Source organism: Ptychodera flava, chromosome 17, assembly GCF_041260155.1.
Source record: "Ptychodera flava strain L36383 chromosome 17, AS_Pfla_20210202, whole genome shotgun sequence".
Lineage (NCBI taxonomy): Eukaryota > Metazoa > Hemichordata > Enteropneusta > Ptychoderidae > Ptychodera > Ptychodera flava.
Window position 1 is genome coordinate 20,081,791 of NC_091944.1, and position 72,089 is coordinate 20,153,879.

Genomic DNA, 72,089 nt, shown 5'->3' on the forward strand with positions numbered 1-72,089 from the left:
TCCTACCTGAGAAGCTCAAGATCAGGTAAGCGAGACCTGTGGATTACCAGTTAGCTTTGCACCGACTTTACCATTTACCAAACACGTAATGTGTACCAGTCCATCATATCATCAGCGTAAAGTTCGGTAAAATACATATTTCGATACTGATTACATGAGCAAAAGGCTTACTATTGAGTTGTTCGTAATTTCTGTCCATGAATTGTCAACAAAATACACTTACCACAACACTATATTTCATGAAAAGTTGCAAAGCTAAAATAAAAAGACTTTACAGCTGTTTACAGCGCTATACTCATGACGATATCATCCTTAGCAATGAACAGAATAAAGATTTTATGCAGTTCTTTCCAAAGGAAAAGCTACTTTCATCTTTTATTTCATTGAAGACATCATCACAGTCAGTTTGTCAGGTGATACTGATCTGAAAACCATTCATAGCAAGGTGGATTTTTAAGTGTATCTTTTTTCCAAAAGAGATACTTTAACTACTTAACATGTGATGCTTTATACACGTCTGAACAAGATGACCAGATATTTTGAGATAAGTGGACGTTGTATCAACGAAGTTCACTTTCAAAAAAAAAGTTTCATTACATGTCATCCACAAAGTTGTCAAAATGTGAGACATCTACTTGTGTCGCAGGTCAAAGGTCAAATGAGGCTAGTTTGTGAATCTGAATGTTACATGCAAGATTGAAAACAATATCAGTTACAGCATGTGGGTGATGAAATAGGAGCAAAATACCAATAGGGTCAAAGGCGAAAGTTCAAAGGTGAAGTAACTCTGAAGGAATGACTCTGGGTCAGGGGTAAAAGATAAAATTACTTTTATTTCAAATTATCGGGTGAAAGGTCAAAAAGATGAACAGGTGGTAAGAGTAGGGTTGTGAGAGATAGGTACAATAAAGTTCTGACAACCAAAAGTAATAAAAAAAGTTGCAGAAGAATCGAAAATCTCAAAAACATACAAGGTGAATGATAAAACAATATTTTGAATACAGTGATGTGAAACGTTTGGTACGTTCTCTGATGCTAAACATGTACAAACTCTACGCGCCTTTCACTGGTTACTGATACAACAAATTAAGGTAGAACGTGACTATTTTCAACAAACAAAATCAATGTTTTGAAAATTTATTTTCTTTGCTAAAAGTGCATTTCTCATGGCGTAAAAATAACAACTCTGCCGTCCACTTCCTTATTCTTCTTCAGCATATGTAGTAAATTTGACCTTTCACTCAAAGGTCACCTAAAGAATGGCAGCCATTTTGAATATTGAATATAATCGAACTGTTGGTAACTTGGTTCTCTCATTAAACACTTTGCATGGCAACACATCTTAGTCTGTGTCTAGGCAATTTTAGAGGAAAGTCGAAGTCGTAGACTTATTTTCAAGGCATGTTTCAAGCTGAATAATACAATGGAACATTTACACGATATGTAAATTGATCAGATCAGCCTATCATCCAACTTTCTGCAATATGGGTCAAACCATAGACAGTAGAGGGGGGACCCTCTGCTGTCTATGGTCAAACCAGGGCATTTGAAAATGACAGGACTATCCCAAATCCAAGTTGGAAATAAAGATTATCATTTTTTTCTAGGACTAATCTGTTGAATTCCCAATCTGCAGCTTTTCACACTTCCATGCATCTGGTTTTTCTTTTGCTTTTTGTCAAAATAATTTTGGCACCATTGGATTCAATACACTTTTGTAGCAAGCTAGTGAGAGTGATCTAGTAAAGAGACTTGCTCTAGGTCCTTAGGAATATTTAAGCGTTTTGTATGACACAGATAATAATTGTAATTTTTGATGAGATCTGCATTATTTTCATTAGGAATCTGGCATATTTTCTTTTTTTTACTTCTTCATCAAATATGTTGAAATGCACAGTCTCAGACCTGCAAACACAACACATTGTGAATAACATGCGATGTTGTTGTTCACAAATGAATTTCTGCCTGGGCAAAAATCTTTGTGAACAATATTAGACATCATTCACTGGTAGGTTGCACTGACAGGTTGATCGCTGAGCATTTCAAAATGGTTTGAGGGAGTAGAACGTGAAACAGAATGAAAAATCCTGGAAAACACTTCGACAGTTACAACCGATGGAGCGTTAAGATAACAATCAAATATTCTTGTTGTGATACATATAAACCTGTTATTATAACAAGTTTAAAGGGAGGGGGTCTTCCTGTCTACCACTGTATGCATGGGACCCATACAACAGGTCTGTTGCTATGCAGAACACATCCCTTGTGCATATCCAAAGTTTTAAAGCCGTGGCCGTACTGAAACTGGTGACCGCTGCCAAAGCAGCTTCATATAAGTGAAGGGGATGCAACCAAAGTTTATTCGGCAAAGTTTCGCAGTGATTGAAAAGTTTCCAAACTAGTGAACCATGAACACGCATCAAATGCTGAATTAAGTTCACATTAGCTTCACATTCATCATCGCCACTTTCTGGAAAGAGGAAATGTCTATCGAGAGGAAAGTAGTGCAGCTAAAGACGGGATGACCTCCTCCCCTTTAAGCCATCTCACAGGGAGTACTGATGAGAAAACATCATCTATATAGGATAAAGGATGAGAAGTACAAATTGTTTTCTATGACATGATACTGCTCCGATTATAAGTATTTTCTAAAATGCTGTATATATTGGAGGTATCAGGTTTCATTGTGACTTTACAAAGGAACATCAAAATCCAAGCATTCAGCATGCCAATGAACTTGAGCTGTCCCTCATTTTCAAAAAATCAAATGAAGTCATTTTAGTTTGGACTACTGGATCTTGAAATATCAGGAACTCATAACCGATAGTAACATGTAAGAACTGTACCCTCTAGTAACTTCCATCTTTATTAAGGGACTGGTCAGTTTCTTCGGCCTGGGGGGGGCCGGTGGATTCATGGGGGGGTCACCCTGTTTTTGACTTTGGTGATAGGGGGGGTCACCATGTTTTTGAAATGCCCAATAGGGGGGGTCAGTGTGTTTTTGAATTTCGACACAGGCTCATCATTGCCTAAAATGCATCGTGTCAGCCACAATTTCATCCAGTTGCATTTTTCGGCGCGCCCTTCGGGCGCGTAACTTTAATAATCAGACATATTTTTCAGCACGCCCAACTTTAACATATCAGGCATACATATATCAGAGATATATGTATGTTCAATATTTTTCAGCGTGCTCTTCAAGCGCATTACTTTAATATATCAGACATTTTTCAGCACACCCTTCCTGTGCATTACTTTAATATACAAGACATATATATCAGAGATATCAGGATGTTTCATATTTTTCTCCGCGCCCTTCGGGCGCCATACTTTAATAAATCAGAGATATATGCCAGAGATATCTTGATGTTTGCTCTGTGAAAGTGTACTATTATGAGATCTGCATTTCATATGAAAAGCATGACAAATTCGTGATACTTTTCTGTTCTCTCTATGAGAATTCAGTATGAGAAAGCAACATGCACAAATATCAATGTTACAAGAAAAGGTCATCTCAGACTCTGCACACATCAGATTTGGCTAAAATGCCTCTCTATTGTTCCTCAGGAGATTTAATTGGATGGCTGGCAAGTCTTAACACCCATCAAAGTTTTTGATTTACTGCTTTTTCCTGTTTGATATTAATGATTGACATCCATTTCTGTACAACAGTTCAGGACATCTGGTTAAGCATAGAAAGTGTGAAATACATTCACAGCTCATTCAAAATGTACTGTATTCAAACTTTAAGATTGACACTTTGAAATTCCTATCTTACAACTGACATGCCAACAATTTCATTAAAACACAGAATGACTTAAAATATAAATGTATGTAAAATATAACATATATATTTACATATATATATAATATATATATATATATATATATAATATATATATATATATATATATATATATATATATATATATATATTACAGTATTATATTATTACATATTACAGTTGTCGCGTGCCAGGGGGGGGGGTCACCCTGTTTTCAAAATTTGGAATAGGGGGGGTCACCCTGTTTTCAAAATTGGGAATAGGGGGGGTCAGCCACTTTTTGACGTCGGCAAAAAATAATCCACCGGCCCCCCCCAGGCCGAAGAAACTGACCAGTCCCTAAAAAAGGTATATACTTTCAAAATTTTCTGAAGCATCCATTGGTAGTGCAATTCAAAAATATTCACAGCATAAAATGATGCTCGCTTTTTTCCACTCTAGAAAACTGGAGAAAAACATCGCCCTGAAGAACTTGCTCGTTGAAGCTCCAGCTAGTGGGATGAGATGAGATTTAGAGTGCCCTCTAGCAGCAACAACTGGGATTTCTTTTGTTTAATCTCAAAACGCATGGGAGCATTTCGGTACAACTCTGAAAGAATTTAAGTGCAGCTGCTCTAGTGTGAATATCTGCTGAGTAAAAACATCCTAACATCCGAAAGCATGCGAAAAAATTATATCACAATTTAAATCATGGGAAAAAATAGGGTCTTTAAGGCACAATTATTGCTTTAAATCGAGGGATATGAATTTGATATATGATACTTTGCATTGAAGTTCAATCATCTACTACGTTTTTTAAATACTTTTGAAAACCATATCAAATATTCACATTTATTCCATACAAGTATCCACAATGGCACCTTTTTTCAGTAAAAAGGGAAAAATACCACTAATGTTAGTCATGCAACTTTTCAACAAATTTCATTGTTCCTGTTAGTGACTCTTGACCCCTACCTTTGACCTCTGACACTGGATCAGCTGATTTTGACTTGCATGAGAATTATGCCTGTATTATAGTGTTTGTTGAATCTTGGCCCTCTCCTTCATTGAAAACAACTTGACTGCCTTTTTTCACATTGAACAAGATCTTCCTGTGGCAAGTATCTGTTGTACCACTATAATACATTTTGATTTTCTAAACTGACTGATAAACAACTGTAATTATTTAAAAGGCAAAGACGCTTTTTCACACAGACAGAAAATCTCTGGTCTCTTTCTCAATTTGATCTCTTTTTCTTGGATTGACTTTATATGCCCCAATGTTCAGTCAAGTTATTCAATTTCACAGCCACACAAACTCCTTTCAAAGGACCAGTGGCAGGCACGATAAAGAAATTACAACGACCGAGAAAAGGCTAGTCATTTTTCCTTTTAGGTTGACCAGGAAACATGCTCATATCTTCTGTATATCATGTATGCAAAGAGTATTTTACGCACTTATCAGAAATTATACATGCCAATATCAAAATCTGCTGTTGTCTCTGGGTCAAAGGAAGCAAAATACGTTTGTTACCAATCTACACTTCTTGATTTTTGTTACAAGAACCTCACATATTCCTTTATTTCCACCTTACTAGCAATTTACGTATCCTTGTAACAAAGGTTATTATGTGAGAAGTTAATGATGACCTTTCCTGAAAAGTGTCAAGCTCTCTTAAAATGAACAAATTCTCTTCAAAAATCTGCGGTTTAATTTCATCAAATATTTCATTTCTTTGTTTTAAAGGTTTCTTTTCTTCATAAAAAGCTGGAAAAATAGTGAATAAAATACTCCGCTCCTGTAAATTACAAAACCGTCCCTTCCGAGTCATTTCTGAGATCAGCTACAGCCGATTGGCTGTTATCAATCATGTGACTTTCGCTCGAGGAGCCAATCTCGATCCAAGCTCGACACCTGACGTGAATCACCCAATCACGCCTCACTCAGTGTGAAGATGCACGAATCACAGGTCATCGTCGCCAATATCTTCAAAGACGTCGTTTTCCACAACTGCTGACGGAGTCTTCGAACGGACTGGTTTGAAACTGACAGACTGAAATTTATCCTGAAAAGCAAAGTAATTTATTTTGGAAAGTGGGTATATGAGAATCTAAAAAAGAGACACGGGAAAACATGTTTTGATATTAGTTGGCATGCTTGGTCAATAGAACGCAGGCATCACAAGCTGGATTGTTAGGATGCAGTTAGAAGCGATAAGTTGTTACATGCATTGATCACTCGAAAAACAGGCACAGTTAGAGATCTTTCCGTGATGTGCAATTTTCATCGGATGAATTAAATGATGAAATGTGAAATACAGTGAAACACAGTACACCACAAAACTTCACAATACAAGGATGATTAAAAAAATTTATCAACACTTTTTAATTACGCAAAAAGTGACACTGAAACTGCTCTCAGGGTCTTAAATTAACTTGGAAAAAAATGTTCTATATTAGGAATGTATTTGAAGGGTTGAAAGAGTGATAATGAAATTCTAAACATTGGATATTTACAGAATGGATATGCACTTGGTTGTGTGAGGATGTCTGATGGCCTGATGTTCCGAATGGCTTCACAGACTGAAGTTTGTCCTGGAGAGGTGGGAGGAAAAAAGCCACATGAAGTTCTGAACATCAATTACAGTTTGGGGGGAAGAGGAGGGGCAAGGGAGAGGGGGAGGGGTTGATACAATGTTGTCATCATGGTCACAAGTGGAAGTCATACCGTAACTCTTCTCTTCAACATTTTTAACATTGAACTTCAGCTATTTGTACTGCTCAAATTTACAACAGGTTCATATTGATGAATACACTCAACTTAATAAAATATACTTGTAACATTTTTGCTTGGTTTTCCATTGAACAACAACAAGAGAGCATGACCAAAAAGTTGTATCATTGGGAGTTGTCCAATCGAGGGACTTATCCCCTTCAACGTTTTACAGGCAGGGGATGGCATGCCAAATTGGGGGAATTCAAAGTTGTACACTGGATAAATGGTCATGATTTTGGGAGAGGCACAAGCAACGTCATTTACAAACAGACAAAAATTGATAGAGAACACATCGAAAGTTACAGCTTAAGGACCTTTGATATAGAATGCTCCTTTGACATGTTGGGACATAGAGACAAGATAAAGTGAACAAGTTAGGATCTGGACTCTATTGTCGTGAAGGTAATAGTCACATGACAATGACAGTTAACATGATAGATCAATTAGTCACATGACATTAGACAACCAATGGTTGTAAGAGGTGACAGACATACATAATTAATGGAGTCACATGACATTAAGAACCAATAGCAACAATTCTTTAAGGTTTTATTCATAGCTTCTTGTTAAATTTTTTTGTGAATAAATTGTGCAGAGTTCGAGACAGCACATTCATTGCAGATATCATTAGTGAGGAAAGGGTACTAAAATTAAAATTATCATGAAAAAAGTTACGGGAAAAATTGGAACAAAGTTCAAGTTCAAGCCTTATATCCCTAGTTATAAGGTGTATAGATCTGCCTTAGTAAAGCAAAGAACAACGATCCATTACGATTTCTGACAATGCATTAGAACTAAGCTTAATCTGAGTTACAGGACAAAATTATGATCTACGACAAAATATAAAGTCTTTGAAAAACTAAGTAACCATTTCAACATTACTTGCAAAGAGCCTTTCAGAGGGCCAATAGAGTATAATATATCTCTCGCTTTCAATAAAATCAGAAAAAAATTATGATCCAGGTAAATTTATTTTCTTGGGCAATTATCAACTTCTCTGATTTACATGTTTTCATATTTTTCAGGCTTGAAATTTCCGATGCCGTGATAAAACATTAACATGAGATTTTCACTTACTGATATCTTCTTCACAGATTCCTTGGCTTTCTGTGCAGCGCTAGCACTCTCATCTGACGGTGACTACATCAAGACAAACAAACAAACAAAAACATGAAAATGAGACAATAAAAGGGAGAAGTTCCAGACACAAAGGTAAAGACAAAAATGTTAAAAAATAACAGGATTTTTTCCTTTTACTCAAAACAGGTATTGTAAAAAATGCATAATAATATGATTTCAAGATTTCTGAGAAACCTACACTGGTCAACATTTTTTTTGGGCTAATGAAGACTGAAAATCCGCATGTATTGTAAAACCCTTTGAATAAGCTGCATCATTATATTTTAGAGTTTTCAGATTTTCATTGCTAAGCCATCCTAACCATATTAAAAATGCTGAAAAGTTTAAATTAGCAGAATCTGAATTAGCCAATTAGCAAATTTAGTCTAAATTTGCTAAAATAAAGGATGCTGGCTAAAAAGACATATTTTACAATACATTATACTTGAGAAAGTCCCAGAAAAAAATGAAACAATTAATATATCTGTGTACAAACCTCTGGAGTTGAAATTGAGTTATTTGATGGTGATTTGACATGTCCATCTCGCCGCTTGAAATCTCGTCTCGTTGTGCGAATCCTGTCTTGTGGCTGTAAATGCAATCAAAAGATAAATAAGTACATAAATAAATAAGTACAAACCAGTTAACTTGCTCATTCATGAATTAAAGAGTTTAAAGAAGAAGGGTGTTTTTGTTAGGAATTTCAAATGAAATTAGTACACCATGTGTGATCAACAGCTACATAGTGCATCATGGTTGGAAAAATCTGCCATTTTGAGAAAAATTCAAACACCAGTCTTCCAGAAAAGTTTATTTGATTAAAGTGTGCAATAAAAATGTATGTTTGACAATTAAGGTTGTACTAGCTCAGAAACAGAAATTTGTAAACTTTTACTCAAACTTTCCCCAAGTTTTGGATCAGAGAATCAAATTACTCCAAATTTACCGATAATTTAAATTCAACAAAGCCACTAGTAAAAGGGAAACTTCAATTTTGGATTTTCACAAAAACTGAGAAAACTTAATTTACTTCACAGATGTTAAAATGAATCCACACAAGCAGAAGACCAAATTGTAAAACTTTTACATGTTCAAAATAATGTCCCCAAGATGCATTCTTTCTAAATAGACACAACTCAAATAATTATCCACACACCTGTCTCTGCTGTTTTTTCACATCATTTCATCTTTAAAACCTAACTTCCCCATATAAAAGTATACTATTGGTAAAACCAAATCAAGGATACATGTACGTGATCAAATGATTTCAGGAAAATCGAAAAAGAAAATTTGGTTACAAATAACATGACTTGGTATCGCTGTTGTTGAGTCAATGATGGAAGACTAAATAGCGCCCTCACCCTTTTCATTCTGCCTCCCTGTTTCTTCATGATGAGTTCATCAACCATTCCTTGAAGACAGATGCTGATCAAGATTGCTTGGTCACTCTGGATGGCAATCCATTGCAGTTTGTCCTTGGCTACCAGATATTCAAAGGAAAGTTCAAGTTCGGTGGTCCTGTCGCCCGATCCGCCCTCTCCATTCTCCTCATTGATCTGATTAAGATTGTTTTAAAAAATCCGAAGACAAAAACTTATTAAATTTTATTCTGAGATTTTGACAGCTTCAATTTTGACAATTTCAATGTGAACTAATTCTGATCAATTGATATTGCCACGTTGGTCAAAACTCTTTGGCATTTCAGAGTTCATAGTACACAGATTTCTTTACTGAAATTATAGACAGTGGTCTGCCTTTCTATTGTCCACGCTGAAATACAAGAGTTTTAATTGTAACCAGCAAAAATATCACAGTATGTGATGCACGCTGCTTTTCTCTCATTGCATTCATCGTTGGAATACAGGAACAGTTATTTATAAGTGATGGATGTCTTTCATTGAATTACAACTCAGTACATTCATTACATAAAATATCAACTTTAACATTCACTATCAAACTTTGCACGCTGTTATTCTACAAGGACCCAAATACCGCTAAAAGTAAACTGACCTTGTTTTGTTTACATTATGCAAGCTGCCCTAAAAACATACTAGGCAGTGACTGTATAAAATATGTCTATACTGACTTCAATGTGAAGTGAGGAAGATGATCTGGTCATATTGGGGTCTTTGATGACCTAAATAATATGTGAAGTGGCTTCATCTGGTCATACATAAGTATCCAATGACTAAATTCTGGATGAAAAGATGCTTTGGTTATATGTAGGTTTACGACCACTTTAATGCAGTATGAAGGAGGTTGACTTGGTCACGTGTAGAAGATTAAAATCACTCTTCAAAATAACAAACACCAAAACCAACTTACATTACTTCTGACAAAACAAGAGCTGTCTTATTTAAGAACAACTCCAAGACTATATTTTCACATCATATAAACTGAGAAATATCTAGTTATATTTATTATTTATTATTTTTTGTCTAGTTATATGAGGTAATCTAACCTTGTTTCTATTTGAAACTTTTATTGCTAAAAAATGTTATATAAACCTTTATTTACAAGCAAGCAATAAAAGATTATTATCATTGGTATATAATGGCCTAAATATGATATTAAGCATATTGACCAGATCAAATATAGATCTATGATGACTTCAACACTGGGTCACACATAGGTATATAATGACCTCAACATGTCAAGTATATTGGCCAGGTCAACTATAGATCTACAATGAATTCAACACTAGGTCACATACAGGTATACAGTGACTTCAATAAGATATCAAGCAGATTGACCAGGTCAAATATAGATCCATAATGACTTCAACACTAGGTCACATATAGGTATATAATGAGTTCAATATGATATCAAGCAGATTGACCAGGTCAAATATAGATCTTCAATGACTTCAACAATGGGTCACATATAGGTATACAATTATTTCAATATGAAATCAAGCAGATTGAACAGGTCAAATATACATCCATAATGACTTCAATACTACTTACAGAGGTTGTTATTCTCCAGCATCTCATCCTTGTCACTTTAAAGTTTCCTTCTTTGAGTTGGCCATCGTCTCCACGTACTCTGAAGTTTAGCTCCCTGTTGCCAGCACCAACGATGACTTTGGTATTTTTGACAGGGTAGTCTGTGGCACATGGTTTAAACTGGATGAAGCCGTAATACTTGAGGGTCCTTGATAACCGTAAATACTGGAGAATATGGAATGAAAATTCAGAGATGACTAACTTCTACGTTTCAAAGTTCCCACCTTATTTCCTAACTTGAAGGTCTGGCCATTCACTGTAAATCAACAGAATTGTAACCAAACACTGGGGATAGCATCGTGGACACTAGCTTCCGTATCTCTATGTACTGAAGTAATCTCTAAGGTATATTGTTTAACCCCAGCTGCAGTAATATATGCTTTGCTATCCCAGCAATACCTTGCCTTGTTGCAAATCTACGGTGTGAAATCAGAAGCAGACATGGAAAAGACTATGATCTGCGATACAGATTTATTGTGGCAACATCACTTCAAAGGCTAAGGTCTGGAGACCTTTTTTCCAATCACTAGTACCAGTCTTGACCTGATGCACTTTACACGGACTGTACAACTGGCACAGGAAAGGTCAGTGACATGGCAATGGGACTGAAAGACATGCTGATGGTGCTATCCCTGATTCCTGAGTGATGTATAGCGCCACCATGAGTCGATTAAAATTGTCTGCTCTTGCCACACTGATAAGTTCCTGGATGACATCAAAAATGATGAAATACAATGTCTTACAGCTAATGTGCAGAGTCTCGGGACCTTTAGCGAATTGAAGTGCATTGCATACCAGATGTCAGTTTGCCAATGTGTGACACATAAAGCTACATGTATTTCTTCTATTGTTAATGTTTTTTAAAGGCGTCACTCAAATATTTAGGGCTTGTTTAAAACAAACAAGATTCAATGATCATATTATTCTGATGCTTACATCTTTCTTGGAGCCTTTGCTTTGCAGTGCTTCAAGTCTCTCTAACTGCTCTTTGGTTGCTAGGGTCCAGCCGCGTTCTATGTCACTGACCGCCTGAAATTGATAAAACAAAGTTGTTCATCATTTTAGAAAACTGACTGCGCTGTTATACTTGTGTCAATATGAATGAAGTGCAGACAGAGATACACAGGAATCGGTATACATTGTGTATTAGAAAACAAATAAGAACGGCACAGACTCTGTCACAGCCAAGTCACAGGTCAAAGGTCATCTCTATGATTATTCCATACAGTAGTATGTTTATTGACCTCCTGTTTCATACTGTGTATTATCACATTTTTGGATGTTTCCCTTGTCCAGTCAAATCGCTACGGTTCAAACTCGAACCAATAACACATTGTTTACTTCACTTACCTGGACATAAAGTAAATTCATCGCAACTCTGTCGTCTAAAAGGTCATCGTCAAAGGATGGATCCCAAAAACTAACAAAGGGATAAAATTTAATTTATTACAACACTCCTGAAAATATTACCATATGGTATTCTCTTGGACGATACGACTATTTACTAATCTGAAGTGGAAAGCTTGATTTGAATGAGAAATCTTGGCTTTTAAGATGACACAGTCCCCGCTCGCACCATTAGTTGTGATGCACATGCACACTACAATACAATGACGGTGTGCCAAGTTGAATGAAATCTGTTCAGGGATAGTTGAGTTATGGTTCAAACACATAGAAAAATACCGCAATTATACGGTGTCGCTCAAATTTGATCAGAATTGGTATATACCAGTATGGGTTACCAATGATCAACAATAAATGTTGTTTCTATCTGTTCAGTGGAGGAAAATTCTACGTTGATGTTATGGCAATGATTTCTGCACAGTACAACAAGAAAAACAACAAGAAATATTTAAACAGAAAAACAAGAATGACAAAAGTAATTAAGGTCTAACTTTAGGTACTGGAGGTCAACTTTAGCAACATGCATAGCAGAAACAAGCCCCTCTTAGTTTAGTATAAACGGTCTTCCCCATCTACTGTCTATTGTTGCAGCTGGTCTGTTAATATGTAACAGTTCATGAACAATGACAGGAAATGAGTCAAGATCAGTGGAGTTTGCCTGTTTCTCACTGGCATGCCTCTGCACATTTGCAGGATTTCACTTTTCTTACCTCATTTGCACATTTTTGACACTGATGTGTTCATTTGAACAAATTCACATCTCAACCCCTGCATCTACCTGTACACCAAATACTGAGATGGTAGCTTTGGCGGTATGGGAGCCTTTGTGTGTGACGGACATACATCTGCACATACCCACAAATATACAGACATACAGACATGCAAATCAGATGCAAATGAACTGATTCAGCTTATACGATAACCTCACATTGGTACACCAAATGTGAGCTAAAAATCACAATAAAATGGCCACCAGGTGGCCATATTGGATCGTATCGTGAAACAAACTGACGTGCACATATATGCCATAGTACTTTATCTTTGTACCAACCTTGAACAAAATCGGTTCAGGGATAATTGAGTTATGGCTCAAAAACATGAAAAAATTCACAACAAAATGGCCGCCAGACGGCCATATTGGATCGTATCGTGCATACCGGTATGTATGCCACAGTACTTTATCCTTGCACACAGTTTGAAAAAATCGGCTCAGGGATAACAGAGAAACACCTGCTGACGGACAGACGGCCGGACGGATGGGACCCAATCTATAAGTCCCCGCCGGACTGCGTCCGCGGGGACTAAAAATTATTTTAGCATACTGGATCAAATTAAGTCACATGACCAAGATGGCTGCTTCAAATTAGCCAAGTTTGCATGTATGGTATATTTTCTAAAGAATGGACAAACATTTGTCGAAAAATGCGGGCTGCAAGGCCGACTGAATCAAATAAACAAATAGCTCAACATGATTTACTCAAAAACAGCCAAAATATTTTCACACTCTATTGCTGATTTTGCATCATTATCATATGGAATTATGTTTTATAAAATTCCAGCTGTGAAATCGGTTTGAAACGATTTGTTTTTTCACAAGACGTACCTTTTTCGTAGAACTATTTTATGCTTGCTCCCTGCTGTTTTCAACGATATGTAAGGTGATTCAAAATCTTGCATTTTACGGACAACTGGCGGAGTGAAAAAAAAGCAGAATATTACGAAAACTGAAGTAAAGGTCAAAGGTCAGCTATAATCAGTATTGCAAGAAACACTCAATAGAACAGCCATTGTACAACAAGCATGATGTACATATCAGATTTTTTTGGGAGGGGGCAATTTTGAAAATATTTATGTCGAATTCTTTTCAAAACTGGCAAAAAAGTTTGTCGTATTTACTTTCTAGCTTTTTGCCACAATGCAACAGGGTTAATTATTTTATACAATGAGAGGAGTTCTCAAGACCATTTAAATATCGTCATGAATGGGAGTTCTTGTTGTACATTTACATTTAAAGTAAACTATTTGAATTTTAATGTCGCAATTTATCTACATCTTCTTCAATTTACCATATGAGAATTTTAATATGCCTGTTTATTTTCAAATGAAACTGAGCATTTTTGTGTCACGGTGACAACAATGAAAATAGACAGGCTGGACTCTGTTGAGATCACTACCGGTATAATTAAATGAAAAAAGAATACAAAGTCATGAGTCCAGGTTCGTAGGCTAAATGCGCTAAAAAGCCTGTGAGTTTGAACAACACTTCAGCAAATTTTCAAAGGTACATGTACGGTCTTTGAGGTCTAACCTTCCGTCTTTCAGGAGAACACACTCGACATGCTTCCAATGTCAAAAAATTTGTGAAAACAAATGATGTTTTACAATGGTATGTTAAGTGATCTTCATCAATCACTAGTAACCAATCTATTTTCTCCGGGAATTTCAAGGAGTCAATTTAATTTTCTCCAAGACATTCCCTGAATACTCCAATATTCAAGGACTCTGAAGAAATGTATACACCGAGCCTCTTTTCATACACAATGATGAAAATATTGTTGAAGGCCTCCCAGCCAGAGGGTTTACTTACTTGAAAAGGTGCCGTCTGGATCTTTTTTGATCAGAAATAAGGCAAAGTAGTAGACATAGTCATCGGCAAGATCAATATTGGATGCAACAGCCTGTAGACGGAATAGATAAATTTTAGAAATACCGAACTTGATAACGAGATCTTGGCTGGAGTAGACATTATCATGGTAAAAGAGAAAATGTTGAACTTTTGCTAAAATGCCTCAGGAAACTTATACCATTCTATTTCATACTCACGAATGGCTGCTACACCCCAAGAGTTAACATTATTGGGAAAAATTAATTTCTTCGATTTTCACAATAACAGTTCAGTAAAACTTAATCCGCAGCCTTAACATGAGTCTACACAAATAAGCAGACGATACAAATATTGTGAAATGTTGAGTGTCCAGAAAAACTGTCCTTGAGGGACGTTGTACCTTAATGTGTAGTTATGCGTTATTTTAAACACTTTACTGGCCTTCTGGGTAAGTTTAGTCTAGAAAGAAAGTGGTTAACTGATATATTAAAGTAAAAAAGCCACTTTGTTGAAAATTGCAAAGCTACCGGTACATTTTAAAGATTTAGTCTCTGGTAAGGAACTTGTATGATCCACAAATCAAAACATCATAATACCATTGTCCGATTTTCAGACAAACGTTCAACAGGAATTTGTTTCTATGAATGCTGCACTGTTGTAATGAGTTTGGAAAATGCCATGACAACATTTCGACATCTACACAAATGAGCAAAATGATTTTGAAAGATGATGGTCATAATGTTAGCAACAGTCTTACTGTGAAATTGCAGTAGTTGGAATTAGATTTGGAATAAAGAATTCAGAAACAGTAACGTGCTGAAAAATTTTCCATGTACAGTACTCAGAGTCAAACAAAGGGAAGTAAACATTTCCAATTTTGTTTTCCAATTTTGCTAGGCAAGCTGTGATAAGGTTTCATGTGCCAGTACTTACTTCAAGGACATCATCCGTTTGATCCGTTGACATAATTTGCACCGTGATCTTGTGACCATTTAAAAGATAGACGTCAAGTTCAACATCTTCTGCTTCTTGCTTCTGTGTCTCTTGTTGGGCGCTGAGAAAGAACCCGTTGAAAAGGGGACCACTAGCTATCGTGGCGCTCTTGACTTACTGAAATGCGAGATACAAAATTGGTAAATTATCGATCAGATTCAAACTCACAATATACAGCATCCAGTCACCTAGCGAAGAAATCCCAGTCAAAAACCGCTCCGCTAAATCCCCACCCTTAAAAATAGTGGTTCAATAATCAAGCAAAGATGTATAATTATTTTCTGACCGCAACCCCTTGACAGGACAAATTTTAAAGGGAAACTAGAAGTTGCATGTATGTTGTTGTTTACACAAAGTAAAATTAGAGAAACAAAAAGACACTTGTCAGAGGTCGTTGCAATACTGGTTGCTCTGAAGAAGTCCAATAGATCTTGATGACATACGTAATATTTCTCAAAGATACCTTGACCACTGTGTTATATTTTTGAAAGGGTGAAAGGACAATATGACTCTCTCACTCGCTCTCCATAGCATATCCTGTTGTACATCCAATAAACACATCAAGGGATTGGGTCATCAGTTGATAATGTACAAGATGCAAGTCTTGCACTGTCATTAGTTTACTGTGGTGTCGACAAAGACAAATTTTCATTTCATCAATTTGATATTGGGAGATATATCCAAGATAAGTGTTTAGATACAGTAGAAACAGAATATCATGATACTGTCACACTGACTGTGAATACAAATTCAATGGCCTGTGGGTAAAAACATTGTTTGTAAACAGTAAAATTAGGGCACACACACACAAACACATGACCTACACTGTTTATCTGGTGACCTACGCCCTTTGACCTGTAAATGTTCTGGCTTTAAATTACACAAAATACCACTCACTTATTTGTATGAACTTTTCAAGCTTTTCCCGTCTCTCTTCAACTTGTACCGGCGTTAGGGACAGGATCTTTTTTGGAGGAAAGTTTGCCGTGACGGCGTTGCCGTATTCTTTCTTGAGTTTTTCGTAAAAATCATACAGCTGACTGTAGCGTACGGCACAGTGAAAGACTCCATTCACGTGAATGTTGTATGCCTATAATAGAAAAAAAAATGTATACTATAAGTGTGAGTGATTGTCATGAAAATGAAAAATAGGAAACCACCATTTGCTGAAAGTCAAACACAACTATGGTATAGAAATACAAAATTGCTATGGAGAAAGATAAACTAGAGACAAATTGTTGTAAATGTATTAACTAATTACTGATAATTGAATACTGTACTGTACCAGTAACACCCTTTATGATAAGCACTGCAACCTTTCACTACAGTTACCACTATAATATGAGTCCTACATTCCAAGAAAATTTGTCTGAATTTCCTCTCTCGTTTGAGGAAATGAGACGTATACGAATTCACATGTGAAAAAACATATAATTATATATGCAAATAGTGATGTTGAAATTCACGATATATAATATGATAACAATATCAAAAGTTGTTCTCTTGTCACTATGTCTTTGTACATGTTATAAGACACTGCAATTACCATGCATTTTACACTTTGTATCTACAAGAGAGCTGTCAGGTGTCAAATTCAGAATCAGATATCTTTCACTTTCAATTCTCATTCCGTGGCACAAAATACGCATAGCGTATAATGATATCCTAGTTTCGTAACCTTTTACGCATACCCCAAAATCTATCAGTTATAAAGGTTGATGTATTTCCCAGTGTTTGTGCTGTGTCTGTAAAATAAAGTTTCTTGTTGAAATGCCCGCCGTTAACAGGGGTTTCATTAAGAGCCGGCAGCCGTCGAAATGACCGGTTACTCTCACGATTTCGCCGGCTACTTTTTCGGAAATTTGAACTCTTTCATAGCTAAAATATTTTGTACCTTCTGAAATGATACGGACAAGTTTCACAGGCTGTGTAATCAAACTTTTATAATGGCTTTTATGTGAAACAAAATTTAGAAGACGAGCGACTACTACGATCGCCTTGTACTACGATGCAGCACGGTCTTGCGTATACTGCCTCAATAAAAATCGGAATTGCAACGGACGATTCTATTGGCTACCTGAATTGCTGATTCCTATGTGGTGACCTTTACATACGCCAATGAAAACGGGCATACTACACCTGTCGGCCGTTTTTAGCTCAACTCAAAATGGTCGATGAACAAATGAAGACGGAAGCGATCGCAAGGTCAGGCTTCACAACGATCCTCGGTTTGAAGGACCAAGAAACAAGAGAAGGATAATTACGTGGATTTAAACTGTTTTCGAAGGCAATGACCTGATTTTTTTCTCACGAAAAAAACTTCCCGATTACAGTTCGAATTTTAGTAAGCCGACGTGCGTTGCACTGCGGTAGGCTTAGATGTGAAGGTATATAACCAGCTGGACGTATGATATGTACTGCTTTTCGGTCTATCGATGCCAATAAGAATGTCGCCCAGATTGGTTACAATACGATCAGACCTCTAAATTCACTTCAAAAACGATCGTCTGGTTAAATCCATATATGAGCTTCTGAACGTACAAATTTTCACATCTTATATCAAGATTCTTACTTTGCATACCCATATAGTCAACTAACCTTGAGGGTCTTTGATTCTATTTGCGAAATATGGTAATGATTGTCCGTTTTTATCATTATTGTTACATAAATTATCCTGTTTACCTCCCCAGTGGTATAAAAAATTTTCATCTGCAGATTTCCATACCAAACATCAAGGTTAATTTAAGCATAACATTATACATTAATGAAAAGTTTCTCATTTACTGTGCTTAAAATATGAGTTTTTCATCCAGGATGGCATCAACAAGGGGGATTTTCCCCTTTACCAGAAAATTTCGAGGGGCATTTCACCAGTTCATGTGTTCTACGTTACCTCTATGGCGTGACTGGCACCATTTCATTGGGGGAGTGGTCCCCCTTGACAAATAAATTGGGGGTGCCAACATTTCAACAGAGGGGAATCCCCTATCCCCCTGTCTAGATGTAACACTGTATAATATCATCTACATATCAAATTTATATCATTAATAATTATGAATTATTATAGTTTACCTGCTAAAAGCATAGAGGCTCTAAAACGTCAGTTTTCTTTGTTCAAAATATCGTCAACATTACCACATTTTATCATTTAATTATGGATTACCATATTTAGGCCTAATCTCCCAGGTAAAATGGCTTTTATGATATGAACACAAATTGCCCTGGAACACTGCTGATAATTCGCCTGAAAAAACTAGAAATTCAAGTGACTGTGAGCTGTAAAAAGTAAATTTTAGCTCATTTTTCAGGGTTTCCGGCCCTCGGCTGGGAGGGGGAACACCCCTCCCGGATCTTCCCCCGACCCGACCGCTTTGTGGTCTTGCCGCTGCAAGCCGCCTACTTTCCATCATGGCCCCCTACTTCAAAACTTAATGAAACCCCTGCGTTAAATTTGTTGACACAGCCTGTATGTGAGTAAATGCCTAATGTTATTGTTGATATCTGAATTTTACTCCAAACTAGAATTCATTCATTCATCACCAATAACACTGCATATTGGACACAGTGCATGGTGTTTATGAGGCAAATTCTTAGTATTTCATCATACTTTATTGAAATTGAAAGAAAATGATATTTTCTAGAAGAAAAATCGTGGGATTATTATCAAAACTTGAAGCTATCATTCCTGCAAAATATTTATCATTTGTGGTACCATGATTTAAAAATACATTTCCTCAAGTTTTTCAATTTCCTGAATTACTGTGGTTGAAAGCTTCAACCACGATTCTGCACAGTGTACATGTAATTTCAACAGACAATTTTGGGGGTCAGACTTTATCAGTGATGCCAAGTATTCCTGCGTTCCGACACGTTTAGGTAACGAAATCAAACGAATCATTTTCTGACGCAGCATTATATAGTAAATATTCATAACTCAAAAATGTAATATTTCCATATGGTATGTCTCAATGCCGATGACAAAATAAATTGTGACAGAAATGCTTCTCAGCATCACAAATTTACACAACAAACAGAGGGCACAAAAAAAAAAATATGTACATGAAAATTGTTATGAAGGAACGGATATATATTTGACAAAATTTATTTTCATAAAAATCTTATCTTTGTTGCATACACGGGCAGAGTGAAATTTCAATAAAAATATTCCTGCATAGAATCCAAACACATAATGCACGCCATATTCTAAAAAAATCCATTTACTCAATTCTATGATTCATATTAACACAACACGCTGGTTGCAATTCACAATTGATTTTCTATCTGCCAAGGGCACCCAGTCTGTCTGTGGAATATGATACGCGTGCAAGCATTGAGATCTGATTTCGGATGCACAGTGCGACGTTTCAAGTCTCTTTCATCTCTGTTTTCCACAAGGGAGAGACCATACACACTTCCTGCCCCAGGAAATCTTTTCAAAATCCTGCGATAAATATTCTCGCGACTATCTCGTGTTCATGACGTGCTGCAATAAATAACTCGGGGGAGACAGGAAATATGATTTTAAAAATACTCCTTTTTCTGTTTTTGACAAAAGACACATGGCTCATTCCTTGTCCAAATAATGGCCTCTCAGGGAATATATGACACATTGTAAAATTGTTGAGTATTTATGGTTTAGAGTAGCCTGCCTAATAAAAGCTCCCCATAACTTTCGATGTATTTTCCATTCATATTTTGATATTCTTTGTGATACACAGTTACTATATCTACTCTAAAATTCAAAATGTGCCATGTCCAATTGTCAACACAGTCATGTGTTTATTATCCGATATAATTGTCAATGACTAAATGTCAGTCTGGGCTAGAATTCATTTGCAATTATTCATTCATAATATAGCGCATTGTACATGATGTTCAATGCTGGAAAGATTATCATATCATACCAGTATATTGATCGACCAAATTACTGCATTGCAGAAATCTGATTGGTCGAGACATGAAAATAACTGTGCTATATTCACAATATAGCACAGTCGGCACAGCCGGGAGCTCTCAACTCAGGAAAAATTCTCTTCTTACGTTTCAAGTGAGAATTTCAATTTAATATTATGATATCATAGCACTAAACCATCTCGGTATTAAACAGGTAATCCACTCGATTTTGACCAGTTCACTCCATACATGCACTCACTACCGTTTCGCACATATGTCATAAACTGGTCAAAATTTCATGGTATGGCATACCGTCGCTTGGTGTGGTTTATTGCTGAAATATTTTGTTCATGTATTTTGACATACACATACACATAGGGAGGATATTTAAGAAGTACATTTGTTTTCCTGAATATAAATGATTAAAATATTATCAAAAGTTACAGCCACTGCCCTTTTTATCATTTTCATTTCTGTCAGCGGGCTATAATTTGAAAACACCAGAGACTGATTTTTTGCTCAAAGTAAAATTCACAATCAACTTGGAGATCAAACAATCACCTTCAAGTTCCATTTGGTATCATGTCTCAACCTTTAACCCTTTCATCACAATGGTTTGGCCTAAACCCATTGTTATCTATGGTGAGTGTGGACCTGTTTACAGGCAAACACGGGTGGACAAGTCAATGCCATTTAGGACATTGAATTATGACATTTACTTTTCAAATACCCGACTTACACAGTGATAGTCCTTTTGAAGTGGAATTTGATATTGATCACCCGTACGGTGTTTACATGTATTTGCAAAAGGCATGATAGCAGAGGCAAGCCTGTCAAAATCTATTTACATTACACAATGAGCATCTGTAACACATGGATAAGATGTGGCACACTGCCTACATATAATTTTAAAGTCAACAGCTGGATAAACAACGGGTATTTACCTTCTTCAATGAAAATGTTCACCATTCAAAAACATAACTTGTGATTGGTTGATAGTGTCGATCACTTTGTATTCTGCTTTCTGAATAATACGAGTATAATTTGTAAAATATTGATGACTCCTTCAATCTATCGAAGTTCCAGGATTTAAACCTTTTATTTGGAGGAAACATGTATACAGATTTCACTAGATCTGGTTTATGAACGTTTCACCACTTAATTTTTTGCAAATGTCTCTGTTTCTTAGAAAAGTTTGACTTCAAGTTAGAGATACTGTGAAACTTTACAGTAGGACAACTTTCACTTTCAGTTTTACTGTGGAGCATTTTTTCTCTTGCATGTATCTGCATTTTTTTCATTTTACTACACTGTCAGTGTTTTGGTAATGGCGGCAACACATTTAGGTGAGCGGCCAGGACAGCTGAAAAATCGGTTTAATAGACCCACCGTACCCAAAGCTATGTCATACCTCATTTGAAAGCTTGTTTTGTCTACTTTTCGAAAATGCCTGCTGTACTGTCAAAATCTGGCAGCGTAACCATGGTAACCGGCTTCAAACAAAGTACACCTAATAATTACGATTTATGGGCAGGGACCGATATAACGCCCTAAACACCGTCTAAAAGTTAAAAGTAATAACTGACTTGAGTCTATCTACATGTATACTGTGCCATTCTGCAGTAAGCTACAAGTCACGTGACCGTTTGCAACATTTTCCAGCCGAAAAACAGTAACATCGTTCGATAACCGTCATTGTCTGGATTCATTAGCCCTTTACTATTACAATTTAAAAACAGCAATTTGCAAGTTTAACAGTTTGAAATTCAAATTCATCTCCTAAAACATAAAAAGCACGCACAAAATTGAAAACAGCATGACTTTAATACACAAATAGTAAACAAAAGGATTGAAAATATTATTCAACATTGGCTTCGTCTTTCGGCCGTGCGTGCAATGGTGATAACCCCGGATTACCAACCATTTAAGTAACTATATAGGTTGCATTCAGATATAAAGATACCGAACCTAAATATTAAATAAATAAATCAGCAAAATATGTAAATTAAATTAATTAAATGATATGCTAATTAAACCAAAATGGGCCGATTAAGCCCGAATGGGCTTGAGCTAGTATAACTATTGCGCTGATTTAGAAACACAAATTTATGTAGTTAAAAATAAATTCAGAGGTATTATGACAGAATCTACATACTTTTAATGGTAAATTATGCACAGTAATCACACATTGTGAAATATTAAGGTTTTATTTTATATTAATCTTCACTTTTGACCTCAAATTCATGTGTTAAAGTATTGCCACATGTTTCAACATTAGCCTGGCAGGTACACAAATCTGTGCAAGGTAGGTTATTTTGGTGGCATGCACACACAGCTATGCACCGGTTCCTGCCGTGGCATGAGCATATCAAGTCTTTGGTGATCTCAGAAGCCGTTGGACCTTCAAAATAAACCGGGGACAATTTTAGGTCAGTTCTCTGCCACCCATAATCAGTTGGTGTTCCTAAATCAGGCATGCTTACATGTGCGGATGTCCAAATTTTAGTTTGCCACATTGCTCTAAGTACGTGCTGTTTGAAGCTAGCTTCACACGGAGGCAACTTTGACAGTGAAGCCTCCCTTTTTGTCGCCAATTTCACTCGCAACTTGTTTAAAGTGTCATGCGACATCTTTTCTTTTTGTTTGGGTCGTACAGAATAGCTATTAAGGTGCGGGACGCTTTTACTGCAATCTCTACATCGCTTTCTTGTAGCGAAAGGAGGTTTTGAAAATCTTTGAAGCCATTTGATTTCATGGCATTAATATAACAGACTTCTTCCCGATACCCAGAAAAGAGGTTGTTGAGTCAGAGCCTGTTAGTGAGTGCACTGCAGGCAGGATTTGAGAAAAGGTAACAGGCACAGTCTGACAAATCTCGTGAACAGGTACGAATCTATGTGTATTTCGAACAGAAGTGGTGACACCTTTTTCTATCCATAGTTCTTTGAGATGTTGGATTTCAGGAAAGTAATGTACTGCTAAAACTAAAACATCTGTATCGGGGGATTTGATTATGACACGCTCTACCATTTTACCTGTCTCATTTACGAAAATAGTATTTATGGCATGTAGTAGCATACGTGTATCGGCTTCTTCCTGAGTGCTATACATATCGTGCATTTCATAAACACCATTTGCTGTAACACATTTTGTTTCTTTCCCATCTGCAAAACCTCCAGCAAGTACAAGTTTCCATTCTGGATGGAGACTAAATTGCAATGGGGCATGGTTAACTAAGTAGCCACACAGGAATTTGGTGAGAGATTGTTTATTTTCAGGAACAGCAAGAAACTTATTCCAAGGGGGAATTGAACGTCCACCAATTACATTGTACTGCCTGGCACCCTCAACACCACAAGTCCTGCGTGCTCTCTCCCCACTTTTGACTGAGTCCTGAACATCGTGTCTATCAAAGACATCAACAACTGTTATAGCCCTATCAAAACAAGTGATTAACTGCCTCAAATAGGCAGCGCCAAGGTCGTCAAATGTTACCAAATTATTACCTTTAATCATTTGAATAATAGCCATTGCATCGCGAATGTATATAGTTGAACATTTTTCTATAGTTGGAAGCGTTTCTTGACTTATAACAGTCTCTTCGAGCTTCTGACCAAGTTCGCTTTTGTACATTTTCTCATTGTACCATCTTCGTGGAAAAGAGAGACTGGAACTGGTCCAATAGGATGACTTAGGATATTATCCAGAGTAACATCATCCCGACAATTCGCAATTGTTAGAGCACGGCGAAAGACTAGTTCAGAACTGATGTTCGCATTCTTTATATGCCCTTGCTGCTTGATTTTTGTTTTTTTTGACATGTCACTAAATGTTTTAAGTTGTGACCGACTTATTGGAGCATAAAAACTACCATTTTCATTTCAGAGAATGCAGCATTGATAAATACCTCCATCCTGCGGTTACCCATTTCAGTAGCATTGAGCAGGGATTTTTTACATCCTCAGAGGCATGCATACCCGTGGATATATTAATCAGAATATCTGAGCATGCATCATCACTAATCTCAAAAGGATTTGTCATGTTATCCTTCAAGTGATTGACCAACGTTTGAACGTGATCTTCATCTTGTTTCATAGCAGCTGGTTGTGTCTGCCCATGTTCATTGTTCTCTACAATTGTCATTCCAGCCCTGTATTTCATTGCTATCGAATATCTTGCCGTAATATGGCGAGTTAAGGACCATCTCATCAAGGCTGATTTCTTGCGTGTCAAACCCACAATTCCCCCTTCACTTTTTGAATCTCTTATAACTGTTTTTTCGGTTCCCAATGTCACTCCAAATACCATTAAATCGGCCAGCAATTTCTCGAACACTAAATTGCCCGTCTTCAAATGCTGACTGAATAGTCTTTGGTATTTCAAGCATTTCTAAAATGTATGCTGGCATCCAACGCGAATAATTTGTCCTATTTGTACAGAAGAAATAAGGTAACATTGCTGCCACTGTGTGCAAATGTAAAACCCAATTACCTTCTCGTTCTGCTCTTATGTTTAAGAGCATGATGTGTGCGGCATCGAGAAACATATCCCAGTATTTGAAAGTTGGAGAATGTACTCCGCCAAATTCTTTAACTTAATTAGAAGTGGCACAATATACTTCAGTACTGAAGCATCGAGTGTTTTGACTGCAGTAAGACTGTCATTTTGATCACCTTCAGTCAATGTTACTTGTACACAAGCCAACTGTTGCCAAACTTCGTTTGGGATAGTTTGCAGATACCGTTCACGCTCACACCACTCAAAAAAGGCAGAGAAAAAAATCTGGTTTAGTGCCTCATATGCAAGAGACAACCCTCTAACCGCCCGCTTGAACTGTTTCCCGGCAAGCATGAGATTTACAGTTGAACCAGCATAAACGCCAGAGTCTACTAAAAGATCGCCAAGACCACCATCTTCTTCTTTGATTAGTGATTCAGCTGTTCAGCACGCGCGCATCTTCAAAGCAAACGCGCACTAAATATTTGGGTGCATGAATGGTCACGTGACAGAAAGTTATGAGATACGGTGTCGAGAAGTTAAATATAGAACTATAAAGATGTAATTACAACTGCAAGCTGTAGAATGGGTCAGTTTCAACATATTTAAAGACGATATCGCTCTCACGCACGCGTATTAAGAGTTTAATATCAATTTTAACAGTTTTAAGGTCACGTGACATAGTAATTATGCAAACATTTTTCATAATTAATACTCTGTTTTACAGTTGGATGATAATATAACACACAAAAGCGAATTGGTAACTCAAACCAAATCCATTCCATCAAGAATAGCAGACATGGTTAAAAACGTTGAATTTAATGCACTTTGTTTAAGGCCCGTTTCCATGGTAACGCTGCCAGATTTTGACAGTACAGCAGGCATTTTCGAAAAGTAGACAAAATAAGCTTTAAAATGAGGTATCGCATAGCTTTGGGTACGGTGGGTCCATTAAACTCGAAAACTAAGCCACTTTTCTTGAATTGGCCGCTCGCCTAATTTACTGGGGTTTGGAACTTCCCTTTGGTATATCAATGAGATCTGATTATGGGACAGCAGAAATGTTACTAGGGTTCCCAAATCCAATATTCCCCAACCTTAGCAAAACATTCGACAGTAGTTCTAATTTATCTCCCTGTGATTGAAATCATAAAACAATGAAAATTCAAAGAAAACCCATTTTCCTTACAGTGGAAACCTTGAGTGGTCAAATTGTGATTATATTAAAGTCACTTTTTAACGATTTTTTCACTCTTTTTGGTTTGTTCTGTATGTCAATCACATGTTCTTTTACTACTCCCTTAATCATGTTGAAAAATTCACTATTTTAGCTTGTCAACACAGTGTCTATATGTGTAAAATGCACTATTATTGTATAAATTTGAATCAAAGTCCAGACTAGAATTCACTTGTCAACAATTACAATACAGTCTTTAATACATGTACACACAAAGAGGCTGAGTTGACAAGCTGAATACTGAGTTTATCGACATGCTTTGGGGAGTAGAACAAGAAACTCTGGTTGACATGAAAAACAAAAATAGTTAAAATATCATCAAAAGTAATATCACTGTCTCTTTGAACGCAAATAGATGTAGAGAAATACATAACCTAAATCAGTCATTGAGACCAAAAATAGAATATGAGAAAAAGACACAGATGTTAGCGATACAAATGTACCTGCACGCCAAGCATTATGAAAATAATTAATCAGTTATAAAAATAATAATCGGTTATAATGAAAAAAATAATCTCTTCAATATAGAATTTTGCTATAAGGTGTACATAGAATTGCAGTAAATGATAAGGAACCTTTATCAACCATTAACATTATGGTCAATACCATTTCATACGGTAGGTTTTGTATAAATCTGAACTACACTTAAACCAAACAATCTTCTTTTCACAGAAAAAAAAATATTTCTCTATTCATTACTGATAATTAGAACCTGATTCATAGTTCAATTAGCATCCTAATTAATGTTTGCAAAACTGCTCATTACTCACTCAGTCAATTATTAACATCAGTAATTGTTAAATTAATTTATTAATTATTTGGGCGCTGTCTACTGTCCAAGTATTTATTTTCATTTGGTAAACATGCGCAGCAAATTGATGCACTTTGATTGACTTACTCCAATATCAATAATTGTCAGTCTTTATGGAAGAGCTCATTTGAGTTATTCTACCCTGAGTACTGTTGACATTTCAACTCTTGTGTTGCTGCGATCACGTTCCCAATTTTACTGTTGCTAAGCTACCATCAATTTATTGGATAACTTCATCTTTAAAGTTACCTGCTAGTCTGTGCTGATGGATTTTAATGGAAATACAGAGATGAGAACCAGCAACTTCATTGAGGACAGTTAGAATCACAATTTCTCTCATTTTACAACTTATAAAGGCAGGAGCAGGGAGAAAGACACAAGACGCAGTGTGTGTGTGTGTATATATATATATATATATATATATATATATATATATATATATATATATATATATATATATATATATATATATATATATATATATATATATATATATATATATATATATATATATATATATACGTATACATATATCAGTGTTCGTGTCGACTTTTTTCTCCTCGCGTACGGCATATGCATTAGTCTGCTAAAATTGCGTAATGGCTGGATTTGAGTGCGTAATTTCACTTCCGCACTCAATTGATGAAAAATACAATGTGCCGTTGAATAGGTTTCTGGACGTTTCGGCACCATGTCGTTTCGGCCCAAGACGTTTCGGCCTTCCAATTTCAGGCCCCAAGTTGTTTCGGCACCGCAACCCAAGACGTTTCGGCATCGCTGAAGGCTACCTGTGGGAACTAGTGCTGGAGCATAATGTTACAAATCAAAGTACTAAAAAGTATAGTGTCAACTAACATTTACGTACATGCTTTAATCTTTGTGAGAACATGGGAAGAGACCGTAAGAAAAAACTTCATATCATTTTCAAATCTGTGAGACAAGTTTATCGATATTAATAGCCGCCGACACGGCAAAATTACAGTTTGAAAGCGGTGACGAAACAGCACGGCAAAATTCACACAAAATGCACATAAAGTACTGGTCAGAACGCAAAGGTCACGCTTACGAATATGACGGATCAGTCAATTACTAAATAGTTTGAAAAAAAATCGAAACACAGATGCCGAAACGTCTTGGGTTGCGGTGCCGAAGTGACTTGGGGCCGGAAATTGAGAGGCCGAAACGACTTGAGCCGAAACGACTTGGTGCCTGAACGACCAGTTACCATCCAGACACTTTTGCAGTGTTCAAAATTTATCGGGATTCCGACGAGCTCTACCGATGAATCATTTTTTCACGGACTCGTAGAGCAAAGTTGAAAGAAAACAGATTTGTCTGCTTCGACGCCATGCTGCATGTGTGCTTGATCAAAATTTGGGAACAGCGAGACGCGATGATCGTGCACGGTTGGCATTTATAAAATTTGTCGCAACATTTCTGTCAATTACTCACTTTCAGAAACTATCGCTCGCCTGAAAATTAGCAACGTAATTCATAGGCACAGCTGACATGATAACGTGCCTAACGTGATAACGTGTGGACTACGATTCCGATTTTTCAGACAACGCCCAGAGAATCCGAAACTTTCCACACAAAATGAGTGATTGACAGAAATGTGTTGCAACAAATTTTGTCTGGTTGTCGCCTAAGCTCAGTCGTGGGGAGTGCTTTCAGTGTTATCCTTTGAGTATAGAAAACGCATAACGATGAAAAAAATGCGTAGAGAGTCAATTTCAATGCGTAAATACGCACGATTTTTGCGTAAACGCGAACTCTGATATATGTATGTATATATATGTATATATGTATATTATATATATATGGTTTATATATATATATATATATATATATATATATATATATATATATATATATATATATATATATGTTTACAAATATGTATAAAATTTTATATACATAAATTCCACAATAAAATATACAATAGTAAATGAAGAACAATAGCTTTCTCATTGAAACATCGCAACGTAGAGTGTAAATGTACAGTTTACATGGCAGTTGTACCCAGGATTCATATTGCAATTAAGTTTGGATGGTTTATTGTATTAACTCTGTCTCGATTTGAAATGTCATTCAGCAGATAACAAAGTCTGCAGTTATCAAAGAGAAATAATATCTTAGTTTCAGTTAAGGCCACTTGCAGAAAATTCTTTGTTTGCCATCCTTTGATTTTTGAAAACCCTACCAGCCAGCCAGGAAAAAAGCAAACACAGGCAAAAAACACAAGTGTATTATAACATTAGTGAATTTTAGTGTCAATTTTTAGTTGCTTTCCTTTAGAAAGATAATTTTTTTATTTTAATAGTGTTAACATTGGGTTTGTTTTCTTAATTTGCTCTGAAAACCTATCGGCACCTGGATGGTGAACAAAGAATTTTATTCAAGGCACCTAAGTTTATCATGTTTACTTAAAACAGATTATGATTTTTAAGTTGGAACATTTCACCATAGACAGCACAGGAGAAGAAGTTAGAATTAACAAGTCATCCACTATGATATTGCTCTGGACTCTTGGCCAATGAAATAAAAATAATTGGAATAATTTCTTTATTGATAATTTTGCCCTATGAATTTAGGTAACTATCACCATTTAAACATATATAGACAAACAGATATTAACAATTATGTTTAAGTTTCTGTTCATGAATAAGCACTCATTTCTCTGCATGCTCTCTCCATAATTTTCTCAGAATAAATTGCGTATCATGTCTGCAACAAGGTTGTTCTCACTTTAAATGTCATGCTTCAAAATTAGATCATAAATGACTGAGATGCTTGCACCAAATTATCAAAACACAATCAAAACACTGGCGACAACTTCGATTCACGTTTGATTGCAAGCAATTTCAGTATTATTACGCTGCTGTAAAAGGAATGACGTCTATTTGATAGACAAACAGGCATCAAGAGTGCACAGATAATCGCTTTTTAGTTCCTGTGTGCGCCGGCTACTTCAACAAAATTGTGACGGTTCATTACTCTGCACAGTGTCAACTTTTGTGTCACTTGTAACTCGCTTTGACGTTTTAAGCAAATACCACTGCTCCACCTCACACATAGCGTCACTGAGATCCAGATTATATTACTGTAATTTTACCCACTTCAAACTGGCAGGCGTGTACGTTCACAGCTTCAGAGAGCTTTAAACAGCCGAGTTGACAGCCATTATGGCTGTTGTTGCAAGTGGATGATATATATACGGTATGGGTCCTCTACAGGTAAACAGAGATTTTTGCTGATACCAGACAAGAGGCACACAAAGTAGAATTTTTCCGTCGATCTGAAAACGTTTGTTAACCCTTAGAGCACTGTAATTTTTCCCCCCAAAATATCAAGGCAACATTTTACCAACGTTAATGAATTTTTCTGTAATTGATTTTGGACTCAATGAACATAAATTTTCATGGGCTACACTATTTGACCAAAATTTTGAAAAAAATCAGAAAAAAATTGAAAGAAATGTTGACGTTATATTGTATAAGGGCAACTGACTTTGGCACTCAAAGGGTGAAAACAAAGAGTAAAGGTCAAAGGTTATGGAATTCAGAATTGTGGATCTACACTACTTTTAGTCACTAGTTCTAAACGAGCTTCACTGTACAGTATGAGTTTCACATTCTTATTTGTGTAAATATATGTATGAATGACAGACTGAAGACATTGACTTCAATTTTGCGTATTGACTGATCTCAAAATGATGACAGTGTCTTGCTGTTGAATTTAATGAACTGAAAGGTAAGGGGAATTATTGCGCAATATTTTTTAATCCAATCATCTTTAAATCCAACTTTTGACAATTTCTTCCATTATTTTTGTTACGTTTATTTAACCCATACTTTTTAAAAGTATGGGTTAAATAAACGTAACAAAAATAATGGATTTAACCCTTTTCCTGCCAAGTTCATATTTTACCATGGTATCAGGTCAAGTTGGTTAAAACTACATTTGTACATGTAGTAAAGCAAAACATGTCTCATAAGGTGCATTTTAACAAAGACTTGAAGATTTGAAGGTCCCTGAAAACAGAGATACTGTAAACATGATTTTAACAGACTTACTATAGCAGACCAAGCCAAGTGGGTGAAAAAACATATGGTTTTAGCTCAATACCACTTTTTACTGACTTTTCAGATGGGGTAGTGATACTAGTCTGGCAGGTAAAGGGTTCAACAAACACATTTTCTTTTAAAGGAAGAAGAATATGAAACTGTTTTTCTGAGCAGAAATAATGAAATTTTTATCAAAAGTTAAATGGTCCTTTCAATTTCCTACACACATGATAGACAATTCCATGACGCATTTTAACATATGCACATGACAAGTGTTCTCTTATACCACCAGATACATGCTGGTACTGGGCAGAATCTTCTAATCGATTTTCCAGCCTAAAAAATTGACCTAGAAATCATCCAAATGACGGACATGGCATTTCCGTCAACTGTGAGAGGTCGATAGGGTTTGACCTGTGAAGGCCTGGACGAATTACCTCGACTTTCCGTGCATGTGTGCAACAATCTGAAGTTATGCAGACAGTGGGGAAAACGGCACAGATCACGATGTGTGGTGCTGAATTCGTACTTTCACGGTCATCCGTCTGGAAAATATCATGAACCTATAATGGCTAATGATTAAATTTTCAAGTGACGCAAAAGCAGTATCTTTCAAAGTATTAAATGCCTTCAATTATACATTCAGTAAAAAATAGTAACTTGACTTATGTTTATCATTTTGTCTGAATATCTATCATTTTTATTCACTCAATTTGTCGATACAGGACAAACATCTGATACTGCCAAGACTTTCATGATGGTAGAAACCAGTCTTATCTCGATACAAACAAGATTATTCAGCCCTCCACTGAAAGTCTGACTTTACTTTCAAATGATTCTCTTTCTGGCAACTTCACTTGTGAAATCTTATGTGACATTTTATGATGTACCACTGTACTGACTTCCTTGATAAAACTTCACACTTTCTGCCGTTTCAAGGAAGACACACTGGGGTACAGTATGTGCATATGCATAGAATGAAACCTGCAGTTAGATTGGAGATCTGAGAGTGAGTCGTCATTGCACAATATGGTGGTTTCATATCTCAAAAATTGCCTATTTCCTTCTCTGATATAATGTGGAATAACTCAGTATTATTGTTAAGGACACTACTGTTGGCAAATGTTTATACTGAGGGTTCCTGCCGATTTTTTAAAAAAATTCACTTGTTGCTACAAGAGCAAGGGATCACAGAAATATGTCAAAACTCTATTGGCTCTCACATTTGACAAACTTTGGAGTAAATGGTCTGTGACGCTGTCACTTTTCGTACACAATCATTCAAAAATAATTCAAAAATGGAGGAAGTTCCACTACAGCATATAGTAGTGTATTGGCCATTAGCCTGTAACCTTTCGATGTATTCTCCAGTATATTAGTTTTATTAGTTCTGTACATAAAAATAGTTTTGTGTTCTTCTGCCAAAATCAAGCTAAAATGCCAAGAGTTCAACTAGACAACACAGCCAGTATGTGTGTGGTAGTTCAATTATTATGGCTGAAAACTCAAGAGAATTCATTTGACGACAAAAAAAAATCGCATATTGCGCACAGCATTTGCACATGGCTTATACTGGTACTTCATATTTCAACATAGTTTACCCCTTTCTCTGCCAGACAGTATCACTTCACCATCAGCCAACTCAGTGAAAAGCGGTATTGAGCCAAAACATGACGTATTTTCACCCATTTGCTTGGTCTGTTCCAACAGCTTTAGTCCATAAAAATCATGTTTACAGTATCTGTGATTTCAGAGGCCTTCAAATGTTCAATTTTTTTTATAAAATTCACCAAACGGGACATTTTGTGCTTCACTAGTCTTAATGAACTTGACCTGATGGTGAAATATGAACTTTGAAGGAAAAGGGTCACATGTACAGCTATGAAGAGGAAAACACATTTTTCTAGGACAAAAATCATGCAAATATAATCAAACGTTGCAGCTACTGTATTGTCCTTTCAATGGCGGTGTGTTCTACATGATTGTACAGTCTCTAAGAAAAAAGAGAAAAAAATTCAGGTGTGCCATAAAACAGCTTTCATCCAAAAAAATTGACAAAAATTGATATTTTAGAGAATGCCGGAAACAGAAATTGAGAATTACATCTTTAATACCTTCACAGTCCTCGCTTCAAGATTTGAAAAGCAATTTCACTCCATTGAACATCACATATTGAAGATATAGCTAGTAAAAATGTGAAATCAATTTGCTCAAGGCATATTGGATTAAAGCAATTACCATTATGAACACTACTTATTCCCAATAGAAGATGACTGAGCTAGGTGTTCAAACAACATCCAATTTTGATGCGCTGTTATGACCGTCTGGTCTGCATTGTCTTGCGTCATGACTGATAAAAAGCAATTACCAGCTTCTTGCAGAGTTCTTCATCTTATGTAAATATGTATTACAATACATGTACATATGTGTACATGTCCATTGCAGTCGACGTCTTATATTTGTCAAGTTCATGTTGATGTATTTTCTGTCATTTTTGTCTTTTTTTTAAAATACAGTTCCTTGCAATACTTCCAAGATCAGGTCCAAATGCCTACCATTACACTTGTCAATGCAGCCTGTTTATGCATCATGTCCAAGGTTGTTGTTGGCAGCTGAATTAATTCTTGGCGGTCTAAGAATTCACTTATCAACAAAAAATTTACATATTACAGTTGAGCTTGTCACGCTCTGGAGGAAGATTTGCTATATGAAATGGAAATCATGAAAATTATTTCAAAATGACTGTACGTGTACCTTTAGAAAAAAAAATTGTTCTGCATCTTGAAACACACTGAAAGAGTACCTGACAAAAAATACCTTCATCGTCACTGTATACACGCTGTCAGGTAAGTAGATTTACAAAGAGAATCATGCCATTAATTCTGGTATGGACGCATATCGTATCAATGTATCTACTGTACATTTTCATGTAGTGTTCTATTTTCTGTTGTCATTCAAGTATCCAACACAGGACAAGTGACTGTAAATATAGAAATAGCCTTGGGTCAAATCAGTTATGAGGTGAGGAGAGAAAGATTAAAGTGTTCATTTTTATTCATGGATTGAGTGCTGTCATTTTTAAATTTCATTTTAAATGTAACCTATGATTAAAGTCAGAGCGAAATGTTTGAATATATAATGGAAATTCTGTGATATTTCGTGCTTCTAAAATACAACAACATTAAAGATTTTCTGATCCATCACATGGTTACATGGCTTACGGCTGCAGTTCAGATCAATATTGCAGGCTCCAAGAAGACAGTAAAATTGCCATTATTATAAATGACTGGCCTCGTTGTGACAACAGCCATGAGGCGTTAACGCTGAATTTTTTTGCAGAGAATCATGGAATGGAAAAAACGCTCCAAACTGGCGACAATGCAAAATCTTAACCGAAGCAAATGTAGACTTCCCTGCCACATAGCCAAGTCCAATTAACCCTTAAACTTGCCCTTGACTTCCTACACAATGTTCTGTAACTATATTGAGAGGCTAGCCTTTTGAGCAAATCCAACCATGTAACAGATGTAAATGTATACATATGTACTGCAACTCACATCAAACCAGTCCAGTACGGGTTTCTAACAAGTTTCCAATGGAAAAGCAGCAAGCAAATTAGTTCACCTTTCTTCACTCTGAAGGGACGTATTTAATGTACCGGTAGCAATTCTTAAAATTTATCGTTTTGGTGATGGAATTGTTGTACTGACAAAATCTCTGCCTAACGAACAGTATAATATCCATGCATGTGCCTAAATATACTATGAGTCAAGTACGAGCAGCAAATCTTTGATTCAACCTTGATATTGGAAAAGACTACAATCAATGCATGACAGTCAGGGCTCGAAAATTCTCGCCGCCCGACGCCCGTGACAAGTGAATTTTGAGTCCGGGCAAGTGAAAACAACATTCTCCCAGCCCGACGGACAAGTGAATTTCAATGAGGCCACTGTACGTATGCGCTGCCACTCTCTAGTTCTTTGAGTGTAACGCTTTCGATATGGCCTGCCGATAAAAAAACTCTGTTCTGCTTGGTTACAAAATGGCAAAATATTGACGTATTTGCATGATCTTATGTTTTTTTCTTCTCATGAAATCATGTCACACGATGCCTCCTCAACAGAAAACTACAGCGTACAATAAAATGTTGTAAGGCGTTGAAACAATTTACCCTCCTTCCTACAAAGTTACAATGTCTTGAAACACTTTACTCTCCTTTCTACAAAGTTGCAAATTCCCTGGTACGTGAAGCAAACATTGTTGCTGTTCGGAATATGGCAATCACGGTCCCTCTCAGTCCCTCATGGACAGACCGTGCTACAATACATCATGGACGACCATGAATACACTGAGGCCTGGCTTTGCCTTTGTGAGTCCCACGTACCGGTCGTCCTTTTCAGTCCAAGTTTTACCTACTTGCTTGAATCAAAATTTGGCCTGCAATTACTCAGTTTTATAGTAAAAACGATTATTTCCAAGGAAACTTTCACAAACAGAGTCAGAATACAAGGGAAAAGGAGAAAAACTTGAGGTTTCTGAAAGGTCAAATCTGGGTCATCTTTGTGATGTCATGAATGAAGACCCTTTAAGTACACAATTATGGTTCAAAAGAAACCACCTAGGGAGGTCTAATAGGTACAATCTTATGATAAAAGGTAATTTCTGTGCTTTCCAATTTAATGGCATTTAGCTTGACTGTCAGTTTTAAATTAAATTTTATTACCAGTTATGGCAAAGGGAAATTGTCAACAGTAGTTGCAGTAAGCATATCCATTTCAAATCATCACATTAATATTTCTGCAGATTCCTCCAGTTTAATGAAGTAATGATCATCACCAGACATTTCTTGATGATATCAAAATATCAAATGAAAATGTTCCTTGGCTTCAATGTTATCATTATCACTAAAACTATTATTACTCTTTAAAACATTGGGAAATGAATTGAACAATATCATTGTGTCTTGTTTTAAAGGATTTTGACCTGACCCTTTTTGTCTCAAGAAAAATACTTATGCTAAAGATGCTATTGAGCCTGCTAGATCACAACTACGACACAACACCACAATACTTGTATCTACACTGTCACTATGCTACCGAATGCTTTCTCCTCCATGGAAAATTTGTATTTGTGTGGCTAACAAAACCACATAAGGAGCTTGTAGTGTATATGTATGATAAGTTTTCATATTGTCAACACTGACTCAATGCTGCAGAAGTATTCTGTATCTGTGGTAATATACACTTCACATTGCTACCTGATTTTAGAATTGCCACCTAATTATTTCTTTTGGCACAAGTTTACCACTAGAAATGAAAAAGTATTTCAATCCCTTCAATGTCATAAAAAACACAGATAATTAATGTATAAAAACTAAAATATTTCTTTGATGTTAAAACTGTCATGAACAACATACAAAACATCTTGATTTGTAAAATTAGGAACTCCTAAATGCTGAGAAAGCTGTTGCTACACTTGAGATCATAAACTGTTTAAAGGTTGCTCAAAGTGGCTACAAGATTTTTGATTTGGCTAATGAGTTGGCTAATCATTTTGATGACTTTAATAGGGGAACCCTGCAGTTTATGCACATACCATGAGGTAGCAGTAAACTAAAGTTTCACATGGGCATAATTTGACACAACACCGGTGACCTATTATATACTTACCCTTAGTGCACCTACCTGACTTAACACAAGGTACCAGGTCATGATGACACAATGACAATGTACCGGTGTTGTTTTATGAAATACACTACATGTCCCCCCAAAATTTAATTTGTCCCCATTAAGACCTACTATGGGTCACTGTGTCCCCATGCTAGCAAAAGCTGGCTGAAACACTGTGCATGTATACATTACATAAGATATTATTTTGATACACAGAATAAGGACACAAATTTATCAGTAAGTTACAGCTACAGACTTTCTTTACAATGACATGAATAAAACCATACACATTTACTCCTTAAATCATCTGAAATTCAGGGCAAGTGAATTTTTCTTAGGGACAAGTGAAATTGAAAATTCACTTGCCCTATGGCAAGTGAATTTTAAAAAAAATTTTCGAGCCCTGACAGTGGTTGTCTTGTGACACACATAGAATTGACCTTTGACCTCATTACTGTCACCCACAGAACTTTGCATCCTGACTATAAAGGGGAGTTTGCTTCCATTTTGTGGTTGAGAATTATCGGACCCGTCACCATAAATCTGTCTGCAGGATTAACCTATAAACATTTCACTCTCTCTTAAATCTTTGAACTTTTCACTGAAGGTTGCTTTGGGAGCCATCTTTTTCCCTCCTTAGTCTGTTTGTTTGAAGGGGTGTTGCTGTTTTTTACGACAACTGATTCTAGCTTTCAACCTTGCTGTTGGGCCACAACCACCTGCCTGGGGTCCAAAGTAGAACTTCCATACTTTATGAAAGAGGAATTTTTGGTATGTGTACTAACAGTTGTGGGGGGCGGGGGCACTGCAATTTTTTTCGTAAATGTAAATTCACTCTGAACTCCTGTACGGTGACTGACAAGTAACAACTGGAAAAGATCCGCTATGTATTTGAAAGAATGTATTCCATACTGGAAAAGTTATTCTAATGTTTTCATTCTGCATATTTTGACTGACTTCAGTGTATCACATCTGTTGAGATACATTCACATATCTTGTTACATGTCTCATATATCGAACATCGTGCATTCCATAACATACTAGTACAATGGTAACTTGTTGATGCCCGCCACATAGTCATCATTTGAAAGAAAGTGAACTGGAACTACATGTACTAGCATTTTAAACTTTACAACTTTGGGATTTAAAAATGATCAAATTCATGTTTTACATAGGAAATAGTTTTTGTTAAATTTTTGCATATAACGCAAATGTGATTAAATATATCAATGTGTGTTCCATGATGAAAATTGTACTATTTTTTCGTCTAAAATGGAAATAAAGCATATGATTGTCATTGTATGTAAACCCAAAAATTTGAAGTGAACACTATATAAGATGTAGTAAAAACATTATAGCCCAAACAAGGGACTATGGACACTCGAGAGGGAGACCACTTTCCCTCCTGACATCAGGGAAATGGTCACTGCAGCTGCCCTCGGGCACATCGTCCCTTGTTTTGGCGATATCATGCAAATGCATGATTAAAATCATACAATTTTTATACATCTGTAAGACTGTGAACAAAAGTTTCTGCCTACTCCACAAAGCATGTTGAGATACCCAGTGTTAAGCTGGTCAATTCAGTCTGTACCTGTGTGTAGACTGCATTGTTATGAGTGAATAATCTAGTCTGGATAACAATTCAAATATCAACAATAACAATGCTCTTTATTCATACAAACACTGTGTTAACAAGAAAGCTAAATACATGTAGTTAGATGTTTCAACATGCTTTGGGGTATAGACAAACAATTTGCTGTTTACTTCAAATAGTGAAAAAAAATCATCTTAAGTTACAGCTACTGAGTGGCCTTTTAGTATTTCTGACATCTGAGAGTCAATTTAGAAATAGAAGAAAGTTTCTTTGAGTCAGTCTTATAGTATCACTGGCCGGCATGGAATTTTCTTTTGTCAAAGAGAACCCTATTGAGTCAGACCTAGTGTGTGGAATTGACCCAAATAGGACAATGTTTTCATTGCTGCTGTTTCTGATTAAAACAAATAATAACAAATATATGGTAACAACAACAACAACAACAGCAACAAAAGTTAATCAACTGATGGAGAATGAAGAATGATGATAAATGTGGTAAAATGCAAAAATACTTCCAAAGTTTCACCTGGGTCTTTATTCATAAATAACAGCGGAAATAAAGAGAAAGTTTCTGGTCCTTGACATTTTACGATAGTAATGATGCGTACACAATTTTCTTTTTTTCATTTTGTCTTTTTCTCTCCGGCAAGGATGTACAAAATAGATTTGTACATCCATCTCCTGGTCACTTTTGTATGGATTCTCTAAAGTCATTGGTTTATCACTGACTGCAAAATAGCACTTTTTGTTATTAATGGAAAGGCTGCACAAAAGGTCTGGTTTGTTTTGAGCAATCCATCTATTCTATTCATAACCAAACAAAACATAAGAGTTTCACAACAAAGGAATGTACAAATTCTACATTGTGATGTAATTGCCCCTCCTTTTTTTCCAAAGCTGTGGTTAACACTGGAATCATTTTGGTTGTATGTTTGCTATCAATTTGGGAACACCGTGTGGTGGGGATCGACTTTCTAGAACGCCGAGGCAAGACGGTTTGGAAGTGATAATTATTTTACAGTGGGCACTGTACCAGAAACAATAGATCTTATTTTTGCCACAACGTAAATTTAAGAAAACACTAGGAACAGAATCATGTCCCAAGTGATGGAAATTATCTCTGAATACATTAGCACTTGAGGTAAAAATAGTTCGCGTCAAAAACACCAGCCTCTCACCACACTTTGATTTCACACAAAGCATCTTTTCCTGGCAGTGGGAATATACCACAGGAGATTTGAATTTTCCTGTTGTCTTTTGAAGGAGAAATAAGTGTATAAATGGCAAATATTTGCCTTGTCTGCTTGCTGATAAGGGCATTTTCACTAGCAGTGGCATGTAACTTTTTCCAACCTGCAACAGTCAAGATGGCCTAATGCAATAGTGAACACAGCTGATCATTGTTCTGTATGAATGCGGAAGCGAACAGTAAGGCAGATTCCCTACGAAACAGTATTTCATCGACGCCCTGTCACAGTGATAAACTTTGATACAATCATGAACAATGAGAGGATATATTAATGCTGGCACTCTCTGCCGGACATACAGGACGTACTCCTTCAACTCTATACTTCCTACGGCACACTTTCACGTGTACGACAGTGAACTCAAAAACCATTACACCCTGACTGGCGTGACCTTTGTCACAATGTAAAGATCAAAGGTCACACTGCTGACCCTGGATACCATAGAGCATATAGAGTAGCCATTCCAAAAGACATATTCTCACGTAGCAAAATAATTAGACTCATTCTCAAACTTGTATACTGTGTCGGATGCTTGTCGTTTGGATCACATTAAGTCAAGTAACATTAAAACATTAGAAAGAATATCCAATTGACATTTCTTTACAATGAAGCTGAGTAACTTTTCTCAGATCTTAGTACAATAATTAGTTTGGCCAAAAAGCTTGTCTGCCACTCTTTGATCTCACCAATTGCTTTCCTAATACATTTAATAAACAACTTGATAGTTTATGACCAAATTTGTACAGATAATATATTCAATCGTACAATATGGCAAATATTTCAGACAAATTATGAATTTTCATTTTTTATGATAAATTTATATGACATTTGGCAAGTTTTCAAAATTAAATGATTAAACAATAGATAAAAAATTGTGCATGAAATTAAACTCACAAGAAATTATGGTGCTTGTTGTGAGGACATAAAATTTCCTTTTACTATTTAAAAAGGTATTCAGACAGTCCTTTATAACCCTCTGTTATGCTTGTTCCATATGGCCGTTCCATTTCAATTCAGTCCAAACATTACCAGACATTTTTATGGCTCATTATTTCATTGAACTGTTCAGTATGAACAATTGGCGACCTTTGAACTTTGATTTTACAAACCTGTAACTGCCAAAATTGTTCCCTTAACTACGCAACATGCAACCTCTGACAAATATTAAGTTTACACTCTAAGCTATTTTTGACATTTACAATTTTTGTGTCTATTTATTTTGACAGATTATGACAGACATTGAGAATGATGTCATAACCACTAAATTAAAGCCCTTCACAGAACGTTTATATGATGATCCTGTTTAACTTTGGTACAGTTATTTGAAAAATTTAGCTTTCAAAACCTTCCCCGACTCAGTCCATCACTCAAAATGCGTCAAACACTGTTTGTTAATTGAACAGTCATAAATTTTGATGAGAACTTAGGGTGTTTTGGAATTTGATGTATTAACCCGAGCAAATGTGGCGTCAGACAGTCAGAAATAATAACGCCATATTTACATATTGAAATGGCAAGATGCAGACACACGTCTAGTATTTGGTGTTTGCTACTTGTGGGTGAGCAATTCATCTTGAAGTGAGTTTGGGAAAAAAATTGCAGATATCTCCTCCAGCATGTCTGTTAACCTGAAGTGGATTTTCTCAATTTTCATCACATTAATGTCGCCATGGTGTGTTTTGTGTCTGTTGATTTTCTGTGTATTAGCTGACAGCATTTGGGGGAAGTCACCATTTTGTTTTATTACATGTGAGTTTATTACCTGAGCATTGGGGCTGTAGTTTGATTGTAAAAATTATACAGATATTAGTTGTATAATAAAACCCTGATCAAACAGCCCAGCAGAACAAAATGACACAGGGATGATCACTTGTTACATAACAGTAAAATACAATTATGATTTTATCATGAGTAGTCTAGAAGCATGGTTACAATGATTATAATTATGATAATAATGGTTGCATCATTACAGCATAGCTCTCTCATGAAGAACAATTTTCCAAAATTGATAAAAATCTTCAAACCACTTCAAAGCAACCACTGGTATATCAAGAGTCTTTAGCTAAATCACACTCCATCAGGCAGTATATTTATGAGATGTTTATAAAAATAGCTGACAACACTCTCAGAGAAAGCAGTACCTGATATAAATAAAACAACATGTGTTCACCTACACGTATACATGTGTGCACACATTTGAAAATAAGGTTGGATGGTCGAATTGCACATCAACCACACTTGATGTAAGATACTAAGAATCCCGATTAACATACTGCTCAGGAAATTTAACCTGTTCCTCCCCATTTCCCTATAAACAGGTCCACAATCACCATTGATAACATGGGTTTTGGCCAAACCACTGTGGTGAAAGGGGTAACAGTATTGGTTGTAATTTTGTTTCAAGGTGTGGGTTGGTTTGAATGACCCTTCAGAGGTTATTCAACTGTAGTGTAACACACATAGTTCACGGACAGAGCAAATTTCCCCTCAAAACTTGTGAATATCATTAAAAAATTTGTTGCATTTATCCACTTCGTGTGATTTATATCGTATTGTGTTGATGGCGGCATTATACACGGTTAGTGTGGCAACTGATTGTTGACAAGGGTTTAAGGTCATATGTGCCACGGTTTTTGACTTGCACAGAGTCTGTGGTTCATTTCAACTGATTCCGGTGTAGGTGTATAAGTCTTTGTGAATGGGAAATGAGGTTGTTCACCCGTGTGGTTCATTTCATGTTCCGTCATTTCCAGATGGCACGACAATTCCCATTATGGATAAAATGATCTTCTAATTGTGGGTTTTATGTTCCAAATATCCCTATTGTATACTACTAGACCTTTGGGCAGAAAAAAGGTTTAATATCAGAACCATCTGTCTGGCTTGGGTTTTTTAGACATCCAAGACATCCCAACCATAAAAGGAATATCATTTACATCAATATCAACAAGTTTAAAATTTCTGAAGTTGACATTATCTTTTCTCTTATTTTGATTTAGCATACAATAAAATTTAAAATAAATATTAGGAAGTTACAAAGCTTTTAATGCGGAACTTCTATTTCATATTTTTATTGATTTAGTAGAAGAAGATTCAATTTTATATAAGTATTCAGTAATTTTATATTTCTTAATGTGGAACTTTCATGTTTTGAATTTACTTTGCACATGATGAGCATCATTCACAGTCATTTATCAGGTATCAATGTCGGTTTTTTTCTAATAGCATTTTATTTGTGAAATAATTCAGTTATCTAAGAGAAACAAGAGACCATAAACACACAAATTATCAAATGTATTCTCAAGATTGAAACACAATCAAAGCATGAAAAATATCATAAAATGAAATCAGTTTAATTTATGTTAGTCTTGGGTCTCTCAGACATTTCGATACCTCAACTTGTAAGTTTGAGGTACTACAGAATGATGCAGAGCACCTAGACTAGGTAAGCCCATAGACCTTGGTCTGTTTCAAGAGCTAATCGACACATCAATGGCTGACTTTGACCATGCCAAGTACACAGATGGTGGAATAGGACTCCGTATATCAAGTGGTATAATACTGAAAGACGATCTTTCTGATATATATTTACTGTCAGTTAGAAGCCATATGGATGAGAGGTGCTTGAAAATTTCAGAATCCTCTAGATGAACGCAAACTAAAATGAAACCTGTTGTTATTGAAAAGAAGTGAAACCTGTCAATTATAATATTTTTGGACACCCTTCTTGGTAATAGAAAGAGTCTCCAGGGAGATGTTGTTGCCATACCGGTAAATTTCACACATTTTGTAACTTTCTGCTTGCCAAATCATGATCATAGATCCTACTAGGGTCTGTGGCCAATGTCCTTATTAGAAAGGTGTTCTGATTAAAGTGGCAAGGTTTCACTTCAGGTGCATGTTACCGTCTACTGATAAGTTAAAGTCATGTTCAAACACTCTGATAGATTGTTCGTTGTAAGCTGAAAGTGCATCGACCTCAGAGTAACTAGGAGGTGTGAATCCCATCACGGTTCGCAAATTGTTACAGCATGAACGTAGGAAGGGATTCCTACCTCCATGGTTAGAGTATAGTCCGGTACTACCATAGACACTGGTACTGGACTGTACTCGTCTATGGTAACACCAAGTTAGCAAACTTGAACGACATTTCTATCACTGGCGTCGTACTCCTGTCTCTGAGATCGGCCATTTGACGAAACTTATAATGATTTAGCAATCCACAATCATTAATTAAGGTGATGTTGTCAACGACAAGCAGGTCAAAGTCGTCAGTCAACACAGAAATCATTGTTGCGTTGGCAAATTGAGTGTGGTATAGCAGTCTACTATGGAATCGTACAATTGTAGGGACTTGTATTGAGCGTGATGTTAAGCGATGATTATACTTGACACTTTGCGGGTCGGTTGTCGCCTTCTTCCTCGGTGGTTTTTACAAGACAGTGCGTCTTCGGCTGATTGCGGTTGGAAAGGGCGAAGTACGACTCTCTCGGTCCCGGAAGCGACAGGGAGTCTTGTTATTATATCGCGACCCTCCCTAAAAACTGGAACCAATTTCCTGAACTTGAATGGTTATTTCACGGAAGTTTTCGTGAACAACAAGAGCCTGCATCTGGCAAAGCATTGCAGATATACATGTTAGCGTCTATTCACAGGTCTTCGAGGACAGGGAGTTACATCACGTGTAATACAGACTGGTGTATCCGCCTACATGTACTCGGTATATTGCCCACACATTACATTACAGTTCCGATTGTCGGTATCGCCCATCTCAAACATTTTGGACGTGGCGACTACCATAAACAAAACAGAAACTTTGGTCTGAGCTAGTGTCACTTACCGTGAACGCGGCGTTCCCTTCCCCTTTCAATTCTTGGGTATCTGGTATCGAAAAATGCATGTTTGCAGCGGTATTACACGCGAAGATCACGATGTAAACATTTCATGGATTTCGTCACGAACTGCACGCCGCCATCTTGTGGAACTGTCACGTGGTGAATCTCGCCCACAACCGCAAGTCAAAGAAAAACGAAAGAATCAAAGGATATTGCCACCGATCTTCTCCATGGCGCTAGATTATTTCGGTGTACGTGGTTTACAACATAGGCCTACATGAAAAGAGCAAGGTGAAATCACAGATCCTCGAGTGTTCTCGAGAGTATATGGTGAAATCACAGACAAGGTGGTGACATATAACGATTATTTGGTTTCGTTAGCCCGCGGTGCGTCCATCAAAGAAGGATCGTACCTATATTTTTTGCTGAATAAATTCTTAATTTAGATTATAAAAAATATTCCATTATCATCGCCTGACGACTGTTGCAGTTACCGAACATACCAGTACTTATTTGAGGAACGACGTTGGCATCCAATACGTACTTTCAATGTTTCAATAAATATAGGAACATAAGGAACATAGATCACGTAGATACATGTTTTTTGACGACTGTTACAGTCATCATATACCTCTCTCTCTCTCTCTCTCTCTCTCTCTCTCTCTCTCTCTCTCTCTCTCTCTCTCTCTCTCTCTCTCTCTCTCTCTCTCTCATTCTTGATTGTGAAATTGTGAACTTCTTAACAGTAGAAAGAAATAAACAAAGATAAGTATTTACCTGTGAATAAGAAACGGCATAGGACTAGTCAAGCCTCCGTAAACACATATATTTTTTCGTAAATGGTCCTCATACGTCCGGGTTTTTTTGCATGTGTAAACGAATATTTTCATGCCAAATCTGTGATCATTCTGCTTAAAAGTTAAAACCAACACATTGATTGATTGTTTTCATTCCAATACTATTACATTATGAGCGTAACCTCTGATCTCCCTAAAGGTCCTGTACAGTATTTAGACCAGGGGATCTAATATATCTGGTACGGTGTTTGTTGTTCCAAAGGGAAACTCGTTGCATATTCGGAGCTTTGCCATGTTTATAAGTTTACAAAATTTACGAGAAGTTATCCGACACGGAACGAAAATTCGTTGTCGAGCAAGGAAGTCAAACTTCAGATTCGGGTTTTGCATTTCTTGGTCAGTCTATTGGATTTACAGATATTTCAATGCATCCAGTTGCCATCTTCGTTCAAAAGCCTTACACATTTTTAATCTTTATGTAGCATCGTGTAGCAATACAGAGTTTTAAATGCATCAATGATCACACCAGTGGTTCGAGTAAACTTTTTCTCGCTGACTCAACAAAGTCATGTGTTGTTTGGCAACATGGGGGCGTTTCCCATCTGTTTAGTGGGAAAAGTGGTAGCTAAAGCTGTCATAACAACTTATAAAGCTTGGTAACGTACTCTCATTATGTAATAATTTTCGATCAGTGACCCTCTCTCATTATCGACAGCGCTTATAGTGAGAAGTACTCTCTTCAATCGATCAGTCAATAAAGGCTTAAGGTAGAACGCACCTCGGGGACAGACATTCGGACTCTCAAACTTTTACAATTCTCTTCTGATATACCGCATGTGGGGGTTCATTTTAAAGCTCTTGGTGAAAGAAAACTTTTCACCGGCTTAGTTTTTCGAAATTCGAAAATTTTTACTTTTCTCCATAGAGTTAACACTGGGATGGCGGCCATTTTGAATTTCAAATATCTGTAAATCTTGGGTAATTTGTTTCTCTAGTACCAAAATTTGCACGGTGACCCCCTATTTTTATTCTTGATTTTGAAAGAGAATGATTGAAAGACCCCTTGAGGAAAGTTAGAGCAAAAGTTTAAGTCTTTAACATTCGAGGTGCATACTATCTTAAACACAGTTCTTTCAAAAGAAAAAAAAGGGAATGACCATTAAGGCACAAGGGTCTTAAGGATTTCCGAGAATGTGAAGTTTTCATGAGTACCAAAGAACTGATAATTAGGCGATGGAAACCGATTGAACTTTGCTATCACTCGTTCGTATTTATGTCACATGTTGCCTGTAGCGTGAAGACGTGAAAATAATCATGACAGACCGCCGATAAAATGACTGTTTCCTGCCGTTGTCTTTCTCAACATTCTAAAATTTTCTTTTTTCCAATAGAGTTAACACACTGATGGTGGCCTTTTTGGATTTCAAATGTCGGTCAATATTGTCCCGGTGTTATTTGTTTCTCTAACATTTTTCGCACTGTGACAACGGATTTCTTGATTTAATGAGAGAATGACTGAACGTTTCATTTAGGAAAAATTGAAAAAAAGTTTAACTTTCTTTTTCGAGGCGCATACTACAATAACACGAAAACCATTTGAGTTCCTCAAGGGCAAATATTGCTAGTTACCTGGCGAATACACTAGTTAATCAAAATGGAGTCTATCAAACATGGCTGAACGCAATGCAAGTAGTTAGTCCTGGATTCGAGTATAAATAACTGTATCACAAATACACTTTATATTACTTTAAGGACAGGCAATTGAATCAAGACTAGAATGCGATCAAATATGCATTGTTCATGATGTTAAGAAGCGTAGATCATGTTTGAAACAATGGGCTGCCTTAGATTTAATTAGTGACGCCTATTAAACGATTATTACCTATGCACCGAGAATCGCTCAAGATGTGTGAAGGACATCAGGCGAGAAAGGGTTGATAACGACCTGCCATGTCTTATTGGAATCGGCAAACTTCAAACGTTGAATTCCGGCCGTTGTGATCCAATAGAATCCTTGGCAAGAAAATTTGCTTTCTGGTCGTTAATAAGGGGTCTGATTCAATGGTAGACAGTGGGGACAATTCAACGAGAAGCAATAATGGAAAAGCTAGCATATAACGTATTTGGAATTAAACTGTGGCATGATCGTAGGAGCGAGCTAGCCTGATCAGAGTAAATGAATGACAATGTACTTTCAAATATCGAATATGTTTTGAATTTTGGACCTGTGAAGGTGACTGGTCAAGACTTCACGATATCCGATGGTAGACGCGGAATAACGATATATTACAGGAACACCCCCCTCCCGCTGACCAACAATTGAATACAATTAAAGAACGCATTAGATTTCGGGGAATTTCCGCAACAATGTGTACTGCCTGATAGTATTAAAATTATACTGTCGTGATCTACTCTCGGGTTGAAAGTTTCTAAAATATGATGTTTATTAAGGCTTGCGAAGTTATGTCGGTATGATGAGGATCGCTCCGGAAGAAGTGAACATGAATTGCGTTTTCATGACCTGAAATTTGTATGTTTGTCAAAATTCATGAATGTAAACTAGGCAATACTCTATGAATAATACGCGTATACGAACACGTTGTGATAGTCATTATTATACCTGGACGGACACAAACACACGAGAAGCAATCTCAAGTAAACGGTGAAATGCATTTATTTCATTTCGTCAAATAAATAAGTCACGTGATATATATGTGAATAAGAAAGAAGTAAAGAATCATGGATTTACAAATGGTATAGAACAGTAGAGACACCGACATTAATTTTGAACATACTTTTTAACAACACTCTACGAGTTTGCATGACTGCAATCACCTTGATCGTGTAAGTTCATCAACGGTCACTTTGGCCGAGTCACGACCTAAAAGACCAGTTTAAATGTTTTTGCAGTACAGTTTATCCACTGAAAACCCTAACGGGTTTCTTGATTTTTTTCTTGCACAGCGGACAATGTTTCACTCTACGAACACAGTGAGAACACAGGCAGATATGCTTACACGGCGCCGTGACAATGTTTCTCTCTCGTTCCATACAAATGATGCAACGATTACAATCCATCACCTTCTCGTCTTCTTCATCATCGCTCTCATCTGAAGAATCAGAGTCTGTTATTCTCTGCAAACAGGATTCCAAAGAGTCAACTTTGCTCTGAAGAGTTGAAATCTCTCTCCACAAGTTTTTGTTCTCTTCTTCGAGATGTGTTTTGTCCGCTTGAAGCACCTCAGTCAGATCTTGCAGGTTCGCGTTCTCTCGTTCAAGGGCTTCCCGCTGTACTGTTTCCATGGCGATGGCTGTCCTCATTTGAAGAAGTCGATCCTTCTCCTTTTCTCTGTCGGAGGAAAGTTCGTGGTGCGCCACACTGATGACGGTGAATGACGTCATAAGAATCGATAGGCATGCGTAGAGCAGGGCAGTTACATGAGATGCATCGACGAAATGCGGTACAGCAAAATAGAGTAGGACACTTAGAAGAACAGTGCATCCGATTGGTAGAGTGGCTTTCTTCAGGACGTATTCGCCGACACAGGCTGTTGTATCACTGACGTCATCCGTTGTCGTTTCTTCAGAGACTGATGTCCGATATTTGTCTCCTTCTAGGTAGCTGTGTCGAATATTTGCGATCTTCCAATCATAGTAGAATGGTTCTGGGACGGATTCCAACGTCTTGCAGTCTTTGTCCTTCATGGTATACCTCTGGTTATGCCAAGTATTTCGATAGTAATGTTCTGTACTTCTGTTGAATTCCAGAGTGGTTCTGTGATCTCCTGTCTGAAAGTCTCACATTTGTACCGAGTGAGATTTGCATATGAATTGGTCACTTGATGTTTACGCCAATCAAATTATAATTTGTAGTTTATTGTTCTGAAGAGAAGCTGTTTGCGTATCACACCTCAGGAGGTTTCTCATTAGCATAAATCAGCAAATTTATAGCTTACATTTTGTACCTAAAGTAAAATAAAGAAGAATCCATTGAGCATAAAAAATAAATTTTGTGTTTATCATCATTTCAACTATCTGTATGATATAATTAATCGTTCAAACATTTGAACGTGTCTGTTGTATAATATATGCATAAAATAAGGGACAATTTGGTCGGGTATTGATGACTAAAAATACACAATAGCATGTAAATTTCTCTCAGCATTACTATATTACAATAGATCCGTACATCATTGATAGTCTATTGCAAGCTTCTTTGGCCAGATCTTCATGACAGAGTAGCCAAGAGAAATTGAAATTGTTCGGTGTCAGTGTCGCCGGTGGCCGGAGACGGGTATAGGTCCGATCGTTTTCTGTAATCTCTGTTGATGAAGCCGGGCGGCAGTTAAAAATAACCGTATAATGGTGAACAATAAATTTGCATTTTGATTTATTTACGGGTTCAATTGCTGATTTCATCTTTATCACCGACTGTCGTCCATTTCAACATGTCAACAACAGTCTCATTTGCGTAAGCCCAGCCAATATTACAAACATTGCATCATATTATGCCATTGCACTGTTGCAACAGTATTACAGAGAAGTATCATCCGACTTTGCACCCACTGCAGATTTATTAAAAGCTAGTATGTAAAATGAAAATTATCCATTTCTGGTCAGAGAAAAGTAATTTTTCTAGAATTCCCCAATTTCCTAGTCGCGGAAAAATAGTATAAGATTGGATGCAAAATGCAAAAATACAAAATAGTCTAGCACATAAGCTTAGTGTTTCCACATTTGGGAGTTTCCCTTTTAACGGAGGTCTGAGTGTAGTCTTACCATGACTATGTACATGTTTAAAACTGAAAGAAATGTTCACCGTACTGGAACAGCAGGAGGGCATGTTGTTCAAGTGATTCAAATATATATTTCAAATCTGGGAGGCGTCATTTCTGAAACTAATTTCTATTTTACAACTCGATTTGTACCGTATTCGATCCTCTGAGATTTGACATGATTGGCTTTTGTCATTGCCAGTGTTATTTATATCACGTGATTATCACGTGTGTAGCTCTCTCAAGATCTATGCCTACAGAGACTCATAAAGGGTGGAGTTGTTTGAGTGACTCTCGGCAAAGGTAATATTTGTCACACTTCTTGAATGGCAAGCTTGAAATCCAAAATGTCAACAAGTCCATAATATTTCCATCACAAAAGGAATGAAGATACAGGTCAAAGGCTCTCGGGAGAAAGTTGTGAAAGCTATCTCACTTATCATGTACTTCTGTTACGTAAATAAATTTAATAAAGGACTTGACTGCATTATCGACAGAGCAACGTACACAAGAAAATGCTTCCGCAAAAAGTTCTCAGAAGCACTATCGACTGTGAAGGAAGAATTAAAATGCTATGAACATTACTTCATGCCTGTGAACGTGCAAAGCTGGTTGAGTTAGGCGTATTTTAGCAATCTTTCCATTTGCTTTCAGTATTCAAATTGTCACGAGAAATAACAGACCAATGTCCGAAAGAGAAAACGTACACTGCTATCTTTGCCGAAACGCGCTATCCAAGTTTACGACAGGGAAACAGTTTGAAAGCAACGAATGTTAAAAAAGAGACATTGGGCTTATTACTGAATCGATCACCCTACCATGAATCTGATAATTATTTTAGGGGAACAGTCTGACGTAATATTTTGAGATATTTGGCATGATATACATCTGCGATGGAGAAGTTCACGTTCATGAAACTCAGCTTGTGCGAAAATCGTGACCAGCTAGAAATTGCAAACGACCGTATGCAGGAAATTCGCACTGCCAGTTTTATTAATCGGCCAAATCGACACCGAGATTTATAAAGCACCATCACCGAGTCACATTAAACATTACACAGACAAACGCTTCCCTTCTGGAAATAGCAAGGTCGTTAGGGTACTTTATATATATATTTTTCCGTTTCCAATTCGGTAAGATCCACTTTAGAATAACAACATTGCTCACATTTTTAAAATGCAAAAACAGATTGGGGTCGGAACGTTTCAAATAGAGTGGATCGTGTTACCGGAGATACATTTAATGTAGTGTATTTTTTTTTTTTTTTTTTTGCAATTAAACGAGGTCAATGATCGAATCTGTAAGCAGTGAACGGTATCTATTGACATACGTCAAACAAAATATGTATGCAGTTTCAGGAATTGGTGACACATAAATTTGCAATATGTATGGGAAGTGTCTGAGTGCCGTGTGACTCTGCCAGGAGCTTCAGATGCACGTGATTACAGCATATTGGCTTAGCACTTTTAGCTCACTTTTGGTCAAAATCTGTGACATTAGGAAAGGTGAAAATTTGTGCTGTTAAAATGGTATTCTTGTCAGGTTTTATGACGAGAATAAACAGTTGGAGAGTTCCGTGCCTATACCGACATCTATGCCACTTCTACAGTCGCAATTACATCATACAGATTACCTATTTGATGTCAAAATCTCCAAATTTAGCCGAACAATATCCAAATAAAGCCACTCTATGGTTTCAAGGAGGTGATAAGTGGCGTAGCTTTTCACAACTTTCCCCGGGAGTTTTTGACCTAATTTGTGTTTCCTATTGTAATGGAAATGTTGTTGCCTGAACTGGATGGCGTTTTGGAATTCGCGCTTATCACTCAGGGATTGGGACAAGGAAAACCAGGCCAGAGTCACTCAAACATCCCAACCCTGATTTACAGTCTGTCCTCTCTGGGGGTGCGTTGGGTCGATCATAAGTCGTGGAGGGAGAGAAACTACCGTCATAATTGAAAGTTGGTGTAAAATATTGTTAACCGTGTGAATAATGACATATGGGATGACATTAAATATTTATTAAATATATTTAACATCTGAAGCTTTTGACCATAAGTCGTACGCACGCACAACATAGGCAAGGCTTGTGTGATAATAAAAGTGTACATTTATAAGTCATATCTTCTGGACGAATATATTGTTTGCAATATTTCCCGTGAGTGTGCTTTAGTTTAAAGTAGGTGATAAATGAGTTAGCTTTCACAAATTTCTTCTGAACAGCTTTATAAGAAGATCTTTCCCATTGAGATGGAAATGTTGTGTGGTTGAGTTATTATTCTCGCTTGTCAATCAAATGTGCGTGGCAAAATTAAACAAACCACGCCATATCCACTCAAACAACTCCACCCTGGTTAGATTCCTATACTATTGTAAAGGGAACGCGATGTTTGATTCGCAAGTGACACTGGTTAATGGCTATATAGGGATCAATTAGATCAAATAACAGCGGACCAACCGACTTGCACAAATAAAAAACAAATTTGAATATGAAAATAAATGCATATTTATCACTACTACAATTACAGGGTGTGCTTTTTTCTAGAATCAACAATTTCTTATGTTACGGCTTGGGAAATACGTACGTAGCAGAGACTGTGCTCAGCCTGCTTTGACAGCCTTATTTGCAGCTTCGTATAGACGTTGACCTGATTACTCTATTTTGAAATCATTCTCCAAATCATTTGACTGCAAAGTATAGAACGGTTATAGGAGACATTATGACAAACTCAAAATTTCTCAATAATATAACACAGTTTACCGACTACCTGCGCTCTGTGGTATTAGAAAGATGTTATTGTCTGGTTTTATGACGAGAATAAACAGTTAGAGAATTCCGTGCCTATACCGATATATATATGTCACTTCTACAGTTGTAATTACATCATACAGATTACCTATTTGATGTCAAAATCTCTTAATTTACCCAAACAATATCTAAGCACAGCCAGTCATTGCATATCAATGGTTCCCAACCACTCTATGGTTTCAAGGAGGTGATAAGTGGCGTAGCTTTCACAACTTTCCATGGGAGTTTTTAGACCTACTATTTGTTTTCTATTGTGATGGAAATGTTGTGGACTTAACTGGATTGCGTTTTGGAGTTCGCGCTTGTCAATCAAAGATCGGGACAAAATAGAACCAGGCAAGAGTCATTCAAACATCCCAACCCTGATTTACGGTTGGTCCTTTCTCGAGTGCAATTGATCGATCATTGGCCGTAGAGGAAGATGAACTACCGGATAAAACGCCTTACGTAGCACATCCAAAGTCAGTTTTAATTACCGTGCTACAAAACTCTGGAATTTTCTGCCAAACGACATAAGACATGCTCCTGATATTATACAGTTTAAGGTTCATCTACGAGAGTTTATCAAACTGAATTTTCCTTTGTGAACAACTTTGTTTTTTTACATGTACTTTCTCTCAATAATAACATTGTTGTATTTATTGAGCCTCAAAGAAAATTACTCATAGAGTAACTCACTAAAAGTGTAAATAAATAAATAAGTAAATAAATAAATAAATAAATAAATAAATAAATAAATAAATAAATAAATAAATAAATAAATAAATACGGACGAAAGTGCTACAGTCCATATTGGATTTATGATAATTGTGGGAATAATGACACCCGTCATTCCATTCAATATTTATTACATATTTTAATCAGCTGTAACTTTTGACTCGTCATTATCAAAACACGAAGTTCCTTCTTCATCTCCCTACATACAAATTATTAGACTTGAAACAAAACACACCACGTTCACCTGCATTGACAACTGAACTTTATCCCGGACAAAATTTTAATCATTAAAGATGACATTCCCCTTGTGAGCTGATAGTGATTTATTTGGTCTGGGCAATAAACATCGGCATTGATGATTATTAGAACATATAAATGAAGGGGAGTACGAAGGGAAATTAACAGATATGGACTGTTTTCTTTTAAAATACTATACAGAGAGAACGAAGGTAAAGTAATAGGCAAATCAACGCAGGTAATGCTTGTCTAATACAAAAATCGTTTAAATACATGACCTTTAGCGTATTAGTCATATCTTCTGGACGGATTTATTGTATGCAATATTTCCTGTGAGTGTACTTGAATTCAGTTTAAAGTAGGTGATAAGCGAGTCAGCTTTCGCAACTTTCTTTTGGACAGATTTTCAAAATATTCTTTCCCGTTGTTATGGAAATGTTGTGTGCTTAACTGGCCGACGTTTTAGTATTCTCGCTTGTCAATCAAAAGTGCGTGGCAAAGTTAAACCACGCCATGTCCACTCAAACAATCCCACCCATTTGTAAAGGTAACGCGATGTTAAATCAGCAAGGGACACATGACTAGTGAACAATTAGATCAAATAACAACTGACCAGCTGACTCGTACAAATGAAAATAAATGTTGAATATTAAAGTAAATACATATATATCACTGGTGCAGTATTGAAGGGTACGTTTTATCTAGAATCAACAATAATTCTTGTGTTTCAGCTTAGGAAATACGTACGTAGCACAGACTACGCTGTCTGAACAGCCTCTATTGCAGTTTCATTGGTTATGCCTTCAGACGTTGACCCGAGTTACCCTATTTTGAAACTATCCTCAAAATCATTTTCGAACTGCGAATATAGGAGACACTGAATAAGGCAAACTCTTCAAGTTATGCTATGCATTGTATTCCCAAGCATATAATAAATGTGATTCTCCAGGAACCATGCTTTAGTAAACGCAGACATTCTTTAATTTGGTATCACGTGATTACCGCACAGAATCTTGTGCTTGGAATTGAAGAGCCGCACAATTGTAGCAAAGCGGTCACGTTCCAAGTATATCCAACCCCTGATAAATGCTAATGGAAGACATGTTTCGATTGTTATATTTAGAATCTGCAATGATATCGCCCATTAAAAAGGAAGCATTTTTCGGTATGGGCGGATGTATGCATACGAGAAATCTCTGAGTTGATTGACAGTTTGGAGTGGAAACTATTAAGCAAGTACATTTTTTCAGATATTAAAGACACAAAAAACTTCAGAGCGCATCCACAATTTATCACTGTGCAAATAATTTGTCGAATTTATAAGAAAGACCCTAAGGCCAGGAAGAAAAAATAAATTGTTCATCGGAATCGCCGCTTCTACTTTGGCATATTTGGAAATTTTTTTTTTTTTTTTGATCGCGGCAAATTCTTACTTCCGCATTGCAAATATGTTTAGTACTGCCGCTGGTGGCGCCCTACACTTTGTCGGGTTTTCGCGGGCACGGGATTTTTAATGAGTGTTTGTACGGACTTAGTTGACCGCCAACACGTTGTTGTGACGTCTGAATTTGGCGAATCACGACGCAAAGTGGGTCGATTTGGTTAGGTTAGTACATGTCACATGAGTATTAATTTGATCGCCAACATTTGACGTGATGGCCAACAGTTAGTTCTAAAGACGCTATTCAGTGTTTGTCCTGATATTTCGTCCGGCGATTTGTTCAACAAGATCGTGACAGCAGATGGACGGTGCATCCGATTGAATGAAAATTGCATCGAAAGTATAAAAATTACGGCAATGACAAAACACATGGTTGCGTCGATGTTAAAGTACGATCTGAATGATGACTATATAACTTCACTCCGATTACAGTACAGTGTTGTTAGACCATTGTGTAAAATGTGTATAGACAGTGGTAAAGAGGTCAAAACATGGGGCCAAAGTAAAATGAAAAAACTCAGATGCTAGGTCCCACCAGGACAATATTAAAGGACAATACTGAATTGTTGGATTTCAGTGATTTGCTGTACATTTCAGTTTTATTCTGAGAGAATGTTGAAATACTCAGAATATGTTGTGCAAACACTAACTGTGAATGTAATGGCCTATGTTATTGTTGGGAAATATAGTCTTGAATTCAGTTACCAGTATCAGTGTTTCTTGTCTGAGATATTTCTGGTAAAAAGGGAAACAATTATCTTGCCTTGTCTGCATCTTTGCACAAATGCCAGAGAACCGCGTTTACCTTCGGCCTAAAAAAAATAAAAAAAAAATTTTCGCTCGCCGCTCCTGGAACTTGGTCCAAAAATCCGATGAACAAGATTTTTTTTTCTCTGGCCTAACGCCCAGAAATCGGAAAGCAACAAAAATAATCTCTATCTTCGACCGTCAGAGGGCACATTTGTCAAACACCGTAATATTCATTTTGGAGTACTGCCATAGCTTCAAGGGAATAGGTCTTTGCTTTACATTTTCGGTCCAAGAACGACGTGACAGCAATCGGTAATTGATACCATCAAAGTTGTTACACACAGTCAGTACAAGGTGCATACGCCATTTTCCGCCATTTTCTACGTCGAGGAGATAATACAAAAATTGAATCTAAAATCTGCACCCTCAAAATACCCCTTTTGTTTACAATGTAGGTCCCAGGGCAGCAAAAGTGTAAGCCATCAGCAAATTTCGTATAGTTATGCTAATAAGAAACCTCCTGAGGTGTGATACGCAAACAGCTTCTCTTCAGAACAATTAACTCCAAGTTATAATTTGATTGGCGTAAACATCAAGGGATCATTCATATGCAAATCGCACAAGGTTCAAATATGTACTTTCTGAAAGGTGATCACAGAATCACTCTGGACTTCATCAGCCGAATAGAGTATTACTACAGAAGTAGTTGACGAGAATAACATTATGAAGGATACAGACTGCCAGACGTTTGAATCCGTCCCCGAACCAGTCTTCTATGAATGCAAGATAGCAAATATTCGGCACTGCCACCTTGAAGGAGACAAATATTGCACATCAGTCTGAGGAAGACGACAAGGGATGACTTCAGCGGTACAATAGGCTGTGTCAGCGAATACGTCCTGAAGAAAGCCACTCTACCAATCGGATGCACTGTTCTTCTCAGTGTCCTACTCTATTTTGCTGTACCGCATTTCGTCAATGCACCTCATGTAACTGCCCTGCTCTACGCATGCCTGTCAATTCTTATGACGTCATTCACCGTCATCAGTGTGGCGCACCACGAACTTTCCTCCGAAAGAGAAAAGGAAAAAGATCGGTTGCTTCAAATGAGGACAACCATCCCATGGAAACAGTGCAGCGGGAAGCCCTTGAACGAGAGAACATTAACCTGCAAGATCTGACTGAGGTGCTTCAAGCGGACAAAACACATCTCGAAGAAGAGAACAAAAACTTGTGGAGGGAGATTTCAACTCTTCAGACCAAAGTTGACTCTTTGGAATCCTGTTTGCAGAGAATAACAGACTCTGATTCTTCAGATGAGAGCGATGATGAAGAAGACGAGAAGGTGATGGATTGTAATCGTTGTATCATTTGTATGGAACGAGAGAGAAACATTGTCACGGCGCCGTGTAAGCATATCTGTCTGTGTTCTCACTGTGTTCGTAGAGTAAAACATTGTCCGCTGTGCAAGAAGAAAATCAAGAAACCCGTCAGGGTTTTCAGTGGATAAACTTTACTGCAAAACATTTTAACCGGTCTTGTACGTCGTGAACAAGGCCAAACTTACAGTAGATTAGACTTACAGAAATTAGGACAGTGCTGTTTATCACAATTACGTAATTCGATTTTGAACTTTGAACTCACAACGTACGGCACACGTCACCCGGCAAATACATCGTAGTCAAAACTTGACTAAATAATGTTGTACTTCATGTTTAGTATTCTAACTTGTCCTGTGTTTTTCTTTAAATTTATAATAATTTATTACTTCTACATAATGTGTATATAATACAAGACTTTGTTTGTTGAAATGAAATAAATACGTTTCAATGTTAAAGCCCCTGTAGCTGTAACTCTTGAAATTTGTTGACCTGAAAAAGGCTTTCTATTTTCTCAGAGTTGTTCTTTAAATTCTACAGATTTAAAGGATATAGTCTTTTCCCACTGAAAATTGGACAAGTAAATTTAAATTTTGACCGTTATTTTGATTTCCCGCCATTTTTAAAAACTGGTAATATTACAAAGAATATAGCATATGGTGTCCCAGTGGAAAACATTCAGCACTATATGCCTTATATTGGACTACTCTGTCGTTTCTGTGAAGATTCCAATGCACATATGCACTGCGTACTGCAATTTTTGCTTTATCTGCATGAGGGCGCCATTTTTGTTTGGGCAAACATTATTATTTATCTTGCTCAACATTGCACATGTAGTCCCAGTGGACAGTTTATTCTACCTGTATAACCACCCTTTAATGAGTACATTCCCATGAACTTGTTTTAGTTTGGAAGTAAAATCACAAAAAATATTGCTAAAAGATACAGCTATAGGGCCTTTAATACGAATGAAAATAGTTTTTTATATGTGTGTGTGTCTGTGCGCATGTGCGCGTCCGTGTTAGATAAAATAATGTATATAAATTAATAAACGTCACACAAAGGACATGAGTAACCTCGGTTCTCTTATTTGATAGGCATGCGACCGAAAGACTTTTTATGTAGATTTTTCGCACAACTATAATTTATAGGACTGCAAATTCAAATTTAAAGAGCTGGAGATGCATAAAGAAGAACACATGAATATTTCTTTCTTTTGCAACGTACGTGCGTACGAAGTATGTGTGGCGATGTGATCGATGAACGGAGAGCCTCGGTGATTTTCAACGATTTTATCGAACATTTTGGCCCAAAATTTGTCATTTTTTGCGTTATATATTCACAGTCAATCATAACTCATAAACATAGGCCATCATATCGGTTCATGGTTATGACTGCAATTAATGTCCAGTAATTGTGACCATAAAACCCTCTTACCTACGACAGTATAGTATTTGTGCATAGCTATCACACACCATTCAAATCTTATCATAGAAAATGTCTTTCAATGCCTTTAATTAGTGTTTTTATTTACTTTCACAAAATAATGACTAGCCGTCGAAAATATTGCTGATTTGTCTTTTACAAATTTTGAACACTCAAAAATGTTTCTCATGGAAGAGTGATCGAATAATTTAGAAACGCAACTTAATCGATTTACACTCGCGCCGAATCTTACCAATGTTTGAGAAAATTGCAGAGTTTCGATGCTTAAGTTGCCCGAGGCCTGACCGTCAACCAGTGTGTCATTCCAGGGTAAGTTGGCATTGGTTGACCTTGTTTGCTAAGCTTCGAATACTATATTAGTGCCAATACATTTATCGCTTACATTTCTGAATGTAAAGCTACTGTCGAATTTTAAACAAAGTATGATTTTAACGCTTGGTCGCGATGATTCGAATGAGACAATTTTGGACGTCATAAACCGACTTAATTTCGGCATTCTTAGAAGGCCAAAAGAATAACGTGTCAGTCAATTGAGGAAAAACCACGATCATTTTTAGTATTACTTTAAATCTTCCAAAGCAAATGCCAACCTGGGTTTGCAAAAGCAGAGAATGAATACTGTAAAATCTTAATGACCCGTCTCCAGAGCTACACCGGATGCCATCGGCCATCGGTCTGCTTACATTGATCCCTTCGTTCGCCAGAGTCACTTTTCAAAGGTATTTAAACCACGATCGTGACGTCACACCATTCAAAACGCCAGTAATTATCCAGAAGAAACCCCTCTGTTGTTTTCATAAACTTCAGGAGGTATTTCTAGAAACACTCGAAATACCTCTAGGAGTTTATGGACACCTGGTTTGGGATAAAATTAACATAGAACCATGATTGGTCCTGAAATAATACGACATAACAAAGGATACTCTGAAAATTGATTTTATTCTAATTTCGTGCTTTTAGTTTATTGGTGACAAATGTTTATTTTGACAGATTAATTTTGATATTTATGGAAGATGATTCTTTGACAACGCAGCAGTCAGATAGCTTTTTCTCTCCAGAAAACGATTGGAACTAATTTGGGAAAATTGGATGAGAGTAATGATTAGGAAAATGTAACGAAATCAAATTTTTTACAGCTGAAATGTTACAAAATGATATAATAGTGTAAAATTTGAAATATCGGACAAAACAACGAAAACACAGCGATTATTGCATACCTCTTTCATCGGATTCATTTTTATGAAAATAAGTTCATTTTTGTGTAAATTTACTGAAGAAAGGAGACAAAATGCTTAAAATTTATCTAATTGACGTATTTTTAGTCAGGGCATATTTGAAATGCCCCTGACTTTTTCATGAATTTAAGGCTTCATAAACATAAAATTGAGTCAGGGCACATTTTAAAAGACCCTGACTGACTTAACTATAAATCAATCGAAAAGAATCATTTTGGTCGAGGAAAAATGACAAACTGACATTATTACTAGTGTTTCAGTAATGAAGAAACTACAGACAAACTCTCATATTTTCATTCAAATGTGAATATTGTTCATATGTTTTGAACAATATTGCATTAGATACTATCATGCACTGATTCTTAATCAACAGCATCATAAATTGTGTATAAAATTTTAAAGATGGTAAGCAAATATGGTGTAAAATTAGAGAAATTTCTAAAATTCTTGAGAAATTCTGCCAATTCAATTATCCCAATTTAGTTCCAATCGTGTTCCAGGTAATTCTTTTTCTTCAGTGCTCCGCTCATCACATGCTGCATGACATACTGTCGCTTCTCGGGATACAAGACATGCTCTCTATGGTGGCGGCTGTTGTTCAGTCACGGTCCCTGCAATCGAATTAAAGAATATTCCTTCACTAATGTGAAATATAGCACGGCACAGTAAGAGGTTCTTTGTCCGTATAGTCAATCACTCAGAAATTACTTAACTTGCATACATTTGATCGCCTTCGTTCATTTTCACATTTAATTTTGTTCTATCCATTTATGTCTCATATGAAATATAAGAACATTTCCGAAGATACCATGTTAATCCTAAGGGTACGTGCTGTAATTTTTCCAGCGAAAATTTTAGAACAACTTTGATCAATTATTATGAATTGTTCTGAAATCTTGTAGGTAATTTTTGACCGAATGGACATCAAATTTTATTGGTTACACTTTTAAAATCAAACTTTGGGCAACAATCTGAAAAAAATGACTGGGTTACATTTTATAAAGGCGACAAAAATTGATATACGCTAAAGCTTAAAGTTGTTTGCAATACTACAGACCTTGTAGAATTCTACTGATGTCGTGTTGCTGGTTGTCTGATGTTCGTTTACAGTTTCTAACCGCCTCGCTTCTGTGACCAGTTTTTTCAAAAATCAGTTGTTCGTCAACACTGGCATCATACAGTGGTGTGGCTGCTGTGGCCCTCAAGGAGTAGTTTGTGTGATATCCTTCAAGTCCAGCTTTCTTGCAAAGACGGGCGACAGTAGAATTCAGAGCATTGTCTCCCAGTGGGCGATTGGTATACCAACAGGTTGCAGTCGAATTCGTAGAAGGATACAGATAGTAAGCATTGGCAGGCCGATTTGGAGGGCTAAAACAAAGTGTAGATAACTTACTGTAAAGAAACCACTGACAGTATAGATATAAGGTCAGGACTGTATTTATGCTTGAATCTGTATCGGTTATCAAACATGATTGTGTATCGAGGAAAACAGTTCTCATTAGTACCGCTGGCATGGCAGTTATTGTGAAAAATACACAAAACTTTATAGTTAAAATACTCACCACAGTGCATTATACCGCTGGTACAGGCGAACTGTACATCTGTCCGGCATATATGTTGATGTTTTCGTAAGCCCTGGTCACTTTGGGCTGAAGTTTTCTACTCTTCAAACCACCTTGGTTTGATTTACTCACGTCCTCACGATATTCAAGAGCATCGGCTTTTAATTGGATTCGTGAATTGACGTGGCGCAGGTTTCGATGTTCTTTTCCACCGCGAAGAGCGAAATGCAAGCCAAATAGGTATATTTGAGTTTCCAGTAGTGTATGGGGGTTATGATCTCCCAGAAGTTTCTTCTGCCACAATACATTTTCTTCGCTAACGCTAATTACCTTAGTCTGCCTTCTATGCACCCCAGCCCTCTCTTTGCACGTTGTTTCATTACACAATCTAAACTTCTTTGCAAATCTTTAAAAATCGGGTCATTCATGAACCTGACGTCTCTAACTGTTTCACAGACGTATTTCTGAATGGACATCACAATCTCGTATAAAGTATTTCCCGGAAAGTCCAACCGTCGCTTTTTTTCACTTCTTGCACAAAGCTTGCCAAACAGAATTCATTTCATCATTAGTCGTTTCATTAATTGATGGTTCTACAAGACTCAGATGTGCAGCCTTGCCAGCCACAATTCTTCTGTTCCTTTCTTTACGCCAAGTCTCAAACAACTGCACTGACCATTGTTATTTTTTCACTGTGTTTTTTGGAATATTTTCCCGATAAATTTTTTCCCAATCACTATCGCTAAGCAACTTACCAACGCGTAAACCTTTATCGCCGGCAACCTTACTAGAACCTGGTTATGTTCTGTTACTGGTTCTTTCTATCATTCGGATATGGAAACTCTTTGTAATCACTACCGTGTGCGGTAGCTTTTTTCTCAACAGACTGCAAATTATCAAACTCCTCAAGAAAGATCCCGGGAGAAAATCCCATATATCACTAGACTCACAACTGGACTGCACTTCTCTGAACGAATTTTTGCGTCAGAAAATATCCTCGTCTTGGTCAGACATCTTACCTGCCCACTCAATTCTCAGCAACTACTCTGACTCGTAAATTGCGTGGCATGATTTCAAAATCACACACCTGGCGAACATTTGAATAAATAAATGAATTAACACCTGCACAACGACACAGTGTGAGTACAAGTGACCTGTTGCATAATTTTCATAGTAGCAATGCGAACACCTGTTGTAAGAAACAGCAGGGAGTTCTAGAATTACCTGCTGCATAATGAAGGTTAGGTCATTTCACTGACAGGGGTGGTCATACAAATTTTGCTGTCAGAATGAGCAATACTAATTGTTTTATCGAAATATCTTGAGTCACTTTGTCAAACAGTGATCTAATATTGTTGTCTTATGGCAAATAAGGCTTTCCCCCCAGAGTTCGTTTGGGATCGTGGTTTAAGTAAGAGAACAACCTCCCCCTCGGTGGTTCTTGATTTCGAATCGCCCTCGGGCCTGCGGCCCTCGGCGATCCGAAACCAAGAACCACCTCGGTGTCGGTGGTTCTCTATTACATACTCGTATCTTGTTTTATTCCCGCAACTGCGACACACACCAGAGTCCGCTATGGATTGCATGTGGTCTAATCACAGCCCAGGGATATATTGTCAACACCACCCTACAGCAAGTGTAGTCGTACGTACCGCAGTTGAACTAAACCCCTGTACTATTAGTCAATAACTGTTCACTCTGTTGTACTAACACCACGTGTACACTATGTATACTATATACTTATCTAACCGATGACGGTTTCTTGCTGCAAGCGAGCACAATCACTGGTAAGCCAAAGGAAACTTCAATTACAGTGTAAATCTCTCACTAGAGCGTCTTCAGAGCGTAGTCATTTGAAAGTGGAGTCACAACCGAGCGCCCTCATCGTCTACACGTGTTTTATAAAGTCTCCTTCATAGTGCAACTGTCTCCATATTCAAAACATACCGTAGCTTCCTTCACTCTGGGGTCTTTTCTCCCTATTTCACTCTTGTCTTGATTTTAAATTTCAAACGATGTCAAAGGAAAGGTTTAGTTTCTCAATTACGTGGCGCCCTCTGCTATATGCTGGTGGCCGAAGTATAGCTCTAACTTGGATGGGCTTTTACGGTTGAAATGTGATTTGAAAATGAATTTTAATTTTCCAGACATTTAAGTGTCTGAAGAAGACCTAAAAGAAGAGGCACATTCTTGTAAGGCGAAAATAAACACTTAAACCACAAAAAAGCAGATGATAAGAAATTAATTTATTCCTAATATTCTTCAAGACAGCAAAGACGACAATTCCGATCAGCGTGTGAAGTTTGCCGATTCCAATAAGACATGACACATATTTATCAACCCTTTCTCGCCTGACGTCCTTCACAAATCTTGAACGTTTCTCAATGCATAGCTAATAAGTGTTACGACCTCTTTAATGGACTTACAAATTAAATCTAATTTAGCCCATTGTTTCTTACATGATCTGTCACGGTGCTTCTGGGCATAGCGAATGAAAAAATGAATACTTGCCCTCATCATAAAGGTGAAAAAAGATCTCCATTGTTGTTGGGTATTACTTCAATCATATTGATGTCGCTGGTCAGGCATTCATGACTTGAAACATCGGGCAGGCACTGAGAACATGGCCGAAAGTTAATTTTTTTCCTTTCGGGTCTATAGGGAATAGGAAGGAGTACAACGTCCAATGTTGTACTCAGTACCTTCCTGTACTTACAGCTGTGAAATGAAAATTATTGTGTTATTTTAATATGGATTCGCAACGTCACAAACATCAATGTGATTGAAATAACGGCAATAAGAAATTAGTTTTCTTAAATTTTACCAGCAAATAACATCATAAAAAAACAACAACCGGATTGCTAGATTCCTGTGGTGTAAATACAATGACACGGGTGCGCGTGACAAATAACAATAAAACTACCACCAAAAACAGAGTGTAATACTGTTTGTCCACGCACACGCGTACTAAAAAGTACTTGTGATCCGGATTCCGACTTGTCTTGGTAGCTCGCGCTAGCAGGGTCATTTAATTTTAACAAATACAGTACTTAGATTATTGAGAACAATACGTTAAAACAAGCCTGTGATTTTGATTAAACTGCATTTGCCTAACTCTATGTCATAGTTATCGAAAATTCCACAACGCGTGGTGAAAACTGGTTCTGTGCATGAGGGGATATTACGTCAATGTTCAGTATGGGACTCCACGCCTTGTTCATTTCCATCACAGACGAATAGAGAAACTATTTGTCTGTGTTTGCATGTATATTGTATAAAATGTTCCGTAACGCACTGTGCGAACACCATAGGTTATGGCAATACATGCACTTGGTGTGTGTGTGATAACACTCTATACTGCACAACGACATAAAACGCTTGTTTGTAATGTGAATACTATTTTTTTCGATTACACGTGGATCAGCTAAGTTAGAAAGTCTTTCGTTGACTATCAATGATCTCGTAAGTGTACTTACATCACATGTAAAGTAGGCGATAAGCGAGTTAGCTTTTACAAGCTCCCTGGACAGTTTTTAACAGATATTTGCTTTCCCATTGTGATGGAAATGTTGTGGACTTAACTGGTTGACGTTGTGGAATTCACTCTTGTCAATCAAAAAGAACGACAATGCTTGCCCGCTCCATGGCAACTCAAACAACCCCACCCTTGATAGAGTCGATGGCACATGGTTCTGAGGTATTGTCCGGCGATGATGTTTTTAGCAATGCAGAACAAAAACCTGGAAACACGTCGAAAATTATCCTTTCTATTTTTCTCTTTGTAATCTTTATCAGATCGTGCTCTATAAATTAAACGTGTCTGGTAGGCCAGGTTCGATTTATAAATACATGTAGTCAGTAATCGTTAACGAAACAGTATATGCGACTGCTTACAGAGATTGCAGAATTGATCAGCATCAATCGAAGCTATCATTATGTTTCAATCTTTCTTTGTCACATTGCCACTACAGTCTTGTAAGTCTGTCCACTTGTATACTTGTCTGACCATATAAACTACGAATGCAGCAGTAAAAAGGGACAAGCCTACTCAATATCTCACGTTTATATACGCATCAATGGTATTATTTTCTGTCTGCTACATTCTCTGAAAATAATCCAACGTATAAATTTGAGGATTTTAAACACGAAATATTAATCGAATTTTCAATTTGCTGGCAATCCTTTTTGTTCACAATCTAGGACCCAGGGTAGTAAACGTGTAAGCCTCCATGGTGTAAGCAAAGAGCGAATGTCATAGATTTATGCTAATGAGAACCTCCTGAGGTGTGATACGCAAACAGCTTCTCTTCAGAACAATAAACTCCAAATTATAATTTGATTGGCGGAAACATCAAGAGATCAATTCATATGCAAATCTCACAAGGTACAAATGTGAGACTTTCAGACAGTAGATCATAGAACGCTCTGGACTTCATAAGGAGTGCCGAACTATTCTACCAAAGTACTGGACATAACCAGAAGTACACCATGAAGGACACAGACTGCAAGACTTTTGAATCCGTCCCAGAACCAGTCTACTATGATTGCAAGATCTCAAATATTCGACACAGCAACCTTGAAGGAGACAAATATTGGACGTCCGTCTCTGAAGAAACGACAACGGATGACCTCAGCGGTACAATAGCCTGTGTCAGCGAATACGTTTTGAAGAAAGCCACTCTACCAATCGGATGCACTGTTCTTCTCAGTGTCCTACTCTATTTTGCTGTACCGCATTTCGTCGATGCATCTCGTGTAACTGCCCTGCTCTACGCATGCCTATCAATTCTTATGACGTCATTCACCGTCATCAGTGTGGCGCACCACGAAATTTCCTCCGAAAGAGAAAAGGAAAAAGATCGACTATTTCAAATGAGGACAACCATCGCCATGGAAACAGTACAGCGGGAAGCCCTTGAACGAGAGAAGGGAACCTGCAAGATCTGACTGAGGTGCTTCAAGCGGACAGAACTCATCTCGAAGAAGAGAACAAAAACTTGTGGAGGGAGATTTCAACTCTTCAGAGCAAAGTTGACTCTTTGGAATCCTGTTTGCAGAGATAACAGACTCTGATTCTTCAGATGAGAGCGATGATGAAGAAGACCAGAAGGTGATGGATTGTAATCGTTGCATCATTTGTATGGAACGGGAGAGAAACATTGTCACGGCTCCGTGTAAGCATATCTGTCTGTGTTCTCACTGTGTTCGTAGAGTGAAACATTGTCCGCTGTGCAAGAAGAAAATCAAGAAACCTGTGAGGGTTTTCAGTGGATAAACTTTACTGCCAATGTTTTATTTGACTTGTTGGCCGTGAACTGGGCCAAGGTAACAATCTGAACATTTTTTAATGAACGAGCTGATTGTAGTTACGTGCATCTCAATTCGTGAATTTTTTAAATATGTGATAATTTAAATATTTTTCACGTCATTCACATGTATATATCATGTAAAATTATTGATTCATTAAATTGAAATAAATCAATGTAACAAGAAAAAAAAATTATGTTTTTCACATGTTTTTATTCATTTGGATATAACATCGTTACATGTGTTCAACTCATGTCCCATAAAAGTGTCGTCCACATCCATGATTGTTTCATAAACTCCACAGCGTTTTTGTTTATCCCATACATAGACCAAGCATTCATAGACCCCAGTGATTCACACAATATGACATAATACTATGAGACTCTAGGCCTTTAGTATTTCGTACAAAAAAGCCCATGAGTGCAACTTCGGTGTGCACAGAATTATTCCGGAACAGATGAGAGCTGTCGATGTGATACGCCATGTAACGACCATTACCTTCCGAGCCGCTATGGTCGCTATACAGGGAATTACCCCTCACTGAGACATAGATTATTCTTGAAGATTATTGCTCTACATAAAGAGCACCAATGGTAAATTTATTCACGCAGTAGAGTTAGACAAAAATCAATGTCAATACATAGTAAATCAAGTATCGAAGACGGAAACAATAGAAGTTGGCAGGAATGGATAAATAGACAGAGATATTTAAAACCCGATAGGAAGTTTGGTTTGTTTGCGCAAAAGTTCAAATCTAAACGGATAATACCATCAACTTCTAGCAAATTTCGCAGACTCACGCAAATACTGAGGAAAATGCTGGTCCCAATATGTATACAACTTCTCTCCATACAAAACAATGAACTCAAAATTATTAAGCCCCACTTAAGACCTGGAACAAGACCAGGGGTAAGCTTATATTATATTTAAGCAGATATTACAGTGTGAACTGAAGCAACAGTGAGATCACAGAACGAATATGCATATAATTTATTCAATGTATTTCAAAAACAAACGTATTACTATCAGTCGGCTGGTCCGAGTCCATCAACAAAGCAGCTGGAAGCCCGCCCTGATTCTTTAGTCCACGAATAGATGTGTCCATGGAAGTTGTGCAAGCCAACCGCCGTGTCATTGATTAGCAGGGGAAAAGTTGCCTTTACCAAATTCTCAGAGAGAGAGAGAGAGAGAGAGAGAGAGAGAGAGAGAGAGAGAGAGAGAGAGAGAGAGAGAGAGAGAGAGAGAGAGAGAGAGAGATGAATCTGGTTACTGCAATAGTCGTTAGACATCAAACCATCTGCGTGTTAATGCCCCTAATATTTCTTCTATAACAAAACAACAAACCTTTATGCAGGTCTGTACCAACAAAGAATGCATAAGTAAGGTTTTTGAATACTTCTACGTTTATTTTTTCCTTTACATATGCGTACAGTCTTTCTGGTATCGTTGATAATTTCCAACTTGTCTTATGGCCATGAAATTTAACACTGAGAAACAACTCTGTCTGCCACGCAACGTTTCACATCGGTCATTAATGGCGGAGGATTGAGTCATAAACTGACTAATTTGATGCAGGATAGTAAATGTAGCTGAAAATGACACTGGAATTGCAGTGTATGATTACGTACACTGTTTTTTTGGACAGAAGGGAATGCAGACACCGACGGACGTGCTAAAGATGTGACTCTAAAGCAATCGCTAACATAATAGCAGCCTTATCAACCATGATCTATACAGCCCAATTGTGTATTCTTGTTCTTGATCGATATCGATCACTATTGTTGGAAGCCAACTCACATATCTAATGTAAAGCCGCACAATAAAAACGCCGATGTAGTCAAAATTTTCTCATTTATATACAGCGCCATCAACGACGAAGCTTACGGTCACGATGACAATGGAGATTTTATTTGAACATAGTTTCACAGTTGAATGAGCCCTTTATAAAAAAAACCCGAAATACCGATTTCAGAAAGTTTACAACCTATCATATCATATCATAACATATAAAGTCTGTTGCACAAAAAGGGAAAATCAAGATATAAAGGACCTGAGAACACAAACCGAAGAGCTAAAAAATCCAACAGGTCGTTGAATTTCCAATGGAGCTTCGCGAGTTGTTACATACGCGTGCCAAGGCAATGGCCATGTACACACTACCTTGACTTGGCGGAACACCTTAAGGTATATGCGCGTCGAAAGTGAAAGACTGAAACTTTTGCTCAAACTTTGCTCGTTGAAACCCTCAACCATCCTTTCACCAAATCAGCTCTCCTTGTTCCTCTTAGGCAAAAAACCCCCAAACCAAACCAAAACAAAAAAAACAAATTGTGCTGTTCCGATAACATGGTTTTCAAAAATAGGGAAAGTAGGTCGGCAGGAATTTTTTCCCAAAATTGTTTTTATTTTTCAATATGCATTTTCCAGGGATTCAGGGCGGTCAAACACTGGCCACAACATTTCCAGAAAAATGTATCATACATATAAAAGGGAAAAAAATAAACATAAAAGACATCCTCGTTCAAGCAAAAATCAAGTGCCAAGGAACGTACGCGTGATTTTGCGGGTTCTTTCTTTTTTTCTTACTTCCGTGTTTACGTAGCTCTAAAAGTTTAGGGTCGGCAGGTAAAAAAAGGGTAGGTTGAGTTATCGGAACAGCACAATTTTTTGTTCGGCCTTATTTAGTCTCGGCGTGAACCAGGAAGGAGGGCAAAATATAAGAAGGCAGTTAGGGGACGACAACCACCGGCCTAGCTCTGACTCTAAACTGCCCCATTTCTCGATCCCAACAAACCAAGTTGCAGAATAAAAATCAGGGATCATCGTACAAAGTTTGGAACCAGAGAAACGAGAAACAAATTACCTAATGTTTTTTAAATTCAAAACATGTTTACTCCATGGAGAAAATTACAATTTTTAATTTTCGAAAAATCGATACAATTATCATATTTCTTACTCCAAGGCCTTTAAAAATGAGCCCCCACACGTGGTAGATAAGAAAAGTATCGGAAAAATTTGAGACTCCGTATTTTCCCCGAGATTTGACTATTTAATCATGAAATTAACATCGCGGTGAAATAGCTAAAGGAAACTCAAGTTTGGTATTCACAAAGTTCGCAGAAACCAGAGTAGGGATAAAGACGCAACAACGTCATTGTCAAGGTCCTTGTCAGGCTTCAAAGAAGTGGAATTCTGAACAAGTGACGATTTCAGCACCTTCTGATCATGACCCTTGCAAGACTTGACATCGTTAACTTTTGTGGCTGTCTTTTGTGTTAAAGTTTTGTGTTCGTCTGCTTGAAAGTACAAAGTTCGCTAGAAATACTTTACTCTAGCAATGCATTACATGATTCAGTGGATGTGGTCGACTCCTAAAGAGCAGTGAAATACATTGATCGTTCGTGTACCCCGAAATACCAAGACGAGAGGTCACGCAGCGGTGGCGAATTTTAAAATGGCTGATTAGATCAAACTTGAATTAAATTAGAAATTCTAAAATGTCACATAAAATATAAATATAGGTTCATAGTCGAAGTTCTCTTTGTTTGATGGCCAGAAGTAAAATGGTTATAAATTTATCGCCTGACTTTCTTGACTTCAATAACAGTTACAACGTTTGCTGGTCAGAATTGGTGATGGTGACTTGATGAACTTTAAAGATATTTTATTGATCAATTTGGCTTATTTCAAGGCGTTTACTCAGAAGAAGTATGAACTCTACGATACTTAACTCTTCATATTACTTGGCGTATTTTATGACCATCACAATTCACAGAGAAATCACATCCAATCATTTGCCTTGTTAAAACTATTTATAACTCTAACCGTACGTCAGAAAAAAAAAACACTTTTTCCCGCGTTACGGACTCCCTGGGCCAGTACCAGCGTATGCCATGCACGTTTCGTTGCATATAAAGACTCATTGAGAACCAATAAATACTCTATTAAACGAAGTTCTGTTTACGCATCAACAGAGCTTGGAGTTCGATGTTGCATTGGTTCACAGGATAATGGTATACTTTTGCGTCTGTGTGCCTTTACATTGTCGTCCCATGACCTCGGAGTGGGGCGTTTTAGAACAATGGCAAGGATGACGCACATTTTTCGTTAAATTTGCCGTTTGGCAATTTCAAACGGTATGCAACAACTTATGTCGTTTCCTGACAATGTAAATTAAAAATTTTGACTATCTGTGCAGGTAAGCGCGCCCATATTGTTTCCAAATTGCGCAGACACACAGACGCACAGACGCATGCACATAATCTGAGCGTTATCTGTGCATTCATGTTGAGTGTGTGATCGCAGCATTGTGAACAGCTAACGAACTGACGTATTTCTAGTATTTACCAAACCATATGGCAACGTCAAACGTTGCATGTTTCTTGAACAAGTATCAAATAAATGAAATATGTGGAGATTGCCTCCAAACCGTTACAATTCTCACTATTAAATATTTTGCGGTTGTACATAGACTGTGTTCAAATTACGGACTCCCCTAGTACCAGCGTATTCTCTTAAGGTAGAATGCACATGGGAACAGCTATTCGGACACTTAATTTTACAATAGTCTCTTAGCTTATCACTTATGGGAGCTCATTTTGAAGCCCGTGGGTAAATAAAGTTTTGACCAGCTTCATTTTGTGAAAATCGCCAATTATATTTTCCACCATAGAGATAACACAGGGATGGCGGCCATTTTGAATTTCAAGTATCGGTAAGTATTGGGTATTTGTTTCTTTCCTGTCAGAACTTGGCCGGTGACCCCTGATTTTTGTCTTTGATTTTGAAAGAGACTGGTTGAAGGTTTACTTGAGGAAAATTTGAGCAAAAGTTTTAATTTTTCTATTTTTAGAAAGAAAATTGAAGTAGCTATCGTTTTCATGGATGAATTATTACCCCGTCACAACACGGTCGTTACATCGGTCCCGCGACAGCCCAATTTATACAAATCAAACATGCAATGCCCTCGATCAGCTGATACACATCAAAATTGTTTTCCTGTCGACGTCAGTGATACCTTATATCCACGAACAAATACTACACGGGGTTAAAAATAGCCTGTAAAGTTATTAAATCTGTTTTATTGAGTGCAGTCCTCTCATATGTGACTATTTCC

General features: G+C 37.0%; 1 protein-coding gene across 1 annotated transcript; it reads right to left on the minus strand.

The window, feature by feature from the left end:
* Nucleotides 1-813: 813 nt before the first annotated feature.
* LOC139115738 (sorting nexin-17-like) lies at nt 814-44,692 on the minus strand. Its single transcript, XM_070678064.1, is given in 14 exon segments — nt 814-5,829; nt 6,281-6,358; nt 7,617-7,679; nt 8,155-8,247; nt 9,020-9,214; nt 10,625-10,828; nt 11,600-11,692; nt 12,014-12,083; nt 13,671-13,755; nt 14,655-14,745; nt 15,606-15,777; nt 15,779-15,782; nt 16,563-16,755; nt 44,524-44,692. Coding segments are annotated over 14 exon segments (1,503 nt in total). The 5' UTR covers nt 44,584-44,692; the 3' UTR covers nt 814-5,727.
* Nucleotides 44,693-72,089: the final 27,397 nt, after the last annotated feature.